Source organism: Perca flavescens, chromosome 13 (genome assembly GCF_004354835.1).
Source record: "Perca flavescens isolate YP-PL-M2 chromosome 13, PFLA_1.0, whole genome shotgun sequence".
Classification (NCBI taxonomy): Eukaryota; Metazoa; Chordata; class Actinopteri; order Perciformes; family Percidae; genus Perca; species Perca flavescens.
In genome coordinates, this window is record NC_041343.1 from 20,798,077 (window position 1) to 20,870,165 (window position 72,089).

Consider the following 72,089-nt stretch of genomic DNA (forward strand, 5'->3'; position numbering starts at 1 on the left):
ATCTTTCCTTGCCACTATTTAACATCTAATGTTTACATTTACATGTGGTTGAGGCAGAGCTAATCTTCAAGTGATGTCACTGAACTTTTAAATGGTAGCAGCAGAATTACAAACGCATTCAGAGAGAGGAAGAGTAGCGTTAATGTAACACTAAGAGAGGCTAATTGTATCAGTAATTAAATACAGAAATCTGCAAGCTGATGATGGGTACGCCCTGCTTGGATTTTGATATTAACAGCACAGAAAGGTCATTCAAATGAGCACTAACACGTTCGAGGAGGGTCGGGTGGAGGGGGGGGAATCAATAAATAGTGCCTTTCAAAATAACCGCCCTTGAGCATCCTTATCTGCTCTCTTTCTGCTTGAACATGATCACATCCCTGCAGCAGTTTAACCCTGATTAGCCCTTTAAAAGGAAATCTAAGTAGTTATAGCTGCCATGGCTAAAATTAGGCTGCTCTGTAAAAGGACAAGCTAGACAGCAATGTCTTAGTCTTTGTTTTCTGGGTTGTGGGTACAACCCAGTGGGACTAAAGCAGTCAAAAATGCACTTTTAAGTTTGTTGTCTTACAATTACAGCTGCTGTACATTCATTTTATGTTATTTTTTTTCAGCCAAAAGCCAGAGTACATCGAGTTAGCTATAACATTAAGGATAGATAATAATGTGAGAATAAAACGTTTATCCCTAGGAACTGATGGTTCCCTTGGTGACATAGCAAGTTGAGGGTGCTATTCATTTCAGCCGCCAAGGTCAGGAATATAACACATTTTTGAACAGAAACTTGTTTGTGGATAATTCCATAATCCATCATATTTTGTCTCTCTCCTCTCTCTGATGTACAGGACCATATCTTGGGAGTAGTATGGATGAAATATGCATCAGGATGTGATCAGAATGTAAAGGTCTTAACAACCAATTGAACCAGTTTTCTCCTGGTGCTCGAGACAAACAGAAAATACATTTAGTTTTATTTCACAGCAAAATAATGGTTCTTAAAAAAACTTTTACAGCACAGATAATTATTAGGAATTTAGCTAACACTCGCGTGTTATGTCACTAATTATGATTTCAAAGAAATTATGATCTTTTTATCTCTCTCTTTCTCTTTCTCTTTCACACTAAAACACACACACACACATACTACAGACTGTAGTTTATGCAGCTAGTTGGATTAATTTGGAGAAGTTGAAAATGGAATCATTAATGTGGTTTATAGAGAAAATTATTAGCATTAATTAAAGGTGCAATATGTAATATTGTATGTAATACTGGCAGCTAGCAGTTAAAATAGTTACTGCACTACCAATTCAAAATACTGGAGAGTCGTTTCCCCCGCCCCCTCCTGACCAGACTCGAAGTTCACGGAGGTTGCCAGGCTGAGACCGCAGCATTCACAACAATGTTGCTAGATGCTTTTCTCACATAGCCAGACATTACTCCACAGCACAGCGGAGTAGCTAACGGTAGATGCTAGTCTCACATAGCCAGACATTACTCCACAGCACAGCAGAGTAGCTAACGGTAGATGCTAGTCTCACATAGCCAGACATTACTCCACAGCACAGCAGAGTAGCTAACGGTAGATGCTAGTCTCACATAGCCAGACATTACTCCACAGCACAGCGGAGTAGCTAACGGTAGATGCTGGCTATATTGACAGTCATAAAAGCCCGTGCTCACGCGGAGCTCTGTAACCAACTGACAGACACACTTTTTCGGCTTAAAATGACAGTATGAACCGTTAAAAACACAACAACCTCACTGTCCTCTCCACACACCAGTCAGGCACACTTCCTCGGCTTAGAATTACAATACGAAACGCTAAAAATACCACTACCTTGCCGACGGAACACACTTCATTGGCTTAGAATTACGCCAACAATCACTAAACACACTGCAAACTCACAGTCCCCTCTTTCCGATTTACAGCCCCCCTCTCGTGGTTTAAAATAACTCACCGTTGTCGGCTCAAGCCGCTGAAGAGGCTACACGCTGTAAACAGCCATGGGCTGCTTGCCTGGTCCTCCCGGTAACGTTAGCAGTTAGCAGGGTTAGCATGGCGGCATTAGCCAGGACCAGTCGGGATCACTTTACTGGCCATGTCTCAATTGTTTTTGCGAGTAACCAACTCGGGTACTCTAGCTATATAATTCAATGTAAGTACACAAATGGTGAAATGACAAAAAATGTAATTCCCAAGAGGCTGCCTTGTGAGCGGCTCTGCGACGCGCACATACACAGGGACCAGGGCAGACAGCGGAGCAGCATTACACACAAAATGCCGAAGCGTTTCCTGCTAAAGATTTCCCACCGTGGTCAGAAAACACAGGGGCGACACTTTGTTTCTCTCACTATGACTCTAGAGTCGGTAGGACTCGCTCGCTGTCACTCTCACTTCCCCCCCGCTCTATATCACCCACTCCCCACACACACACACACACACACACACACACACACACACGCCGTCTCGACCCACACACTAGCGCACAAGTCGGGACCGTGTCTTTATTATTTATCTTATTACATTGAAAAGGTATTAAGAGATATTTTGTTGAAGCTGGATTTTCTAACACAGAAGAGGTCATATTTAGAACATTATTTCATATTATTTATTTATTTTAAAAGAGAGCTATTATTTTTGCACAATTGAGGCATAAGTTATTTTTGCACAATTGAGGCATAATAAAGCATGTTCATTAACCTCTGAGAATCACCACTGTCTGGATTTGTCTCGAGGCCAGGCCGAGTGTCCTCTTTTTTGGAAATCAAAATATGGTCACCCTATGCTGTTTTCTTTTTTTATGTCATGTAGAATCTATCTCCGTTGATCCTGTTCGTTTGTTTGCTGCTTTCATGGCTGTACTACCGTTACAGCTGTAGCGCGCTGGGTTTACGTTTTTACAAGTATATCTGGCAACCCGGCCTGCCTGTCAAACTGGGCCGTTGATAACAACACACAGATCAAAACATAAACATAAATTCCGTCACGGAATGTAAATTTCAAAAAGAAAAAATACTGACATTAGCATTGTTGTCAGAAAAGATAGTATTTCAGTTTAACATGTTTCCTTAATATCTGATGAGGCATTGGTGTCATTTTTGGATTTATTACAGTACAAATATTACATATTAGACCTTTAAATAAAAGAAATCTGGCATTCGATCTGCCAACTAATTTGACATACAATGCATATACCCGTGTTATCCCACCCCACGTGCTCCTTATTGTGCGGTTGCAAAGCTGCATGAACAAGTCTGCTAGGAGCAAAGTTTTATATCAAGCTATTTAAAATGTGTCTGTCTTTATTTTAAATAATACAAGGAAGGATTGGAAGCAGCCCACACTATAGCAACGCCCTGGAAAGCAGACACAGCCTAATAAATAGGATTGATGAGTACAAAATGTGGCTAATGGTATGCCACTAGTGGTACAGTGGTATAAGCCAATCCCTGGAGTGTTAAGCCACTGTTCCACTGGCACATTATAGTCCTAATGGCAGATGCTGCTTGAAAGTGGTAGGCTACTGTCAGTGGCAATGACAGTAAAATATTTCATATATCCTTGCCGATGTAACCAAAGTTAATATTAGAGCTAACATGGCTACTGTATGCCTCGCCACCGTAGCGAGTCTGACTAATCCATAACAGAAATTTAGAGCCAACATAACAAATAATATTTGCATTATTGCATTATTATAAATACAATAAGACAGCACAAATACAAGCAGTAAAACAACTGGAGACTAACTCACACAAGAAGTAAAATTGATGAAAAAGTAATAATAAAGAAAATAAATATAAATAACAACAAAATAGATAAAAGACAATAAAAAAAAACAATCATTAAAATAAATAGTCATAAAAATGTAATATAGGATGGAGAGGACCAAATAAGCATTGGCCAGCATATTGCAGCAATCAAGCGAGAGTGCCAAAACTTGAGGTCCAATGTGGATATAATTTGCCAAAATCTTCAGAAAAAAACAGAGCACACTACATTTGTCGACACACTACTGAAGTGGTCCTAGAAGAAATCCCTTGCCTTACTATCCCAGTCGTGGTGAGTGTTTTAACCAACACCCAGCATACATTATTATAGCACATTGAGTACTGCTCTTTTCTTGACTTTATTTTATATTGTTTTTAATATCAGGGAGTACATCACAATTTCCTTGTATTGTTGTCTAATGACAATATAACATCCAAGATTAGACAAGTTTCTTATCTTGTTTACATTGGGTATAGTTTGATTATTTTCTAAACCTAACCCATTCTCTGAATTGCTAAACCAATCCCACGAGCGTCAGCCATCTTGAATCTTCGCTAAACAAGCTTCTCAGCAGAAAACTTTTACAACAATTATGTGCATTCAAACTACTGCACATGTGTACCACCGGGATACATTGGTACAGATGGGAGAATATGCAGGAAACTTTAGTACAGACGGAATACTCGACACTAGGGATGTTAACCATGACCGTTTGACCGGTGGTTGACCGTTTCAACGTTAACCGGTCAAAATTATTGTTAGTCGGTTAAAAAAAAAAGTGATCTCTAAATTAGGCAATTATAGATATTGGAATAAACGCTACTTACAGTTAGCCATCTCATTCCAATATTTTTTTTTTGTGAAGTGAAATAATCCCTCACGCAAAATCTTTCATAAGGCATAAAAAAAAAATTGTTTGGTTCCGGTTTGTTGTCTGTTGAGGTCATGGGTCGATAGGGAATTTATTTTATTTTATTTTATTTTTTTTTCCCAGTGGCAGCAAAGGATAAGTAGGATTTTTTTTTGCCTTTACAGTAGCGATGGATACTCAATATTTTCATAACATAGCCTACCTGTTACTACATGTACAGTTAGCTTAATAAATTGAAAACATGTAATTCACGTGCATAAATATTGACTCTTTAATCATGGAGGGTTTATTGTAGGCTTCTTACAGTTAACGAGTGTTTCTTCCTAAAAGGGAGTTTTTTCTTGCCACTGTCGCAATAGCCACTGCTAATGCTTGCTCTTGAGGGAATTACTGTAATTGTTGGGCTTTTGGAATTTATAGAGTGTGGTCTAGACCTACTCTATCTGTAAAGTGTCTCGAGATAACTTTTGTTATGATTTGATACTATAAATAAAATTGAATTGAAAATTGAAATTGAATTGAGTGTACCGTTAGTTCATCTGCGCCAGCGGAAGTAAATAATGTATAAGCTGTAGCTATCGTTTCTGCTATCGTTGTGTGTGTGTGTGTGTGTGTGTGTGTGTGTGTGTGCGTGTGTGTGCGTGTGTGTGTGTGTGTGTGCGCGCGTGTGCATCGCTGTTCAGAATCCCATCTATCTTCCATAATGCAACGCTTGTATCCAAATGTATTGTGTTGTGAAGTTGTCATTAGCTTCACGGCTGTTAGCCACCTCCAATGAGCCCCAGGGACTTGCTGTAACGTTAGAGCACTCTAAAGGGGGTTTACCTTTCATTTGATCGGGTTTGCTTGCTACGTTGCCATCCTCTTGAACGACATTAAACACAACATATAGTTCATGAGTGGTTACATTTGCCCTGTTTAACGTGTTGAAGCTCCCCGGCGGCGCAGTAGCGCTGTAGCTGGCCGCCGTGGCCGGTGAGGGCTGGTTGAAGGCGCCGTCCTCACGCTGCTGCTGCCGTAAAACTGGACACGGCAAAGTTAAGTGCCGCTGCGGCGACATCGGGTCCTCTTCCAGCAGTGCTGGAGGAAAACGGGCATCTTGCATCGCAAGAGTGCTGTACGAAAATGTAATTATAGATCGCCTTAAACTTTTTATTTGTGTATTTGTTTAATTAGTATCATTTCTTCCCCAAGCTCATAAAATAAATTTGGGTCGCACATTAATTGACAGGGTCGGTCGGAAACCGGAACCAAACAATTAATTTTGTTAGGCCTAATCGCCTGTTTTACGCATTCTGAAGGTGCCTGTTTTATCCATTGGTTGTATCCTGTTGCAGTCTATTAGGCAATATTCCGCATAAGATGGGCTTATATTTGGAAACCCATTACATCTGTTTTTCAGTGGTAACAGATAAGGTGATGATGATCATCATATTTATTATTGTTAGCACTACACTCAAACTAAAGCGGCGTCTCTTTGGAGCTATCATTTTCTCAAATGAGCCGCGGCAATGTTTCTAATGAGCTTCTAACGCTAGACAAACGACTTTATTTTAAACGCGATCACCTAGCTTGTACCCAAACTATTTTGAAACTAAGGAGCCATTTGTCCTCCGATTACATATAAGCTCCTCTGCGCCGCATTTGCGGGACTTGTTTCGCGCTGTAGGGGATTTAAAAAACGTAACGTGAGTGGAAGGGCGGTGCCGTGTGTGTGTGTGTGTGTGTGTGTGTGAGTGTGTGAGAGAGATGCGACAGAGTTGAGAAATTGCAGGCGCGGCTCGAAATAGCTGTTATTTCAAATAGCGTAGCATATTTTAAACTAAACGGTTTCAACCGGTTAATGAGGCCCGGTGACCGGTCAAGAAAATTTTTAGTTTTCGCCATCCCTACACACTACGCGAGCTTCACTTGCTACCGGACCAACACCTATGAAAATAGCCGGGGAAAGGGACCTCGACAGTGGTGAAACGCGGAACGAGGGCTGGACGGGGCTGGACTATGAGCTAGCTAGGTGTAAAGCTAACGCTAGCCGGCCACCTGTTCCATCAAACAGATGCACAATCCTTGGCCCAGACGGGCCAGTTTCTTATTTGGTAATCTTAAAAACTTTGGTAATTTCCAAGATTTGTTTTTCAATAAATAACCAGCCCGAGCCCCAATTAAGCAGGGGGGTACATGACTTAGTGAAGAGATAACTCAGACATTGTTAAATAACATCAAGGAGGTGGGATTTGATAAGGTTGTGCTTATAATATCAACTGTTCATAATGTTCATGTGTATTCACGTTTGGTTCAGTTACTCTGCAGACTCAGGCCACTGTTCTTGAAGTAATAAGATCTTTATTATTCTGTCCTAGCAGTTGTGTCCTAACAATGCTTAGGCAGATAGCGAACAAGGAAAATGAATGAAGCTGGTTTGACGTCTTCTTAAGTTGGAGATTTATTGAAGAGTTCACTCCAAGCAGTTTTCTTTTTTGTAAAACTAAGGAATACAAACAAAAATATAATTACTAAGTAGCCAAATATTCCTTTCACATTTTCATTCACGTACATATTAGCCTGTGCATACACACGCAGCTAGCGCTAGCATAACTTACATACGGAAAAAGAATGGGCTACGTTAACGCTTAATAACTATAATATTATTACATAAGTGTTAATTATGATATCTGCATACAACAACCAAAAGAACACTTACGGACGTGCTACTCCAAGGATCCGACATGTATAGAACAGCCGTACAGCAATATTTCACCATGACACATGTGGGAACTAAACTCATCCACTAGTTAACAACAGTAACGTCACAAAATGCACTACCCATTTCCGCCACTAGGAAACGCTCTCGCACCAACAATGATGCACAACAGCCTAACAAAACAGGCTCAGAATACTTAAATTCACATTTACATTTCTCGACCAGAACACTCCCCGCCTGGCGTAATGACTATTATGCCACTATATTATTATTTCTCATTCCCCCCATTAATTATTAGCGTTGGGTAGAAGCACAACTAACTCGTTAATAGGTCTTAAGTACTCTTTTACAGTTCCTTGCTTGACAGTCTTCACCATGACCTTACGAACTCTGTTGTCACTGCTTGGTATGGTCTTTGTGATGAGCCCGACCGGCCATTCATTGCGTTTCACCTGACAGTCTTTAATCAGGACAACGTCACCTTCCTGAAGATTCGGTCTGACCTCCGTCCACTTCCTCCTAGGCTGCAGCGTGGCCAAGTACTCCTGCCTCCATCTTTTCCAGAAGCAGTCTGCTAGGCTCTGGACCTGACGCCACTGGCTTTTGTGTAGGTGGTCAATCTTAAAATCTCCTGGTGGAGCAGGTGCAACACTGGCTTTTTGAGTCAACAGCATTGCTGGTGAGAGAACTTGAGGCATTTCTGCATCTGATGAGACGGGGGTCAAAGGTCGAGAGTTCATGATGGCCATGACTTCAGCCATTAGTGTAGTCAAAACCTCATGTGTGAGTCTTGTAGCTCTCTCTTTCAACAGGAGACCATCAAGGATACGGCGTGCGACCCCAACCATCCTTTCCCATGCTCCTCCCATGTGCGATGAGTGCGGTGCATTAAATGACCAGGTGCAGCCTCGATCTAGCATGAAGTTTTTTATCTCTGTGTCCTCTGTGTTGATTTGCAGTTCTCCACAGGCACCGATGAAGTTTGTCCCTCTGTCTGAACGCAGATGTTGAACTGGCCCTCTGATAGCCAAGAAGCGGCGCAAGGCATTTATGAAACTTGACGCCGACATTGCCTCTATCACCTCCAGGTGAACTGCTCGGGTGCTTAAACAGCTGAATACGACAGCCCATCTTTTGTTTTCAACGCTGCTCCCTCTTGTTCGACGTGCCACAATACTCCATGGGCCAAACACATCTAGCCCGGTGTGTGTGAATGGAGGATCTACAGACAACCTGTCTGCAGGAAGATCTGACATTTTCTGATTTTCCAGTCTCCCTCTCAGCTTTCTGCACATGACACATCTGTGAATGACACTGCATATGAGCTTTTTGGCACCGACAACCCACAGTCCTGCTGTGCGTACTGCGCCCGCAGTGAAATGGCGGCCTTGGTGGGCTACTTGGCTGTGATAATGTTGAACAAGTAGAGTAGCTACGTGATGATTGGGTGGTATAATTAAAGGATGCTTTTCTTGGTCAAAGAGGTCTGCTTTGCGCACACGCCCACCAACCCTCAGCAGTCCTTCGTTGTCAATAAAGGGGTCAAGTTGTTTGAGTGAGCTGTGTGGTGACACTTTCCCATCTTCTGTTAGGCTCTTGAACTCGTCTTTGTACACATCTTGTTGCACAGCTTTAATAACTGTAGATTTCGCTTGTGTGTGCTCGGATATGCAAGGCCTTGTGCAGTAATGCCATTTTCCACAGGTTTCTGTGCGTGAGGATTGAGAGAATGACTTTGCGACATGGGTAAGTATAACAACAGCTTTCAAAGAGATTTCCAGCTTGAAAAACGCTGGAATCTGTCTGAGCCCAGACTGTGGTTAGCAATTGAGGTTGCCAATGTAGTTACCTGAGTTCGGATCTCAATGTCTAGGTCCGGGTTTACAAGCTGAAAACACCCTGCGTCAGTGTCTTCTGGAGCATCTGGCTGTGTGAGGAACTTAGGACCGGAGAACCAGTTGGTGAGGTGCAGTTGAGCCGGCGGCATAATCCTGGTAGCATGATCAGCTGGGTTCAGGTCCGTGCGGACATAATGCCACTGGCTCGGTGTGGTTGATTTCCTTATGCGTGTTACTCTGTTGGCCACATACATGTGAAATCTCCTTGTGGTGTTGTGAATGTAGCCGAGTACTACACGGCTGTCTGTGTAGAACTTGATGCGCAGCTCTGTGTCCAACTCTTCCTTTATTAGCTCCATGAGTTCAACAGCGAGCACTGAGGCACAAAGCTCCAGCCGTGGGACAGTGTGAGCAGGAAATGGAGCCAGCTTAGATTTGCTCATCACAAACCCCACATGACATTGTCCATCTGAATCTATGACTCTCAGATATGCAACAGCAGCTATGGCCAGAACAGATGCGTCTGAAAAAACACAGAGCTCCTTAGACTGAGCCTGTGAGAGAGAGACTGGAACATACTGTCTTGCGATATGCAGGTGTTCAAGGTCAGTAAGAGATGTAGTCCATGCTTCCCATTGTGCCCTTTTGTCTGCTGGGAGAGGTGTGTCCCATTCTTGCTGTACTGATGTGAATTCTCTCACTAGAGCCTTTCCATGCATAGTGATGGGGAAACAAACCCCAAGGGGTCGTACAGACTATTGACAGTGGCCAGTGCTCCTCTTCGTGTGAATGGTTTGACCTCTCTTGACACCTTGAATGTGAAACAGTCGTTTTTAAGGTTCCAGCTTACACCAAGACTGCGCTGGAGAGGCAGCGGATCAGCGTTCAAATCCAGGTCTTTGAGGTCCTTCGCTCTGTCCTCTGGTGGAAAGGCCTCCATGACTGTGGCGCTGTTTGAGGCCATCTTGTGGAGTTTCAGGTTTGCCTCTGCCAGCATTTCCTGTGTGCGTTTTAAGAGATCAACAGCTTCCTCTTCACTGGGAACAGATGTAATGCCGTCATCAACATAAAAGTTGTGGAGCACAAATTCTTTAGCGTCTGTTCCATGCTCTGCTTCACCACGCTCTGCTGTGCATCTCAATCCATATATGGCAACAGCTGGTGACGGACTGTTTCCAAAGACATGTACAGTCATTCGGTAATCAATTATCTCCTCGTCAGGGCAGTTTTCTTTGTGCCACATGAAGCGAAGGTAGTTGCGGTGATCTTCCTTTACCTTGAAACAGTAAAACATTTGCTCGATGTCCGCTGTAATGGCAATCCGTTCTTTTCGGAAACGCAGCAAGACGCCTATTAATGTGTTGTTGAGGTCGGGCCCGTCAGCAGAACGTCATTGAGTGAGATGTTACTATACTGGGCACTCGAGTCAAACACCACTCTTATTTTGTTGGGCTTTTGGGGGTGGTAGACGCCAAATATTGGCAAATACCAACATTCCTCACCTGGTTTCAGAGGTGGAGCGGGTTCTGCTTGGTGATTTTCGATGACCTTTTGCATGAAGTCAAAGAAATGTTCTTTCATTCCTGGTTTCTTTTGAAAGGTGCGCTGTAACGAGAATAGCCTTTGTTTCGCTTGCTCTTTGTTATCAGGAAGCCGGATTCGTGGTGAGCGGAAAGGCAATGGCGCCACCCAGTGGTTGTCTTCAGCGAGATACACTTCTTTTTTCATTAAATCCAAGAAGATTTTATCCTCAATTGACAGGGCTGTTTTTTTCGCCTGCCATCCTTAAGAAAACACTGTCTCCGATACAGCTTGTGTCAGCGCTGGAGCCCTTTGAGGGTCTTGAGTAATGCGGCACGTCTGGTAAGTACTGGAGAGATTGAGAACTTGCTTGCTCTTTGACATGGATGCTTTTGGGGCATGGTGTGAAATATGAGGCTCTGCCATTCGGGAGTATGTTTGTTTTGTAGACATTAACATCAGTAGGCTGGTGAGCTCCATCCAGGCAGATCTCTCCTACAATGACCCAGCCCAAATCTAAGCGTTGTGCGTATGGAGTGTTGTTGGGGCCATTATGTTGCTCACGTACCTTGTGCACACTTAAGACGTCTCTCCCAGGAGTAGAAGGATCTGAGCGCTGGGATCAGGAGGTGGGATCTTGCCAGCCACTGGAGCGAGGTGAGGAAAGAGCTGTGTTATCTCTGGTGTCGGGATTTCCTCTTTGTCATCAGGCATTGTGTTACATTCTATGAGGGTAGGGAGCATCACTGTGGTTTCTCCATCGAGTGACTCTACAGTGAAGTTACTTGCTTTTCTCCCCGCCGTCCTCGACTGTGCCAGAGCATGTCCTCAGAGTGTAAGGAGAGGAGTTACTTTCAATGCCGAAAAAAGATCAAAGAACTGTGACTTAGCCAATGATCTGTTACTCTGTTCGTCCAACACTGCATAGACACGCCTCATCTTTTCACGCTGGTTTGAGGGGTAAACTTTCACCAGACAGATTTTAGAGCATGATCTGGGCTGACGAGAGTTACTACATACCTCGGTGCATTTTGAGGTGACATTAAAGGGCTCGTCATTCTTCTCTGCTCTGTTTTGCTCTGGTTCACATTTGGTTTCTTCAGCTGACCAGGAGGCAGGCCCAGGATGGAGTGCGGATATATGTTTATCACTGTCACATTCTCTGCATTTTGCAGACAATTTGCAGTCCTTTGCAAGGTGTCTAGTAGAAGCACAGCATCGATAACAGATGAAGTTCTCTTTTAGAAATGCTTTCCTGTCGTCTAGATGCTTGTTCCTAAAGGTCCGACACTTAAAAAGGGGGGTGGGGCTTGTTATGGATGGGGCAATGTTTATCTGGCTCGTCAGTTCTCCTTTCAGGCTGGTTGTTCAGGAGCTTGAAGCTGCGGCTGACACCTCGGTTTTTTTTTTTTGAAAGACAGACGGCTTGTTGTTGAATTTAGCTGTTCTGTCTGGCCTCTGGCTGTTTGAATAGTTGGATGATGAGAATGCAAAACTTGGGTCGTTTCTGGTTTTGCTTGGTTGCAAATGAACTGTACAAAAAAGCTGAAGGGTGGAAAAGCTACCTTGTAATCCTCTTTGTACCTGGAGCCTTGTGTCACCCATCTTTCCTGCAGGTTGAAGGGGAGTTTTTCAACTATTGGGTTAACACCTCGTGCGGTGTCGAGATATGCAAGCCCAGGTGTAAGACCACTCCACTTAGCAGACTCCAATTCAAGTAGCAGATCGCCAAGCTCTCTTAACTGACGAGGATCTTTGTTTGTGAGGCGTGGAAAATCTTCCAGCCTTTTCAGCAGAGAATGTTCGATGACCTCAGGGCACCCGTAGCACTCCTCTAGTCGCTGCCATATTATTTTGACCGCGTTCGCAGGGCTGGTTACATGCACTGACCTGATTCGTTTAGCCTGGGTGGATGACTCTGGGCCGAGCCATTTGACGAGAAGGTCGAGTTCCTCTCTGTGCGTCAAGTTGAGGTCACATGTGATGTTCTGGAATGAGGTTTTCCATGCCCAATAATTTTCGGGATGGTCGTCAAATTGGGTCAGCCCGGAACTCACCATCTCTCTCCTTATCAAATAGGTGGCGAAATCAGGCATCTGAGGCGGCATGTTGGTGTAGCCTTCTGATGAGACATTAAGAGGAGGGAGTGCAGCAGGCTGCCTCTGTGTCGCACTGTTCTGCTGGCGCTCAAATCCCGTACCAGCATGCTGTGGGTAGCTGACGTGGTGATAGGGGGTTTGAGGTGACTGATGAGGAGGGGGATCTGGTTCTATAGGTGCTTGCTGTGGGTAGCTGATGTGATGATGGGGGGTTTGAGGTGACTGATGAGGAGGGGGATCTGGCTCTATAGGTGCTTGCTGTGGGTAGCTGATGTGATGATGGGGGTTTGAGGTGACTGATGAGGAGGGGGGATCTGGCTCTATAGGTGCATGCTGTGATTCAGGAAATGGTTGCTGAGCGTTTTGTACTGGAGTGTGGTTCTGCACATACTCCCTGGTGCGTTGAGCTCTCTCTTCATCTCCAAAATCATTGCGCCTTTCCTCATCCAAGTCTGCTGCAGCTTCATAGACCTCTGCCTTTCTGGATGCTGCTGCTGCCTCCCTCTCCGACTGCAATACCTTGAGCCCTGCTTCCACTTCTGCTTTATTGCGCTCTGCTTCTGCAAGTGTTCTCTGCCGCTGTTCCTCAATGCGCGCTTTCTCCCTCAACATGGCTGCTTCCCTCTCCGCATATGCACTCCTTACTTTTAGTGCTTCTGCTTTTGCCCTCGCTTTAGTTGCAGCGCTGCTAGCCGGTGATGCAACAGTCTTGCATGACGAAGAGCTAACAGATGACTTAGTTTCTAATGTTAGGTCTGTTTTACTTTCTTCTTTCTGAGAATGCATGTTGTCGCTGGGACTCCGATACTGGCGTGGTGCACGCTGTTCTGAGATCTTCACCCGCTGTGTTAAGTCCTTTTACTATTCTGTCCTAGCAGTTGTGTCCTAACAATGCTTAGGCAGATAGCGAACAAGGAAAATGAATGAAGCTGGTTTGACGTCTTCTTAAGTTGGAGATTTATTGAAGAGTTCACTCCAAGCAGTTTTCTTTTTTTGTAAAACTAAGGAATACAAACAAAAATATAATTACTAAGTAGCCAAATATTCCTTTCACATTTTCATTCACGTACATATTAGCCTGTGCATACACACGCAGCTAGCGCTAGCATAACTTACATACGGAAAAAGAATGGGCTACGTTAACGCTTAATAACTATAATATTATTACATAAGTGTTAATTATGATATCTGCATACAACAACCAAAAGAACACTTACGGACGTGCTACTCCAAGGATCCGACATGTATAGAACAGCCGTACAGCAATATTTCACCATGACACATGTGGGAACTAAACTCATCCACTAGTTAACAACAGTAACGTCACAAAATGCACTACCCATTTCCGCCACTAGGAAACGCTCTCGCACCAACAATGATGCACAACAGCCTAACAAAACAGGCTCAGAATACTTAAATTCACATTTACATTTCTCGACCAGAACATTTATATTGCACCATCTCTGCCTTTTTAAGTCATTTGCCAACTTTGCTATAACTAGCTTCAGTCCCCTTATTGGGTGAGAGAATTGTTGTCTTAAACTTGAATATGAACCATGTACAGTATGTGAAACTTTGACTTTTGAAATAGATTGTAATACTGTATAGTACTATTTAATCAAAAGCCAGCAACCACTAAGCAGTAACACATTGTATTGTATGGTATTGGTGTCAACAGAAATGGTCAAAGTCTGTGCTGGTCAGACTAATACTGTAATAGAAAATCTTCACTTTATTGTTTTGGAAGTTTGCCCAAACTATAAAAAACATATGGGCATATATTTAATCAGACCTTACCTGTCTGTGGCTCCATCTTTTGCAAACCAAACTGCTAGTGTGTTTGTTTTTACTTCAGTAACCACATTTTCATTGTTATTCATAAAATTGAATGTCAGTCCTTGCTGTGATTGATCCCCTCTCCACAGTGGTGCTTTGTCAGATATGTGATAATATTTAACTATTTCAAACAAAATCTCCCTAAAATATATTAAGTTAATACCACCCAAGTTGGATTTAAATGACAGGCCTACCAGCCATAAAGTCCGCCAGTTTTGGGTCATTTTTCCCTTCAGCCACATCCGTCTTCCCCAATGCTCATGCATTTCCTTGCCATCATTGCCATTCTTCTTCCATCCAGCAGGTGCCCTCGGACTTTTACACCTATCACGGTGACCTGGCTGACTACATCCAGCTACTTCCTACTCTCACACTTGTTTCCACTTTCCCTCATCAGCCCTGCAGTACATATACCAGACCTTTTTGCTTCATGTCTTGCTTTTGAGCTGTATGTACCAGGAGGTTTCTGTACTTGAACCTAACTGGGATCTTTATTTGTCTGCACCTGTTTTTATGCCCTTGTTCGTGTTTGTCTGTGGACTCTAACTTCTGTTTGGACTTTTCTCCCCATGCCAGTAAGCTCACTTACCTCTATTTTTGTCATTAAAGCTATATACATCCCAACAAACACAAATTTTGATGTGTAAAGTGTTCTACATACAGTAAAAATGAAAGTAGGCTGAATCTTCTGTTTTGGTCTGACCACAGCACCGCTTCTACATTGCATACAATGTTCTCCCTGGTCAAGCAAAAGGGGAAGCTTCACCTACAGTAGCATCATACAGCTATATCCGCACACATGCATCTTCCGTAACTTGCAGAAGAGGTGTACGTGTAATGGAGATTGCGGTCATAGACGTTATTGTGAATCTGCTCAAGTTTGGTTGTAGTGTCTGCCCAATTTAAGTTTAAATTGTGTGTAGTGTTTTGAAAAAAGCGTGGTTTAGAACCGCAATCTTAGTGTAAAGCAGGAAATGTGCTTGTATTTTAGCAGAATTGATTTAGAAGTATGGTACATGAGTTACAGGTTGTGGTCATTGTGTCAAAAAACTATGTTACCCTCGTATAATGATGACATATTGTTGTCTAATATCACACAGCTTGAAACCGTATTTCTGTGGAATGCTTATGTCGAATTCCAAATTTGTCAGAACAAGAACGTTGCATCTGGTTTTCTGCCAGATAAGTCAGAAGTTATGTTACAACCTTCTCCTGTACTTAAAATAGGTTATATACTTTGTCTACAGTAGTTTTCTGTCAAAAACTGTAGTGTATTAAGTGAAGTGCTTTCTGGTCATGGTACTGCTATAACTGCAGAGTGCCATTTATTGTGGAGCAAATGAAACAAGCATCCACTTTAAATTATATTGAAAATCAAGTAAGACTTCTGCTGCTTTTTTTGGACTATTTACAACATGAAGCAAATGTTGTCTGGCACGCACCACGTGCCCTGCCAGTCTTCTGTTTAGCTAAAAATTGTTGGCCTGTAATTGACAGGAACAATATACTCTGATTAAGACATTGATGCAAATAAAAAAATCTGGTAAAGGTGATATTTGACGGCTGCAATAATCAGAATATTGCCTCGGTCTAATTAGAGTGCATGTCCATGTAGTTTCAAAGACAGAAATCTCATCAATGAAAAGGTAACTGTCAAACCCTGTAGATTATTATAATTTGTTTTATGAAAACTGATCTGATTTAAACTTTTTAAGGTCCTCAGGACAAATATTTCTCTCTTGGTCCATCCTCCATCTCTTTCTGCCTCATTTTCTAACCATCCTTACCTTCATTTCTCTCCCACTCTGCCGCTTCTCCTCCCTCGCTACGTGTTCTGTCACTATGACTTTGTGTCATACTTGATCTGTGCTCGGTAATCATGCAGACAACCATGTGTAATTAAAGCTACTTTTGTGGGAGAGGGGTTGGTGCAATACTCAGTCTGGGCCCAGGAAGCCCCAGCTTTATAAGGGAATCAAACAGGAGGAGATCAGAAATGCAGGTCAAAGTGGGGGAGGAGGTGTGGAGAGGAAAATAAATGAGAGACAACATCATCCGGCATGGTGTTCAATGAGTGTGTTCATCTCTGCCCTGTGAAAATGTATCAGTGGACTGGAAAGATGATTACATTACATGTCATTTAGCTGACGCTTTTATCCAAAGTGACTTACAATTGCTATATATGTTAGAGGTCGCATGCCTCTGGAGCTACTAGGGGCTAAGTGTCTTGCTCAGGGACACATTGGTTGATGTATCGCAGTGGGAATTGAACCCAGATCTCCAACACCAAAGGCATTTGTCAAATCCACTGCGCCATCACCAACCATGATAAATAGTAGCTTTTGCTACAGTATGTACAATGTATTTAAACTAAAGCTATAGTGCGTAGTTTCTGCCGCCCCCATGAGGAATTCTAAGTAATGACAACAAAACTGTCGGCGCGTCCACATTACAAGTCTTCCATGACCCCTCCTTAGTTACGCACTAAAGCTTTAAGAGAGGAGCAGGTGTCCGTTCCAACTTACATCCTAAGTAGCCCAGGCCTAAAAAAAATGATAAATTCTTATAGGTAATATCAAGCTTATCATTATTGGTTGGTAGAAGCCCGTGTTTGTTTATGTTGTTTTCAAAATACTGTTTTTCACATTGTAAATTCAAGTCTGATGTTTTGTGCCAAACTTGCAAACTGTTTTGGCATTTCTCACTCCTCTGTCTTGTATTTTTCCATTTCCTGCCAATGCGCCTTGATGGAAAAGCATCAACATCTTAGCACTGCTGATACAAACGCAGGTCCATCACTCTCTTCCGCAGAGTTTATAGTTGTGTGGTGGCATCTCTTGACAGGCTAAGTGGATAGAATGTGCAAGCAGACAACAGAGCCAAGCAAGAGTTGGTAAACTGCTTTTTGTTTTGCACAAAAGAATTAGCTACACGAACAGGGAAAAGGAGACACACACACACACACACACACACACACACACACACACACACACACACACACACACACACACACACACACACACACACACAAAAAGACATAGTTGGACGGGGAGAATAAAAAATAGCAAACTGCTTGCCTCACTGCTTTGTTGCTCTTCTAACCAGTCAAGCATGGTGGTTCAGAGGCTTACCAGCTCCAGCAGTGTTTCTCTGTCTCTCTCTTTCTCTCTCTCTCTCTCTGTCTCTCTCTCTCTCTCTCTGTTCCTTCTTATTCAATGTGTCAAGGATTGAGAAATGTCAAATACATATGTAACTGTGGCGGGTTCAGGCTTTTCTTTTAAAATCAAGAAAAATAGAAAAAGGGCCGACAACGCCACCTAAATAGTCTGTTCACCTCGCAACAGGTGGCCCACATCAGTATTAATGTGTCCTCAGGGGAGGGGCAAGGTCCGGTTATCATCAATTCACAGATCAAAACCCTACAAAATAAGAGCCTGCAAAAAAAACAACGTCCACAGCAATACAACAGACAAATCACGCGTACAGTATAAGTAAATAATTACGAGCACTTCAAAACACAGTTAAAATATGCAAACACAAAATATATAAAATAACCTTTTCACTTTACCTGCTCACACATAGAGTTTTCATTAATTGACATAACATATATTATATCTATGGTGTTGCATCTTGCACTTTGTGTGTATGTGTATTTTTGTATTGTTCTGTATTTTGGGTTGAGGATGATAAAGGTGAAGTAAGATTTCCCAAAGAGGTTGAGACTAAAACAACCTGCAGCGATAAGATCCAGCTGCCTCTGCTATAATACATATGAGGTGATGCCTGTTATTTTGTCATTTCCCTGGCATAATCCCATTGTGCATGCTCGTGTTATTATAAATGCACAGTGGTAGCTCTCAGAAGGTCATCGGTGGATTTGTTTGGCTATAATAACAATGAGATGTAAACAGCTGATGGGAAGAAAAATATTCAGACAATATTTCCTTCTCATGCGTTGGAATTGCTTTAAATGTAGCAAAGAAAAATACATTATCAAATACAAGAAATGTGTCCCCCACACACGCGTTTTCTTTCAAATAAAAATAATGAAATGGAACTGAGTGAAAAGTGACCTGAAGCGGGGTCCTGCAGAGAGAGCACGATCAGTTCTCCCTACGATGAATAATACAGATCTATGACAGGTAGAAGCACTGCGTTAGACTGAATACACTGAGCGCTGAGCCCCAGCCACAGGCTGCCATCTACCCCATTATTAGACCAATTATAATGCTGGATAGGAAAGTGGACAAGAAAGATTGGGAAAGACGGCAAGAGTAAAAATCAAACATGAAACCTCCGGGAATTCATTTGCAAAACTTTGCAGACTTATTGTGGTAGGTAATCTATGGCAATAGAGTGCAGGATCTGCAAAATGTGTCAAGAGTTTATTATTTAAGTTAATGAATTTCTGGCATTCATTGTGTGACACTTCCCCTGACATGGATCTCTTCATCAGGAGCCAGTTGCGCAGCTGTTCATTGAAAATTAGCCTTTGTCTTTTGTGCAAAATGTCCTCCTTTTTGTTTCCCAAATGTTTGATTCTTGCTGAGTTCCGGTAGAGAGAGAGAGAGAGAGTACCAAAAGGAATGAGTATTAAATTACTAAAAACACTAGATACCCATTTGATTTGACTAACTCAGACTGCCGAAGTGTCATGTTGGCTTTGGTTGAACTTTGAAATGCATTTCCCCCTCCATCACTTCCATTATAATCACATTAGGAAGGGATCTCTACAGTACATGGTCAGTATAGAAAGGAATAATGATTGCGGTGCCTAAAAGGTATTTTACTGTGCATGTGAGTATTGTTTTAGGACAGACTTGAAAAACTTAAAAGGATTGTCCTTAAAAGCAACAGTGCGCAACTATTTTATATTAATGAACATCCGTTACATTCAAACCATTGCCGAATGAGTTGATACAAAGTTAATAAACCTATCGGCTCCACAAAACTCTCTCTGTAATTCTCAATATGTATACACCAGATTACAAATGGCGTAGTCCGGTGACATTCGCGCGCAGCAGCTTGAGTGATGTGCTTTACGACACCACTGAGAAAGGGAAACTGCAGCGTTCAGCTTTGGAGACGAAGAAGACAAAAATTACAAGATAATTAATTACCTCTTCTGAAGAGTCCATCTTGTTTTGAATGATAAACGCTACTAGCAAATGTGTGGAGGAGGGGTGGGGGTGGTGCACGATCACGAAGGCTTGCGTCATGTGGATGCGCTGTCAGTGTTATTGTCATTGCTTGGAATTCCTCATGGTGGCGACAGAAACTACACACTATAGCTTTAAGTTTCAGTAATTCAACCTGATTTTTGTTGGGAGTTACGAAAAATTTAGGAAGAACTTTACACACAAATGTAGTAATAGATTTACGAATCTCTGTGAAATCCCTTTTTAACAGAACTGACTTATGTCAAAGTTCAAATATTAAGGTCCTATCATGTTTATCAAACAACTTCAATCAAATATTGCTTGATGCTTGAATAGTTTAGTGAAAGCACAAATAATAAGGGCTATTTGAAAGCCACTTTAACACATGGCTGTGGGTTTTCTCACCAGCTCTCATAAAAAGTATCTATTATAGGTGACAGAAAAAAATATTGTTTTTATTTGACGCCATTATATCGAAATATGTACAAATGCAGATATCTCTTCTGCTATTTCAATCTATGCATTTGGAGGTGCTGGACATCCATTCTAATCCTGGGCTTTCTGTGGGCCGCCATTGTGTTTTTATTGGATTAAGGATTGGCTGTTTACTTGATTTTAGAGTAAACTCCCTCTTCCCGAGTGACATCTGCCTCTGCTGTTTCTCTCTTTGCAAAGCAGCCAGACCCTCTTGAAATAAGGGCCTCTTCAAAAAGCCAAGAAAAACCATTAGATGGAGAGCATTTGGATGCCTCAATTTCCTCTTCTCCTTTAGTTATTTTTGGAAACAAACAGCAAAACTCTGGTATCCAGTACAGCACAAAACAAACAAGAACACACTGACATTCAATTTAAAAAAGAGAAAAAAAAAAAAAAAAAAAGCTTCACCTCACCAAACTTGACCTTGCCCAGTCATTTCCTTCCATCCTGCAAACATGTTGAGACTTGTGTGCAGATCAATTAGCTCAGGTTGCTGTATGGATCGATATAGTTAGTTAGCGCATAGTTATCAGCCAAAAAATGATCAGCCCACTCAGATTTTTCACAAATCTGCTATTGTATTCCTCCTTTTATACAGCTGATCAGAGTTATTTTCACATTCAATGGCTAGCCTTTTCAGCCAAGTAATCTGATTTGGACAAAGAAACCTTTTGGGCATGCCTTTATTCCCAGCTTGTGTTTGTACCACCGGTACATGTTGTCAACCTGTACAATTGATATGAAATATTACAGTCTTAGATACAGGATAAACTGCCAAGATCAATTTTGAACATACCTGTTGTGCGTTGTGTTTTGTGCTCCCTGATACATTTGAAGTGCATCCTCAAGAAGAGCATCCTGAGTAAAGCTGTTGTTTCAACAAATGGTCCATTTCCCATGAATTTAAAAATGTTTTAAACTATAAAACCCAATATATTTAATAATACTCTAGTACACTGAGTCTTGCAAGGAATGTCCTCTGCACTGATCATTTTAATCAAACAATATTTCAAATATTTAAATGGATTTTTGGTTTTGACTAAATTCACTGCCTGATTAAATTTGAACTATCTAAGTAGTTTAAGGGTCACGTCAATTCAGAGAGATTTCACTGCACATTTGCATTGCTTCCAGGTTTAACAATGATGGATTATGAATGTGTCTCTGATATCCTTTTATTATGCTAATAAGACAGGTTTGCCTGTCTCAGGTTTGCCTGTCTCAGGTTTGCCTAACATATTTTGACATGACAACTGCCGAGAGGTTTGGAATAGAAAGATATAAAAAGATCTATCATTTGGATAGAACAACTCCCTTCTTTCTAACCCTAAGCCTGCAAATTGAGCGTTTCATTCCACAAACTGCACATGGAGTTTGCTTAGTTGTCATGGAGATGGTTCAGTCTTCGTCACGTGACCTGAATAATTCAAATTCATTCAGTGTCTTGTCCAGGGCAAACTGCTTCACTGATGTAATGGTCCCCACAGCTGTCGCATGGGATGTCATACCCATCTGCAGCTTTCCTCTCTGGGGAGTCCTGCATGTTGCCTGTAGGGTGTAGCAGCAGAGATGTTGTTGATTCCTGACTTTGGGACTCAGGCTGGACATTCTGACAGCCCAGCCGTGTAATGCTTACCCACTGGCATGCTTTTGCTGGGGTTGGAGTGGGTTTCTCGTTAACAGTTCTATGTACCCAGTGGTGCTGAGTGCACCTTTTTCTCTCTGTCCTCCTCTTCACAAGTAAGAGCTGCTCTGTGTGTGGGGGCTCCTCACCTCTGAGCTTTAACGTTGTAATTTGGTGGTGAGTTACAATTAGGATCAGGTCTAGTGGGTTTTCTCAATCTTCTTTATCCTCCTGACAGCCTTCATATGAACACTGGTGTCTAATTTCTTTCTTCCTTTCCACTTGATGTTATTGTTGGGTGAAGCTGTTCATACTGGAGCAGTGCAGTTTGGTGACCGTGTTGTCCACATATCAGTTCCTGGTGTTAGGTGGGGTAGGAGCCGTTGTGAGAGCAATCTGTTTAAAGTGACTCACACACAAATTAGCTACAATGACCCCACTGTTCCTTTAGTTTGCTTTTAAAAAATACCCAAATGAGCATTTTAGGTTTTTTAGCCATGCTAGTGGCATGAGTGCGCTTGGCACACCTCTGACGCACTGGGCAGGACTGCGATCTGCGTCGCACCGCACAGTTCACGAGAAATAGTACCCTTAGTCTTATTTCAATCTTTACCTTAACTTCTGTTCTTAAAGCTACAGTGCGTAGTTTCTGTCTACCCCATGAGGATTTCTAAGTAACGACAACAAAACTGTTGGCGTGTCCACATGATACAAGCCTTCTGTGATCACCCACACACCTCCTCCACGTAGCAGACATGACGGACTCTCCAGAAGAGGTAATTACAGTATCTTCGCTCGATTTTCTGCACGTGAAAGTTGCCGGATGACACAATCTATTTAACATAGCCATACTGAGAAATACAGAGAGAGTTTTGTGAAGCTGAAAGTCTTAATTAGCTTTGTGTCGACTCATTTGGCAATGGCTTGAATTTAACAGATTTTCATTAGTATAACAAAGTTACGCACTAAAGCTTTAACTTGTTTTTGGGGAAAAAAACTCAAAAGCAGAATCGTGTTTGTTAGCACCACCTCTTGGCCAACATGAATTAATGTTTTAGATAAAGTAACTACAGTCACTTCACAAGCCATTTAAAGATGGGCCAAATGGGCCTTGCAACAAAATCATACTTCTAAAGCATAGTATCCTGCCATTTCCCTGCCATGATTCCCGTGCTGCTGTTCTCATTTTGACTGGGATAGCAGTTGGTAGAAACAGTCATGCATCATTTTTTGAGAGGGATGTTTTTTCTGAAGGTGAAATTCGAGTAGGAGGGGAGAGGTCATAGGTGGAAGCCTGTGTAGCATCCCATCCGCAAGTGGCTGCATGTGCTTAAGGATTCATGAGAACTGAACACCCATCTCCACCACCATACAGCGAATTAAAATAAGAGTGAAAATCTGTCCCAGTGAAATATTAAATATTAACTTGACTGTGACTTACAACATCTATCATTTGATAGAAATTGTAATTAAGATAATGAAGTTTAAATGCATTAGTAGTTCTATTTAAAACATTGCTGCTGTGGAACAGATTTTTTTTTAATGACAGTCTAATCTAATGTGTTGAAGGTTTCTGCTTTATCATCATTTAAGTCCCTTTGTAAACTTGGGCAACTTATGCTGTGTCAGCGTTTAAAAAAACAACCTAATTACTACTTAATTAAGCTGGATGTTTTTTTTATGGTGTGGTGAGGTGGTATTTTACCTGATTTATTCCTGAACAGGTACTGTAACATTTCCAAATCAAACCACTTCAAATCTCAATAATCATTTTGTGGTGAAAAAAAGTTAGTGTATAGTGTCAAAAATGTTTAGGAAGTAGGAAGTTTTTAAGCTCGACATGTTGGATCCTTTTAGTAATCAAGGCTACTTGTGACTGCATTATTGCAGATTCTTTTGGAATAAACATCTGAGTGACAAAACCCTCTAGCGAAGGAAGAAATTATGAGTGCAAAAGAGGAAGTAGGTGACTCAGTCTGCGGGTGCATCTGACATCTCTTTTGTGTGAATAAACAGTAGTGTGTATCTTTTCGGACACACTAAGCGGTAATTTTCAACATCACATCCTGAGAGCCTCCTTGCCGTTGAAGACGTAACCATGGTAACCCCTGCCGTCCTCCACTATAGCAGCATTGCCAGATAATGCTTGAATTACGGAAAGAGGAAATAACTAGACCAACAGTCATTTAAATATGTAGAAATGTAAATTAGAGGGTTATTGATGTTACAGAGCTCCTCGGTTTCTGTCTGTTTGTCTGTTATGAACGTTGTCGTTACTACCGCATTGCATTGTGGGATATTTATGCCGGCGTAGTGTCTAGTATTGCATACACTATATTTTTTATATTTTAACGGAAACTGTATGCAGTTCGTGTACTATTGGTTTCATACTACTAAGGTTTTGGACCTAAAAAATCTCACATCCCGTTTTAGCTTACTAAATAGCATGTTAGTATGGAATTTTGGACGCACCCTGCATATGGAAGGATGGCTCAACAAAACATCAGACCTTAACATGGGAGACAGCTGTTTGTTTTTTGTGTCGATCTGACAGTCTACCTTAGTGTTTATTATTGTAACCAGGGCAACAGAGGTCTTTTAACAGTGATTTGTAATGATTTTGGAATGCACAGACAAATGATATTGTCTTGCTATATTCTATATGTTGTTCTAGAGGACATGGACAAACTCCTATTAATATATATATAGATATATATATATATATATATATATATATATATATATATATATATATATATATATATATATATATATATATATATATATATATTTTTTTTTTTTTTTTTTTTTTTTTTTTTTAAGATTTTAGTACAGCTATCTCATTGTTTAGCTCTTACAGTGTCTTATATTATAATCTATCAAAAGCTTTTAAACTTGGGCCCTGTCCATGAAGATCATATGGATAATTATATTTCATTCGCTGAATAGCTGTAACAGAGGTAATAAAACCATAGTGAGAAAGACATTTGTGAATTAGATGAACAGCAGCCCTAATATATTGTCTGAGCTGCTGATCGTTTTTCTTATTTTGTCTGTAACCTTTAGAGAAGATGTGACATTAGTGCCTTCAGATATGGTTTATGACAAATATGGTCTTTCCCATTCATCTGTAGCTTAAACACTTCCCTCTTATCTCTCCTTGGTTCCCTCTCATAGTCCCATCCCTCTCTCTCCCTCCACCTTAGTCTCCCCCTCTCTTTCTTTCATATTCCTCCTCCCTCCTGCCTGTCAGCTACCTGAGACTCAAAGTACAATCTGAGTTTGGTGCCGAAATGGGCAGAGAAAAAGAGATGGTGTAGAATAATAGTGGTTTCCATTTTAAATGGCAAAACACCAGGTGATCATTACCTCCTCACCAAAGTCTGCTGACCTGAGGGTGCAGTCCATCGTTAGAAACTCCTTGTATGACACTGCTGATATGGATGTCAGTTAATACAATTCCCCGTGGGAGGATAGTGTAGACTACAGTTAGCCGTTACTTTAGCAACAAGTAATGTTAGCCTGAAGCTAACGTTATCTGTCCAAAACTCATTAAATCACTTTGATACTGTATTTGCTGTCATCAAACTGGTCTTATAACTTTTATGACATCTTAATGACAAGTCCAAATTGTTGCCCTTTTACTTGAGGTCAAGGAAAACTATTCATGATACAATTATAATGGTCTCATGACAGCCAATGTGAAAACCAACCACTTGATAACAGTTTAATGTAATGTTAACAAATAAAGCTAAATAGTTTCTTAACATTTTGATAATTAGGCCTGCCATGACATATTTATGGTTATGTTGTCTAAGTTAATGTCAAGTAGTCATTACAAAGACATTGACAGGTTATATTGTCTTGCTTAATGTCAGGTTGTGATAACACAGAGATTGTTGTTTTTGTTAATGTCAAGTTATCATAACACAAACATCTCGAACAATGCTAACTTTGCATTAACCCTCCTGTTGTCCTCAAATTTGACCCGTCTTCAAAAAGTTTCTATATCAGAAATTTGGGTTTCTTTCAACCAAATTGTCAAAAGAAAAAACGTGTATGGTTCCATACAACGCTCTTCACAAGTAAATTAAATGATCAGCTCACTACTTTCATTGAATTTGGGTGTTTTAGTCCATTTTATAGCATTTTAAAAGAACGTCAGATAAAGCGCAGAAAAAATCAACAAAAACATCAGAAAAAGTGACCAAAAAATTTGAAAAGTGACTAAAACGTCAAAACATTTCCAAAACATCCGGAAAAGCGACAAAGGTGTCAAAAAAGACGACCAAAGAATTGAACAAAGTACGTAAATATTTTTACACAGAAAAGCAAAGTTGCACGGTCGACGGGACGACAACACAGGGGTTCAAAGTGTCATCATTTACCGAATGACACGTAATGAAAACAGCCATGAACATTCAAAAAGACACCTTCATATTAATGACAGGTGTCATGTCATAGTTATGACGGTGTCACCAGGCACGGCGTTATGGGTGGGCCTGACGGGCCTAGGCCCACCCACTTTTCAACAGGCCCACCCAAAACATTTCCTCAAAAAACATTAATTAATTAATATATTATAATTTGGTGAAGAATTATTAAAAATCGGCAAATAATCTCATAATTTGTGCTAAAATTGTCTAAATGTTTAGTTTTCAAAAACAATTTAAAAAAACTGGTCACGTCTATTTTTATGTTTCTGCGCAAGTTCAGCAGACAGTGAGGTTCGGATCGGATGTAGCTTGTCGGTATGCTAGGCTAGCTCCCAGTGATCTGAGAGTGTGAAAATAATTTCCAGTAAAGGACAAGGTTGCAACAGTCGTTGTTTAGGTACCTTAAACGTGCACGAACGGTCTCCGAGTCATCGCTGCAACCAGTAGATGAAGGAGAGCTGAGATCCACAACGCCGAGCACATCTTTGTCTCGGACACCGCAGGATGCTAACGCGGCTAGCGCGGTTAGCGCGACCAGCGCGACCAGCGCCGGTGCTAGCCTTTGCCTCTGCCTCGCGAGTGGATGATATAGCCCCTATGGATATAGTCCTGTGGATCGGTCTTCCGTGGATGAGCCCGCAACTCAACCAGTGCTAAAGTATCCGGTCACTTCTTCTGCTGAGTTTTATTGTGTAGGACCGCCAGAGGATAACAGTAAGGTATGGGGCTACTCTGCCTACTGTATTATGTCGTTATATGAGATGGATGGATTAAAATAATCAATTCATAACCCGCTACAGAAGCTGCAGACCCAGTTCTATTTCTATAACAGCTTGTTACTGTTGTCAAGTTGTTTTTCCCTCATGCTTGTTATGGCCAATAATGCTTTAGGGCTTGTTAATGCGATTTATTTATTTTTGTTAAACATGTTTTTAACATGAATCATCACACTAAAGTAAGGAAATAACTTGAGTCTTGTTTTACATGACAGATAACGTTGTCAATGAACACGTTCTATGGCCAAGTATTGATTGAAACTGTCGGGCAGTGTTGTTGATTTGTATATTGTTGAAAACTTAAAACAGTTGAAAAGAATTGTGAAATATTCGGCATCATGTTATACGAGCAGAACTAAACTATGTTTTGGGGAAATATTAGATTCCTGACCACTTTTACAGTCTATAGGCCTTAGGTTAGGAGAGATGCGCTATAGCGCAGCCAGGTATGGTGCGTAATGGAGATTCCAAAGCGCTCTTCTTTTGGGCAGAATCAAGGAGAGCGATCGCGGATAGGTCCGTCCTTTGCTCCGAAACTTTTTACAATGCAACAACATATAAATAGCATCAAGCTGTTACAATCTTTATTATGTAAGCACATATAATATATATAATATAACAGTATATTAGCCATTCATTTGTATTGGGTTAAACAGGGATTTGATAACGTTTTTAATTTAAGGCCCACCCACAATTGGTCTGGCCCATCCAAAACTGGAATCCTGGCGCCGTGCCTGGGTGTCACGTCAGTCTTATGCACACCCCTTCAAATAAAGTGTTACCAAACGATTTAGAGAGGAGAAGCCTGCACTCCTCATGCTCCTACCTGGTTTGTTGATACAGCATAAGAGAGTTTCGATTATAATTTACTAATCCACAACAGTTAGCATGTAGGGTTTGATTCAGGCCACCTGGGGAATATATTTCTATTTAGGTTTAAATGTGCAGCTCAATGAGGCTTGTCTTTGCACACTTGGGTCCAAATGCATTATCAACCATGTTTAAAACCAAAACTATTATTGCTCAGTTTCGATCTGTACCATCAGAACGCTGAAAATGGATTAGATGAAGATCTATAGCGAGCAGAGAGCATGTACTGTACCTGAGCAATGGAGATCATATTGCGTATTGTATTTAGGGAGGATAATGGGGATGATGAACTGTTAATGTGAAGAGACAGATTTACAGTGGCAATCATTTAAACCGAAAGCAGCCAGAATCCTGACACATTAAACGATTCCTTCACTGTGATGCACCCAAAACAATTTCTCGCTTGAGTGACCGTACTTGCTTGTTCTGCAATCTGATTAAGCTGACTCTCGGTCAGGGAAGCGACGAGAGGGGGTCTCTGTCTTATCACAGTTCTCTCTCTCTCTCTCTCTCTCTCTCTCTCTCTCTCTCTCTCTCTCTCTCTCTCTCTCTCTCTAAACCATCCATTCACTCTCAGCTTAATAACAGTCATCTGTAAGGATAATTGTAAGATTGATCTTGAGATGCATGGGGATAATGGCATCCATTTGTTCGATTCGTGTTTGTTCTATAAAATACCCCGTTGAAGATGCACAAAAAGTTGCCACTGCCATCAGCAGTTTCAAAATACAGTATAGATAATAACACTTTCCAAACCTCTTTATACTGAATAATGAAAATGCTGTATGTATGCATTTATGGATTGGTCATTGCACACACACACACACACACACAGACACACACACAAGGTCCAACATATGATGCCAGGATTTGACCTGACATTGACTCAGGAGAAAGGAGAAAGTGATGCAGACTTTAGTGCTCATAGATGTGATTGAAATCTTAAATTGGTCTCCGAACTGGTGATACAATTATGCCTAGAAGGATGCTGACGGCATGAATCATACCCTATTAGGTTTTATTAGAGTCAGATAGGAAAATTCTGGATATGACAAAAAGCAAAATCAGAGACGTAAGCAATACTTTTATATGATGGGAATATTAAATAAGAAAAATCAAAGGCCTGTGATTAGACTAATATTGCTTTATTTGGAATATAACCAATCTCAACGACTATTTGGCACTTGTGGGCCATTTAGTAAAATTCTGGTTTTCCTCCTTAATACACACTTTCAATTCAGGGAGTTTTTCAGTAAAACGGCATTTAAAGATCATAAAATTGGGAGAGTGATTTACTCCTGATTCCATAATGTGTTTAACATAAAGACTCCACAACATGGGTCATTGGACTGTAATGTACAAGTTGTGAGTCCAAATTAATAATTCTATGAATGTCGTGCTCACTGATAAAGTAAACTACTTTTAATTACAGAAAGTATAATAAACAGATGTCTGGTCATGCTGATAGTTCTTATGTTTAATCCACTGACCAGTTGATTTCAGTACTATATTTTATGTTACCAAAAAAAGAAGGGGATTCTGTATCGTGTTACTTATAGTCCAGTCATTTTAAGCCAAAATGGGGGTCAACCTAGGACAAATTGCAACAGAAGCAAACTCAACTGATTTTGTATCCTCAATATGTCCTGAGTATGGGGAAAAAAAGCCCCAAAAAATCCCATTAGGAGAAAGTTTCGAAAAAGACCCAAATATAGCCTATTCATATGCCTATTCATTCGTTTTCTCACGTGAATAGGGTAAAAATGTTTAACCTTTAGATATCACATGAAAATTACTGAGTTGATTACTTGCATTAAGACAAACTAAAAAAAGTTTTTTGAAATTTTTTGGTAACATGAGCAACTACTGTAAGTCAACACATCCCCCAGACTCTCTGGTCTTTACTGTGTCTAATGCATGGTAACCCTTTGTATTAGTCACACTAGTAGTGGGTAATTAAAGTTAAATACAAAATAAGGATACGTAATTTACCATATAATTGAAGCCATTATACTAGACAGGAAAACACTTAGCACATAGTGATTTAGTTAAAACCCTAATTGTATGACTCATCATTTCAAGTCCTTAAAGTGTAGCATAATGAGGGAGGAGGGGGGGGGAGGGGGATAATTGTATACTTTCAAGGATTTACTTCAATTGAAATAATTTTCTGTAAATAATTTTAAATTTGTAGTACATGAAATAGCTATGTGTGAAAACCTATTTTTTTATGTTTGACCTGAGATCTAATACTGTAACAGAGACTTATGTAGACTAGACTTGCAAAGAGACTGACTCAAACCTCACTGAGTCATGCAATAAAACTATAAGTCATGGAAGCACACTAAAAGCAAGGTGTTATGTCAGTAATCATAGGTATATTTTTGATAAAGGTTTTCAGTATGACAGCAACAGACATCAAATTTCATGGTTACTTTTAAACACGGATGGACTCGGCGCCAGTCCAATGACAGGCAGTCCTACAACTACTGTATCTAACAACTCCCACACACACTCAGCCTCACTCTCTTTCTTCCCCTTACACACACAAACACACAATACTCCACACAGGCTTCAACTACCTTCTATTCTGGTCATCATAATTATTTGATGACGCAGCTTCTGGTTTCGCAAGCACCCTTTTTGTACATAGGATCTAGCTTTGAATAATTTAGCACAGGGAGCTAAAAAGGTGGTCCTTTAAAACAGCAGGTACATTCAAACTTAGGAGGCAGGACACACGGAGAGAGCTTCATCTCATCTAGTCATCCACCCACTCCTTACACGCAGCTCTTCAGTCAGGCTCTTCAATCAAGCTGTATATCAATCCATTCTTTCATCCAAACATACATTCTTTTATCTCACCAGGCACCACAGTGTCTAGCTGATGTCAACTCACCTCAAGTAAGGAGCTTTCTTGGATGGGGTGACAGTCTCTCGGCGCCCCCTTCTCAATCAGCCACCATGGAGGAATTCCAGAGAAAACTGAATCAACACTATGAAGGCACCAAGCCCAGAAAGGTGAGTTATTTACAGAACCACTTTCTTACGAATTCATGGCTTTTTGAAGTAAGTAAAAAGTGTTGAGCAAAAGATGTATTGAGGTCATTGCCAAGCATTCTTTTTAAATGATTTTTATGCAGTTGCTTTAATACCAGTGGCATGCTTTAGCATAGCTGAAGCTGGTGTGCTTGAAGATAGTTCTCAGATTCTAATTGCATCTGATGTCAAACTGAATGAAGCACGATGTTAGATTGTATGTATGAGATGCTGCAAATGTTTGTATGCAGCCCTCTTGTCTTATCAAACATCATTTTGAATACCCAATAATCTTCTTTTTTCTGCTAACAAGCTATGCAAATAGAGTAAAAACCTGTCACCTTCAACTCCAAACCACAGGTGAGGTTCAAGCTGGCGTCATCCTACAGCGGTCGGGTGTTGAAGCATGTGTATGAGGACGGTCAGGAGCTGGACAGTCCAGAGGAGAAATACCCTCACAGCTTTGTTCACCGCAAGATCCCTCCCAGCCACCTGGAGGTGGAGCAGCTCTGTGGGTTTGAGGATGCTCATGGGGACCAACCGGGTGGGTTTTTATGATTGTGTAGCACACTACCACTGTGTATTACTTTATATGCACAGAGGTTTGTTTGTGTGGGCTGGAGGCCAACAAGATTTTCATATTACATTTGTATATGGTACTCCAGCCTATATTTTAGAGTGGTTTCCTTGAAATTGTTTTGGCATGTTTTTGCTTTCATAGTAATATAATGGCTGTGCATGATTGAGCCTGTGTTGTACAGTGTGTTTGTACTTGTGTGTGCACAGTAGAACTGCCAAACATTTCAAACCCTAAGAGTTGCAGCAATGTTTGTGGTGATGATGATGATGACGATGATGATGGGGAACATCTCAAGGCTACACAATTACAGGCCCAAAGCCCATATGTGCCCAGAAAATACTGTAATCGGTGTGGCATGTTCTCTACAGTATATATATTTTTCCAGTCATTTATTTTTTTCTGATGGCAAAGTAGAACATGCTGAGCTGAAACCACCACGTTTTTCTCACCCAGTTGTACATGTTGTCTCTGCTTTGATGATGCAGTTCACAATCTATTGCTAAAATAACATATGGCTGATTTCTAAGAGCAAATGGTATTACAGTCCACTACCATTTTACAGTCCACTACGCATATTAACTGCCACTTTGGCAGTTAATATGCAAGAAATTATATTTGGAATAGGATGAAACGCTGAAATACTTTGCAATTGTTAGTATGTTTATGATATTGTATACATTTCTACTGTAGTGAATGCATTATCAGAATTATTGTAAAGTGTGCAGTTAGTAGAATAGTCTGACATTTTGGGGAAATGCGCAAATGTGCTTTGTTGCAGGGAGTTAGATGAGAATTGATACCACACTCATATCTGTACGGTAAAAATTAAGCAACAGCAAGCAGCCACTTCATTTAGCTTAGCACACAGACTGGAAACGGGGGGACAGCTAGCCTGGCTTTGTCCAAAGGTAACAAAGTCAGCCTACTAGCACTTCTAAAGCTCACCAATTAACATATCTAATGTGTTTAATCTCTACAGAAACTGAAGTGTAAAAATTACATTTAGCCCTCTGACAAGGAGTTATGTGTCAAACAATTTCTTCTTCAGTAACTAAGTAAGGGGTGGATGATGCTATTCTGACATTAATGCACCTTTTGCACACTCATCTTGAGAAACCAAAGACTCATGCCAAGATTTTATTTGTGGACTTTTCATCTGCTTTTAACACTATGCAACCTAAGATTCTTGCAGACATTTTAGCTAGTGAATTTTCTATTGATACAGGTATTATTAATTGGATCATGGACTTTCTTACCAGTAGAGTCCAGCGGGTCAGAGTGGGCTCATCTCTGTCTGATTTGATGACAACATCCATAGGCTCCCCACAAGGATGTGTTCTATCTCCTTTACTATTTATTCTATACACAAATTCATGCACTAGCACTTTACAAAATAGGCACTTTATTAAATACGCTGATGATACAGTTTTAGTGAGTCTGCTACAGGACGGGGAGGTACTGTAGATCATGGGCCAGTTTTAGACTCCTTTTTAGAATGGTGCAATAATTCACATTTAATTTTAAATACCAATACGACCAAAGAAATGTCCATAGATTTTAGAAAGTCACAGCAATCCACCGACACTTTTATCAATGGTGGTGCCATTCAGGTTGTTACAAACTACAAATACCTTGGCATTGTACTGGACAACAAGCTTAAATGGGACTCTTGGACTGATCTCCTGCAGACTAAGACACAGCAAAGAATGTACTTTTTAAAGAAACTGCTTGTTTTTAATGTTAATAACAAAATGCTCCAAATGTTTTATACTGCTTTTATTGAAAGTGTTTTAACTTGCTGTATTATCTGCTGGTTCGGAAATGCCACTGAGTCTCAGAAAAAGACAATCAGAAAAACAGTCTTAACTGCCAGCAAGTTACTTGGGGTAACACTACCGAGCATTGAACACATTTACAAAGACAGACTGCTGAGAAAGGCTAATAACATTGTATGTGACCACACACACCCCCTGGCATCACATTTTAAACTACTGCCATCTATGCGTCGTTTCTGCTTACCCCTTCTGATCAAGAACAGATACAAATTTTCTTTCGTACCACAAGCCATAAAAGCCTTTAATCAGTCAGAATAAGCTAGTCGTCCAGCTGGTCTGACCATACCCAAGGGTGTATAGTGTATTGTAGTGTGTGATGTATATTCTTCATTTTTTGTTTGTCGGTGTCTGATATAATAATTATTTGTTTGTATTATGTCTGATGTCTTGTTATAAAGTGCCTTGCGATTGTGCCGCAAACCCCAACTGCCCCACGGCGACTGGACATGGAAATTTAAGTCTGCTCGTTTAAAAATGTTTTAATAAATTTGTATTCATGTTTCTAGTGAGAATGAACTACTTGCTCCAAAAAAACAGTAGTGTAAGTGTAGCCTCGTGAGACAGTCCTGATCTCGCGAGCTCCAGTTTTCCACTCGCAGATCAGTCTGGCATCTTGAGATAGAGAAAATTTGGAGCCGTTAGCCAAACGACCGGGCCAATCAGCGTTGGTTTTGAGGCGGGTTAGGTGGTGATAGACAGATGGTTTATCCAATCAGCTAACCAGGTCTGGGAACCTGAAATGGTGCCTTTTATTCCTAAATTCTCGTTACACAAACGGCAAATATCCTTTACCGACATGTTGCTTGCTTACTGAGCTAACGAGCTATGCTTTGCCTGCAGCAGCAGGGGCGGGCTTGTGGTTGTATTTTTATACGCTTCGTGGATCTGATTGGTTGATTTGGCCCGTCTATCACCAACATAGGTGATAGACAGATGGTTTATCCAATCACCTAACCAGTATTTTCACCCCTTTCCAAAAGTTCTCCAACGGAAAGTTCCCAGATGGATATGCCAAGCAAATGCGAAGCAATCCATCTGGCGGAGTCAGGTTAGTGTAAGTGGAATGTTAAGGAATTTTGAAAAAGCTAACCTGGTTGCTAGTCTTGCAATGCCAGACCCAGTGCTGCGGAGTAAGGTGTGGTTCCTCCACACATACATTGAAAGACAGGAGGAAAATAACGAGTTGTTTGCATTTCTTTAAAACAATCGCAATCGTCTTGGCCGTGCATCACACGTAGTAAACATTGTGGTTTTCTACAATTTTAAGCACTTTTGTCTTTGTTGTAACCAAATGAAGAAGTCGTACACATAGCACTGTATACTGCTACCTATAGGCATGTTGCTACAGTCTTATTATGAGTTAAATACCACCTAATTAGTTATTTTGTAGCTTGTGCAGCTGAAATTGGCTACAGACGCTCGGTTGCTATATGACAACAATGGCTTTAAGCCGAGTCTTGAGCAGGAAGCAGAGCAGTAGCCTAACGTTAACGTTAATCAAAATGTAATTTTCATGTATCAAACTGTGAAATATATTTGTGTAATATGTCAACTGGGTGAATAGAATCCTAAATGTTACTAAAAATCCATCTTTTCTCCGACTTGTAGTATTGTGTGACAAAAAGAACGCAACAACCCCGCGGTTATTCGTTTTCCGACATGGATGTGACGTCACACTCGAGCTACTAGTCGCAATTACAAGACAAAAAGAACGCACCACTAGTTGTTGTTCCCCGAAACTAACCAAGTTTTGCAAGGTGAGGCACATCCGGCTGAACATCTGGCGATTAGCCGGTAAATGAACTGTTGTTGATCCAGACAAGTCAGATACAGACTGGTACCTTATGATTGGTCATTGTAGGCTGTGGTCTCAGAGTTTCAAATGTGTAAGACATATGCACTTTTGTGGATGAAACATGAATATCGACTCTCTTGTACAAGTTCTCCCTCTATCCTGACAACATGTTTTGTTCTGTACCCAGGTGTCTATCCTCCAACAGGGCTCATTGCCCAGAGAATAAACGTGTACAGAGGAATGGGAAGTTACAAGCCTGCTGCAGGCCAGACTGAGAAAGCAGAGGGAGATTCCAAAGTAAGCCATACTGCTCACTGGTATTGATTTTATATATTTTGATCTTCAACAAGATCAGCTAAGATTAGATTTCACACTAGCAGTGTCAGTTTGGGCTGTCTAAATGTCAAGTACTGACAGTTTTTCTTGTCTTAATTCATTCTCCAGTGCAGTTTAAATTAACTGGAATTGAAAATGTTTAGATTTTGCTGAATGTTATTTTAAATGTCCATCATGGCAACAATTTGCTATCTTAAAAAAACCACAGTTTGGTAATAGAGAGTGTTAAGTAGCACCAGAAACATTGTCATCTCAACATATGTACTTATTTATGGATGTGATATGTAGAATTATTTTCTGCTATTTCAAACAACATCTACAGTACAGAAAAAGTTGGTTAACACCTTAAAATTATGATTAAGTGTTTATGACACCCTTTGAATTAATAAGTTACTAATTTTGGAGCATGATCACTATGCAGCATCTCTTTGGTTATACTTACATAAAGAGAATTATATTAAGAAAGTATCACAGCTCCTTGGACATTTTGTTATCTATTTTTTTTAAACCCCACAGAGCACAGAGAAGTCTACATATGCTGAAAAGCAAACTGACACACCAAAATAAACACATACACAATTACCAGCCAACACAGAGTCATTTAATGATGAATCCATACATCTTTAGAACAGAACAAGCAATCAAGACTTAAAATAGAAAATGAGAAGAATCCTTGGGTAATTAAAGCACCAACTGCATGCTGTTCTGTAAAAATTGTACAACAATTAAAGTGGAACAAATAATATACAAAACCACTACAACATTGCTCATCTGAAAGGAAAAACCACAGTTACCAAGCTGCTGTGGCGGTGGCTTCATTAGTGCAGCAGGCTGAGAGGGAGGTCAGCCACATCGCCTGCTGGCTTTAGTGTCTGTTTCATTCTTTTATCCTCCAAACAAAGGCACGCTTGGCCCTTGTGACCAAGGCCTGTATTTACCACATTTATCAGTTTAAAACAGCAATATGGATTTAGTTTATTCTTTCAAGGGCATTATTGAAAGGATGACACAGTGGTCCTGAAGGAGCTACTGTAACCACGATGAAAGTACAGGTTTTAGGAACAGTCGCACACTCGTCACCACAATACAAAAATGCAACCTACTGTCTCAGATCATTTGGAAAAGTTCCCAAACACTATGGCCAAAAAATGAGTTGGTAAAGTCATAAATCCCAGGGATTAGCAAATTAATCACTAAGTCATTGGCAATCAACAATGCAGTCCTGCCGATATGTAGTTAAAAGCTGATACATTTTTCCCATAAACATGAATTTTTCTGATTCACTTTCCTCATAGACAATATTAATTGACTTAATGTTGGAGCACTTCTACAGCATGGATCGGCATGAAACGCTTCCAGTTAAATCATTAGTGTAAGAGGTAAACAAACTGTGATTTAAAAAATATCTGGTTCATAGAAAGTTAAAGGTACAAGCCTGTGTACATAAAAACTGTGAGACTGTAGAAGTTAACTCCAACTCTAATGCAAGGTGCATTTTGGCAAGAAACCTCAAAAAAAAAATTATGTTATGTTTTGGCTCAATTTTGGAATTATTTAGCAACTATGTTGCCGGTTTTGCGTTCTGAAATGTGCTTTGTTTCGCACCTTTGACCGGCTTCTTCTCCATGGCAACGGCAGCTTAGGCTCATTGATGATCTATTGTAGTATTTTGAGCTGTCCATCATGCCAAAATGACTGATATCATTACATAAACCTATAGGGTCATTACATTATCCAAGAGACTCCTGTTTCTATGTCAAGTAACATTGAGGATGCTGTAGAAACATTTTAAATGATAATACAGAATAAGGAAACCAGTGGCTCCCCACACTTCACAACTTTAGTCATCAACTTCTGCATCCTTCAAGGAAAATGTACACCTTATACTCTTACCAGTGATATATACGTTTCATCTCTGGACCAACTTGGTTGTTTTGTTCCCATGGACAACTAAATGTAGATTACATAGATCCAGTTAAATGCAATAAATGTTTTGCTAGTATTCAAGATCAAGTCTTTCCCTCCAGGCTCTACTGTAGATAGTCATACAGTAGGAAATCTATGTTAAAAAAAGGAAGTATTGTATTTTCCAATTTCTCCACCACCAGAAGCCAGAACACAGCTACAAAGTATGTTGTGTTTTACACAAGGGGCGTGACTCTTCAGCTGCATTCAACTAGAGAACCTCTTCTCACCCACACATAAAGCCCACAGCTAAATGTGGACACGCTCTCTCAGTTGCAGGAATGGAATCTGGGCATTGTGGGAAATATCTAAAACAAATCTAGGCTAATTAAAATGCTTAATTTTAGGATGCACCAGCTGTTGTTAATATTAACTGACGGAGGATTATCTGACACGTGCTGTTTTCTTCAGTCTTCAGTGTTGGACTTTGGTAAGATAATCATCTACACCAGCAATCTGCGAATCATCAGAGCACCACCAAGGAAGCCTGAAGCATTGCGGCACCACACAGTGCCCCCTGTGGACTTGGATGGATACCCAAAAGCCAGGGAGAGGGGGAGCAGGAGGAGGGCTAAAGCTCTTTGTACACAGGATGGGGAAGAGAAGGCGGAGAAACATATTAGCGATACAGAGACCAAGGTAATGATCCTCTAGTATGGTGCGATTTTTAACACCTTGCTCCTATTTCTTGGTATTCTCTGTCTCAGTCTATGTCACCATATTCTCCCCTTCCTTCCCGCTCTCTCTATCTCTGCATATGTCTACAGCTATCCTTTCTTCACTTTATCTGTGCTTTCAAGACCGTAACTGCAGGATTGTCTGTGCAGCCATATTGTTGCAATTTGAAGAGACTGTTCTCCCCCCAAAAATGCCCACATAAATCGTTTATTCAAGCAGCAGTTTGGCTCATTTATGTTCATAGTGGGGCGCCCTCTATTGCCATAGTAATTATGACAGGAGCAAAGCAGGAAGTAAGGTGACAAAGTATAGTATGAGGTGGCTCATGAGTCAAACAAACAGGACTTTTTACTTTACAGACCAAACGAAAAAAAAACTGAACTATGTCACGTTAAGTAACGTAACTGATGTACTGATTTTAACCAAGCGGTGTGTGCCAAAAACGGCAGTTCATTGTGTGGCCACTGGAGGCTGGCTCCAAAAGGCCCAATTTTACCGTTTAGAGCCTGGTACAAAAAAATGGTTTTGGTCTCCTTTCATTTCCTCATTTAAATTATATCCAGACTTAAAGGTCCCATGGCATGAAAATGTCACTTTATGAGGTTTTTTAACATTAATATGCGTTCCCCCACCCTGCCTATGGTCCCCCAGTGGCTAAAAATGGCGATAGGTGTAAACCGAGCCCTGGGTATCCTGCTCTGCCTTTGAGAAAATGAAAGCTCAGATGGGCTGATCTGGAATCAAGGTTAGCAAGGTTCTCTGCTTTGCCCGCCCAGAGAATTTGGCCCGCCCATGAGAGAGAGACATCATGGCTTTCAAACGAGCAAAGTGGCAGTTTGTCAAGGCCACACCCCCACCCTCCACCTTGCCCCCTTCCTCTCTCCTCCTCAATAGCTACAGACACAGAAATGGCACATACTGGCTGCATTGTGGGACTGGGTCTAGTGGCTGTAATTCTGCACCAAGGCTGAATTGAACTCCAGTATTAGGGGACCACTTTTGCCCAAAGAGCACCATTTTTTAAAGGATTAGGGCATTCCACTTTGAGCCAACATCAGGGCACTGGTCCAAATTAGCCACAAATCTTTTTCTAAACTTAACTATGTAGTTTTGTTGCCTATGTTGCAAAAAAACATTGAAATGTTAATGACGTGTTTAAGACCACGACTGTTACATTCTCTGGTTTAGTTATGGGAATGCAAAACGCTCCTGTGGGTGGTATTTCCTGCCACCACTAAGAACGCTACTTTATAAAGAGCTTCTATGGGTCGTATTAGGGGGTAGGAATAAACAACCTATATCGTTTTATGGTTTGGGGGACTTCTTGAATTTGAAACTGTTCACAGATTGGGGTTTATTCTCGTCCTACAATCTCCTCTGTTTCCTTGTAACTGCCACCTTATTTCCATGCTTCTCTCTTCTTTTGCTGTTGCCCCCTCCCGCTGCAACAACTGCCACCCCATTGTCCTAGTATTATCTATCAACTGTGAACACATACTGATGAGTCCACAGTTTTACTCTGCCCTTGCAGCATTTGCTTGCCACTTGCCAGCCCGCAAGGATACCCAGCTTGCTATTATCCCCTCCCGCTCACCTCCTTGGCTGATTACTACTCTCTTCCCCTCACTCCCTCCATTCTTTTCTCACCTTTCTCGTTATTTTCTCATTTTCTCTGCATCTAAATGAAAAAAGTTCATTCTCAGCTTTTTCTTCCATTATTTGGCAATCTCACTCCTCTTTGTTACTTTCTTTACTTTATCATCTTTGCCTTTGTTGCCCAAACTCCAAAGTAGTTAATTTTTCACTTTTTTTTTTGTTTGTTTTTGTTTCTTTATTTCTACAGACTTTGATTCATACATAGTGTAGCAAATTTGCAACTGTTTACCCAGTCTGGACTTAGATTTCATAACTGCTAATCTTCACAATGAAATGCGTGACTATATCATTAAACCCTACTTGCAGCGTAGGTTTAGATGTACCGAAACTCTACACTAAGTCAAACCATTAATCATAAAAAGAAAAAGCTTGTGTGCAGTGAAATGTTGTGATGGTTGAACACTTTCACCTGCTGTTTGTGGTGCATTTCAGTCAATTGTGGTCCAATGGTTACGGATTATCTGATTAAAGGTGTAACCAGTAGTCTTAAAGGAGCTGTACTTGATATTCAGAGCATTTTGTTTGTGGCCCTTAAATTCTTAAATACACTTTTCTAGTGGTTTACGACATCCATTACTGTGTAAAGATTTACATCTTCTGTTTGTATCCACCACTTGTGTCATCAATAATCTACAGGCAGCTGCTTGTTGTTATAAATTGAGTTGTAATGACCAGCTGTATAAATGGCCGGCTGGCTGTACATTATCCCGCAACTCGGCTATTTACCAAAGGCGTTTTAATTATAAATATTAAAGTGCTCATATTATGCTTTTTGGCTTTTTCCCTTTCCTTTATTGTGTTATATCTTTTTTTGTGCATGTTATAGGTTTACAAAGTGAAAAAGCCCAAAGTCCAGCCCAAAGGGACTTACCATCTCCAACAGAAAACATTGTTCACAAACTGCTCCAAACAGCTCTGTTGTAGTCCAGCCTTTACTTCCGTGACGAACGGGAGTCACTTTGTAACACACGTTATAATGCTCACCTAGCTGCTAGCATGGCACGCCCTCATACTCTGCTTCTGACTGGCTAGTAGTCCTTACCTAGCTACTGCGCATGTGCGACTCCCAACAAAGATGGAACAGAAGTGTGATGCCTCACTCTGTAGATTAAACGGAGAGCTCAACACATAGGGTGAAAAGAGGAGCTGCAGCAATGTACAGTACAACAAAAATATGGTGTTTTTTGAAAATGAAACCATGTAAACCTATTCTGATACATATATAAATACAATTATGAATTATGAACCTGAAAATGAGCATAATATGAGCACTTTAATGGAAAACTCCTTTGTCGTTAAGGTTGTTCAGTGTTTTCGCTATTTATGAACTGGCTAAAGGTGTTGCAAGTTAATCAGCTTTGCAGTGTAATCATTTGTAATTTATATTAATGTAAAATGGTGGTTTATTATAGATTATTGGTGCATTTGATTCTACATTTAAATATACATACAGCAAAAGACTTTTCAGTTCCATCTCTATCCATATGTTGTTGTCTTTCTCACCCATTCCAACCTCTTCCTCCCTTTCTTACCCTGTGCCTAACCTTATAGTTGCTCTTTTTCACCTCCTCTTCTCCCTTCTAATGTGTTTATTCTGTCTCCAGGAGGCCGACAGCTGCCAGCATTGTGGCGGTTCGGGCTGCGCTCCCTGCTCTCTGTGTCACGGTAGCAAGCTGTCCATGCTGGCGAACCGCTTCAATGAGTCCATCAGTGATCTGCGTTGCCAAGCCTGCTACCCCCATGGTCTGGAGAAGTGCCAGTCCTGTTCCAGCAAATAGAGAGAGAGAGAGAGAGATAGAGAGAGAGAGAGAGAGAGAGAGATAGAGAGAGAGAGAGAGAGAGAGACTATGTGCTATGGGTTTTAGCACAATTGTCTCAGCGGCAATATTGCTCTAATCCAAAGTGTTCTTGGTGGGGTGTTTCGAAGCACTACTAGGAAACATAAGCCATCATTGGAAAGGGGAATTATGAATTGTGCAGCTGGCACAAAATCATAAAATACAATTACTGTGTGCAGTGAACATAGCTTGCGATAACACAAACACATAATCACCTCATTGTTGTCACATTATTTTGCATCTGCACCCTTCTTCCTGATAAAACCGGGTTCCACAACAGTTATCAGTTTAATTAAAATGATGCAAACATGTTTGCTTTGTATTTCATATACTGGAAAGGCTGCCCTGTTCCTATCTCTCTCTCTCTATTCACCAGGGAGAATAAAACCTTTTATATCCCACATGATTTACTGTATGAGGGTAACTGATGCCTTCTTTTTCTTCAAAAATGGGGAAAAAGCGACTGAGAGATAAGAGTTTGAGATGGAAGGAGAGAATATGAACTGAGGTGAGAGTGAGTAAGTCATAGGAGACAGTTGCATGGTAACAACATTAATTTTATCAATGATTAAAGTGCACAACCAAACAATGCTGAAATGCACTCCTGCTTTAAGGATGGTAAAAGGATGACACAGAATGTGTTCATCGCATTTTGCATTTAAGCTACTGTAATTAGTGAGTAAAGAAGATGCAAAAACACAAAAAGCCACATTTTAAGTAAAACATATTGACTTTGGGTGGAGTATTACTTTAAGATGAGATAGAGATGAGAAAAGGAAAACAGTTAAAGGAACACGCCAACTTATTGGGACTTTAGCTTATTCACTGTATCCCCCAGAGTTAGAGAAGTCCATACATACCTTCTCATCTCTGTGCGTGTCGTAACTCTGTCTGGCGCACCCACCGCTAGCCTAGTTTAGCACAGATCCGGAAGGTAACCGGCTCCATCTAGCCTACTGCTCCCAATATATAAATATTAACACCTATTTTCCTATTTACATGTTGTGATTTGTATAGTTACAGCGTGTACAATTAACAAGGTCACACGCAGCCATTTTCTAACCGTATACATACTGGGAACTATATTCTCAGAAGGTGACACGCACAGAGATGAGAAGGGTATGTATGGACTTATCTAACTCTGGGGGATATGGTGAACAAGCTAAAGTCGCAAATAAGTCGCTGTGTTCCTTTTTAAATAAATTACAATAATAGGCCCACTCAGGAGGTTAAATGGTGGCAATTACAATGTTGTTGTTTTTAAAATTAGTCTCATTCTCAGGTTATTGCCATACAAATTAGTTTCAAAGCTTTACCCACACAGTATATGAATGAAATAAAACTCATAATTTGTATTGTGTCCAACTGCTATTTATTTATTTATTTTGTATTAGATTAATAAAACAGCAGGATTATCATATCAACAACACCCCTGACTGACTGTAGTCTATAAAGATAGCGAAGGTCATAGATGGTCACCATATGTTTTTTTGCAGTGTGCATGAGTCAAGGATTCATTCTCTTGCTATCACATCAAAAGTGTTTGATATGTACGGCTGTAATCCGGCAAAAATCGAGTCGAAGCACCATCGTAATTCAAACGGCAACGTCTATGACTGTAATGTGTGAAAGTCATTCCTTAAATGTTTGATGTTTTCACGCTGGGTTAGGAATGTTTGTTTGTGTGTTCCCAGCTTAAAAAACTAAATGAAACATAACAATAAAAACAAATGCAACACACTGCATAATTCCTAGTCATTACATTTTAGTCATAACTGCAATCAACCACAATGTTTTGTGCCATTTCGGGATGATTTAACTGGAAAGGAAACACAAAAGAGTAATATTGCCTCAATAGCAAATGGTTTCAGCTCTGAGTGATCACCTTCATGCAATTATGCATTTTGTCTGTGGCGACATCAGCATCTTCCAGGATTACATTAACCCATTACAAGCTAACATAAATTCTCCCTGTAAGGTTTAAACATTAGTCATGTTGAACACATAAGTTTTGCATTTGACTTCTGTTTGCAGATGGGTGAGTTACCAGTTTTCCTTTTTTCAAAACAATACAGATAACAAAGCCCTTTTTAATATGAATACCTGCTCCATAATCAGATATGAACTGCACTAAGCCACAGGATGTTTTTCAGTGGCTTTTGAAATTGCATTTCTTTCAACACTATCCTTATGCTGCAAGGCAGAGATGATCAATCAAAATCAGTACTAGCAGTTGAAAGCACTGACCAAATCCTCTAAGGTGCCGGGGACCCAAAGTCACGCCAGAAAAAGCACCCCCGGACCATTACAGCCCACTATCCCTGCCCCTATACCTATCTTTCTGCTGGCATTGCCATTATTTTGTCTTATTATGTTAGATAGCCTCACACTCTGTTAAAGAGCAGACTGTATGTATTATCAGCAGCCTAGCCAAAAGCCCCATCAGTAATCAAATGCTTGCTATTTCTGGGATGAGAGGAGAAACCTTTCTCTCTGTGACTAGTCTGCTAAAAAGTCTGCCACCCGTACTGTCAAAACTGAGCTTTGTCATTTCAGCTCCCATTCTCGCTTAGTATTCCACAAGGGAACCAGAGCAAGGCGAAACTGGGTCACAGAACTGTTCTTGGCCTCCTCTGTCCCATGGGATCTACAGTGATAAGAGAGCAGGTAAAAGCACACAAGTGTTTACTCTGGCTTCATAGTGCTTCAGAAAGGGGAATTCAGACAGAATTGCTGGAGCATGAAGACCACACACTTTGTAGTTCCTATTCCGAAGCTTTATTTAGGCCAGGAGCAGAGATTTAGTCTGATATCAGCTTTATTAGAAACAACCGGGCAATGTTTCAACACATCAGGCAAATGACAACATGACAGAGTGTATGTGGGCACATAATTGGTTACATCATGCTAATGTCATGGTCAACTAACTAAACTATTTCAATAAGAAAACAAATGTTGCAGAAACAGAAATCCCCCTCCCCCCCAAAAAAAACGGATACAAAGAAAATACTTAAAAATATATTACAAAAATATTTTTCAAATGTGCAAAATTGACAACAGTGTACAATATTAAATGGTAAAGGTAATGATAATTTTTTGGGGGATATAAAATTAAACTCCCTAATTTAGAAAATGACCAGCCATATCATGAATTTGCACAAAATCTCAACAGATAAACGCATCTAAGTAAGAGTATGATTTATGACAAAATCCTCATTGCAGACCGTTATAAATCTGGAAGGTTTCACATTGAAGAGGCCGTTTATTTTTATAATCCATACCTCTTTTTAAGGGCTTGACCTCAGTGCAGTGTCCTGTGTTTTCTATAAAACACCTGGTAAATGTGCTTGGTAAAACAAAGCAATACATTTGACTTGACTGAATAGATTGTAATGTTTTGTTGTATGTCTATTAGTAACACAGAGCTCTTAACCTATCTATCAGTTCTTCAAAGCAATACAGCAAATATCTTGTAGGCTTTTCCAGACATTCACTGAACGTACTACAGTGGGTGGACACACGCCCATGCCACAATATCTACTATTCCTGTGATATATTGTGGAACATTACATAAAATTGTTGTTTATTTGAGATCTCCATTATCAAATAATGGCCTGTTTAATCACAGCAGCTAGCAAACAAAAGGTTTATGAATATAGAAGGAAAGATTTTCCCTCAGTGGCAGCATCATCATTTATGATGCTTTATAGATATATATGTGATCTCTTATAGCCCATTTGTAATGTAAGACACGGGAAGCAGACTGGGAGCAGACTGGGTACATTAATCATAAACTCTCATATATACAGGAATATTCTGCACAGTGTGGGAAAGTGAGCCACATTTAATCTGCAACCGCGTCTGTATAACTCTCTCCCTCTAGATTACTTTCCTTTTGTTTCTGAACACATATCGTTATAATGAATGACTCTTTCTTCACCAGAAACCCACATTATTAAGCTTTTGTTTGCCATTAATACACAGTTTGGTGTTAATTCTGATCTACAGACCTTTCACACTGCCAAGAGAGTGAACAGCAACAAAGGCTAAATATAATCATTTTACCACGTTGCCAACAGTCCTCTCACACATTAGCACGTGTCTGTTCCCTCAAGTTGGAGCAGCGGGGTGGTGTAGTGATTAGAGAGACTGCCCTTAAGTAGATGGATCAGGCTTCAACCCTTCATTACAGCAAGCTTTGACCCTGCTGAAGCACTGTTCGGCAAAATGCTCCTATTAGCTGATCGTGACCTCTTTGTGGGACGAGGAGGGGCAACACTGAGGGCCCAATGTAATTAAGAATCTATGCAACAGAGGAGTTAAAGTTTATGAAATAAATAGATATAGATATGGTAATTTTGCTAGTGCTATGTGTGATCTTAAATTGTGCTTCAATTGTATTCATTATTAGTTTGTCTCACATTTCTTACAATATCATCAAAGAAAGTGTATAAAGAAGCTTTATTCTGACCTCAAGGAGGATCAAGTTACATTTATTTTGATATAAAAAAAATAAACATCCCATGTAATAAATTCATGAATGTTTCACACATGACCAAGTTCTCCATATAGGAAATGTGGCAATTGTCCGCAGGAAGGTGCCACATTGCAAGTTTTATCCTGTATCCTGTGTGTGTTTCAGTTAAACTTGTGTGTCGATATGAGACGCCAGGGACAAAGTGGCAGTTGGAAACGAGAATAGGCTACACAACACACCCACGTGGGGCTCAAAGACTCTTTGCTGACGCTCATAAACGTCACAAAAATTTGAAGAAAAGATCAAATGCAGGCAGAGGACAGGGTCTTTGCAGATACAGACACCACAAACGCTTCTAGTGTAATGATTAACAGGGATAATTTTTGTATTAGTCTATACATACATACAGTCCTACATGTTATAGGCTGCCTTTAATCTCAAGTAGGCCTAGTAGGCTATACTTATGTTACTGAGTAAAAACAAAAGTAAAACAAATCCTGTGGTCTAGCAGTTTGTAAACAAGTACAACAATGCAATATGATGAAGAATTTGGTTATGTCATTATGGGTCACAGTTCGCATTATGTAGACTACTTCGGCATAGTAAAAACAAGAAAAAAAAGTTTGCATATCAGATATTAATCAGTGATATAATGCCCCACCCGCCAGCACGTTAAGTGACCCAAATCAAACACACCCAACAGGTGCATGCTGGGGGTTACCTAGCATGCTTAATGCTAAAATGCCCATAATAGGTTCTCCCATGGGTTCTCCGCGCTGTAACTTCTCTCATTCACTGAGGAGCTTTTACCTGGGCACCAATACGCCATTGCAGCGTCTGGTCTGCCAAACCCAAAGAAGAAGAAGAACTTTTGCCTTCTCTGAGGTGTATGAGGCCTTTGTGAGGGACATAGAGGCTGAGTGGACTGGTAATAATGGGACAGAGAGGATGGACTTCGAGAATGCTTTCAAGTTGAACCTGGAGGAGGACTTTGCGGTGCTCGAGGCTCACACAATGACGTCCAGGTCCAGACAGGTAAGTAACGTTAAAACAAGCTAACTGTGATGGTTCTTTCGGTTAAGGACGTCAGCGTACGGTTTTGTGTGTGCTGCACGTTATGTAAATACTACTTGGCTCACTTTTTTGCGTTAATATTGTGGCTGCAGCCGCGGTGTAGTTTTTGTTACCTTAATGCATAGTGTTTCTTTCACCCGCTGCGTGTCAACGTGTTATTTATTGACAGTCGTGTTTGTTTAATTGTATGAATTGTAAGGCTGAGCAATTTTATCGATTCTGCGATATAAATCGATATTTTATTCCCCAAGAAAGTATCGATTTTTATGCCGCGAGTATCGATACATAAGTCCCATTCAAATCCCCCGTGTTTACCCCCGTTCACGTTGCAGGAAGAGCGATTTGGTCAGCCAGCCGCTAGTGTCGCTGTAGAGCAGCCAACGTCAACTGGCGGCCCTCCGCCAAAGCTTTTAGTCTGGCCCGCAGTATAATCATGAATTCACAAAATGTAAAGAGGAAAAAATGTGTTCTGTTATTTATCATTTCAAGCATTTAGAGCAAAAACCCAGCCACCTGTATTTACATCTCTATTCACATACCGGGATTCTCTACAGCGATGACCGAGCTCCACACACACAGCTGGGCCGAGATGTGTGTGCGTTAAAACACACACACCGCTGAGCCGAGATGTGTGTGTGTTAAAGGTTAAAACACGCAGCACCTGACTGGGAACGATACAGAGTTACCAACGGCCGCTGGGGCAGATGAACTCACGCTGTCTCTTTTCTGTAAATAGGCTACAATTAAACCTTCGTGATTAGAAAGTCAATACTTATCAATGCACTCATCTGTGTAGACCGGCATAAACATGTAGAAAGCGATATTTCAATCTACTCAGTCCACCGCGCTGTTTTACGCAAACACAGCTCTACTCTGCAAATAGCGAATTTTTACAATCAAGCTAAAACAAAAGCTGTCGGTTTGTAGTCTAACTGTTTATCTTAGGTTGCCGGGAATCTGGGAATTTTGACAAATTCTTGTAAACCTCACTGCTGGCTGAACAAACCAAACTCTCCGCTGGAGCGGACAATCTGGAGCTACTTAATATGCACGTGAATGACGCGATCGTTATGTTCAGTGATGATGATGATGCTGGTTGTATTATTTTGCAACAACATCGTTTCATTGCAAATGAGGCATACATGACGAGTGCATAGCCTGCTTATGAGTCCATTCATCATTAAAGCTGGGCTTTTGGCTTTTCCACTTCAACTTTTTGCTTCAGCCTCTTTGAAAGTGACATGTTTGCCTGACAACAGCCTTTCTTTCTGCAAGCATTTTCCACCAATCAGGATGCTGCATACTACAATAATGTTTCCATAATCACAGACTTTAACCATCACTCCTCAGTGAACTGCCTCCTAGTCTGAGATCTTTTTCTAGTTAAAGAGCCAGTTGGGAGTTACCATGTTTTTTAGGAGTTTGCTCACACTAATACATGTAAAAAAAAAAGAAGTAAGAAAGTGAAAAAGAATAGGCGTATTAGGTATAAATTCATTTTATTTTATTTTATTTTATTTGAAAGTCCGGCCGCCAGAGTGCTTTGAAAAATTCTGAAAAAAATGTAGTTGATGATCCCTGCTGTAGACTCTCTGTCCAGTCAGAGACATATATTGTGTAATTGATGTTTTCAGTTCAATTAATTCAATCCAAGTAAATGGAACACTCACAAGATGTCACCAAAATCACTCGGCCCCCTTTAAATCTTTCAGAAAATGATGTAAGTTTATCAAATTATATCGAATCGTATCGTTGGCTGAATATTGTGATATATATCATATCGTGAGCTGAATATCGCGTATCGTATCGTGAGATTAGTGTATCGCTACAGCCCTAATGAATTGTGTCCTTTTTTTTTAAATTAATTCTAGTGAAGATACAGTACAATGAAGGAGTACAATAATTGGTAATCTGTTGTATACAGGCTGCAAATTGCAGTGTATAGAAAATTATTTTTTCTTTTGTTTTGACATACATGCTCTGTGGTCTCAGGCTATGCTAACATGCTAATGCATTTTATTTTGTAGTAGGCTGTAAATATGTCTCATATACCATTATTATCATACATACGTCTTTATATATTATTATTATATAATATTCTAGTTCTCTTTCAATCCATTTTATCACAGTGTGCTGGGGCTATGGAAACACCCAAAATACTAAGAGCATTATTTGTCTGTGGTGTCAAAGAGCCACTGAAACTGTGACAAATCTTTCAAAGTCCTGGATTCCACCTCCAAGTTTGTAGAAACTTCTAATGAATATATCCATTCCCAGTCGAGAGAGAGAGAGAGAGAGAGAGAGAGAGAGAGAGAGAGAGAGAGAGAGAGAGAGAGAGAGAGAGAGAGAGAGAGAGAGAGAGAGAGAGAGAGAGAGAGAGAGAGAGAGAGAGAGAGAGAGAGAGAGAGAGAGAGAGAGAATTAAAGTATTTCCATTGCTTTTCAAGCACACTCAAAGATACCTCCAATTCCCATTCTGGAGGATTGAATGGCAAATTCTGTGTTCATGTGCATTACAGGAGAATAAAAATCCTAAACTACCAAAAGACACAGAATGTATTAATGTTAAAATTAATTAACTTTTACCACGGTGATGCCTGAAATTTTAAAAGATTGGTCTTGAGTTGTGCATGCTGTAACGCTATGCAGTAGTGTACATTTGACTGGCATAACAAGATGCAGACATGTTTTAGACATAATACTGTAGGTTCATTCAAACAGAAATGGCTAAAATAAGGTTAAAATAAACTGTTAATCTGTGAATTAAGGACTCATTTACCTAACACTTTTTAATAAGCACATACTAGTTTCAATAGTGTGGTTTGTCAGAGAGTTGGTGTTGTGAATAACATACAGTATGTCCGAATGATGGCCAGTGATGGCAGCATGCGTGGTGTTGTTGTAGGGATGAGGTTGAAGTGGATGGTTGGGCATAATAAGCAATGCTATTTTGACACGGGAGACTGCTGTCCACATCTTCTTTCCTACCAACAGTCAATGTTTGTTTCTTTTAAGCATGACTGCGATCTTATCTCTTGCCTTAACCATTTGAGTCATTTAGCAAGGCAGTAACAAACAACCTATTTTGTTGTTTTGTTTGTAGGACTTGTCCAACTTTGGTGTCCTCAAGTTGAAGTATATTGTAGTATGACGATGATCATCTAAACCACACTTGTCAAACTCAAGGCCCACGGGCCTAATCCGGCCCGTTGCAGTTTTAGATCCGGCCCGTATATCAATTTGGGTTCACAATACATTTTGGCCCGCCTAGTTGTGCGCCAAACCAAAAACACAGGAAAGTGTTTTTTTAAACTGCAAGAACTACCTGACATTCAAAGCAGAATATGTGACAAAAAATGTACAAAAATGTCGGAAAAAGTAACAAATTTACAGATAAGTGACAAATATTTGAGAAAGCCAAAAAAAGGTGGAACAAAAACAACAAAAATGAGAAAAGCTACCAAAAAGTAAAAAACATACATGCAGTAAAAGCATATCAATAAACTCTACATGTCTGGCCCTTGGTGTGATTCTCTTTTTCCAGTGTGGCCCTTAGTGAAAATTAGTTTGACACCCCTGATCTAAATGGATGAGACACAAAACAAAGACTACACCATTTCTCTCCAGGATTGTTTCATTTTTACTGAAAACAAAAATGTATGCAATCGCAATATTTTGAGTGATGCAATAATCACAAAAACTCTATATAGTCTGGTTTTAAGATTGAACATGCTGCCATGTCTGTTTGGAAAAATCTAGTAAAAGAGTGTTACCTAACATCCTATGTGAGGGTAATTTAGGTAATGTGCATATTTTTCTCTACTGAATCTTTCTCAACTGAATCTTCATCACCATGACATTTTACATTATGCTGTTGTTGTGCACCTCTGGCTGTAATGGTTACACATTTAAAATATATAAAAACGACATACAAAACAGGTGTTTACAGTCAACCAAGCGCTAATGCTAGTATGCATTAGCTGAACTTTACGTGTGTGTGCAATAGCTAAATGTAGCAGATTATAAACACAGTTGTAAATTTGCGTGAAATGTAGAACGGTCGGCATTTACTAGTCACAAACTTCCCCAGCAGTTAGCATTTAGTTGGATACAAGCAGCTAATTTCTGCACAAGTCCGTGTTAACAAAATCTCCACTCTTACCTGGCAACATGTTTCCACAACAAGAAAAACACAGTAGTCTCTGAACTCGCGATGGGAGTTTCGTTTAAGTTGGATGTACTCCAGGTACTCCATGAACAGGTGGCTGGCTAGCGTTAGCTTTCCACCTAGCTAGGTTAGCTATACTCCAGCCCCCGTTTGCGTTTCACCGCTGAGAATGTCCCCCCATGATCGCGGCTGCTGCCCACTCCGGCCACCGCTGCTGCCCACTTCGGCCACCGCTGCTGCCCACTTTGGCCGCCGCTGCTGCCCACTTTGGCCGCCGCTGGTCAAACTAACCTGTACGGCGGTCCGCAGCAACCTCCTTATTTCCAAACATTCATCTCTCCCCCGCCCACCGAGAGCCCGTGGTCTACTAAAGTTTCCAGTGTCCCACTTCACCGCAGATTCCATCTGCAAAAACCAACATCCCTGCCCACACTTTTTCCTCTTCTTCTTCTTCTGATTTCAGCAGTATAGACGCTGTTAAGCGTATTACTGCCCTCCACAGGTCAGATTTAAATCTAAATTCTCACACACTCAGATCTAAGCCTACACAGGTCAAATACACAGGAATGATTCACATCGGCCCTATTCATCGGCCCTATTTTGACAACGGAACGATACCGATGTGTAAAACAATGACCATATCGGCCGATATTATATCGGCGGCCGATATATCGTGCACCACTACTAAAAGGAAATAAAATAAATGGAAAAATCAAACCGTCAATCATCAACTGAATGTATGAAGCCGATCCTCAAGGCTGCTGCTCAGAACACTTGCATATTCTTATATTGGCATTTGCAAATGTTACCAAGTAATTTCACAGCCATTATTTGATTTGACAATTCTAGACACTGCATGTTTTATGGTGCAGGCGCAAAGGGAGGACAAGAGCAGCTAAAACATGCCTGTTCTGAATCCAAAGGGCAAGTTTATTTGTTTAATTTTAAAAAGACATTACATGTCCCCCCAAAGCGAACACAAGTCCGTATAATCACAATCTCAGACAGAATTTCCTTTATGCTGCACCAAATGCAAAAATGTCTTCACACACTTACTATTTATCAGTCAATTTAGGTGTCTAAGCAAAATAGATCCCCAAACAAAAAACAAAATTAATTTCTCTCTCGGTATATTAACAGTGTTATGGGTGAAAATAGTGTAACTGCATTGAAATGCTTATTGCTCCATTTTGTTTCTCTTTATTCCCTTCAGTTTATAAATTACCCAGTGTGGAACAAACATATATAAATACCATAATGGAAAATACCAATTATAATTCAGTTCTCCAGACACATGAATTCCTCTGGACACCTATGCTGATAAGGACTTGTAGATTAACATCTGCGTTATCTCTGCCTTAAAGAAAGAAAGTATGGCATTTTCTTGCATATTTGTTATTCTTTCAGACAATCATATCCGAGGAAGAAAACTATTCATCCCATAAATGGTTGCACACTTTTACTTGGCTAAATAGGCACTGCTCCTGAAGGTGCCCCCCCAGTGAATCTAAGCAGAAGTGTATGATTAAGTGGGGAGCGCAACAACCCAGACCAACTATACAGACCAGAACCCAAAAGACACATAAAGCTGAGATATGGGATATACAATAGGGGTGCACGATTCAGAAAATGTCACGATTCAATATCGATTTTCAGGCTCAAGTTTCAATTCAAAAACGATTCTTGATTTAAAAAAAATAAATAAAATAAATTGCGGGCCCGGGTTCGACTCTGACCTGCGACCCCAAAAAAATGGATCGATTCAGTGTTTCCTCTATGTTGATTTGACCATGGCAGCCCCCCACGGCAACATTTCTGCCCCCCACGGTATCAGAAATAGAGCTGCATTGTTAGAGTGCATGTCGGAGAATACACTGAGCGGACATGCGCGTCACTCGGCAGAAAAAGGGAGAAAGGAAAAAGAGACACTGTCCGGATGATAAGCCAGTTGAGATGGTGTAATAATATACAAAATGCTAAAAGTAAGAGATATGAAAGCTAAGTGTGGTAATAAGGACTGGAAGAGATGCAGTGTTTGAGGGACAAATCAGTCAGTCCAGTCAGTGTGCAGCAGGCAGCAGCAAAGCATTACCAGCAGAGCTAAGGGCTGGTCAGATTATAAAACACGGCTCATTGTCTTTAATGAGTGTTATTGGTGTTTGTATATCAGCTGATGCTGATCAGCTGGAGGTGTGCGTGACTACAGTGCAGAGTTGCTGCGATGCTTCATTGGTAATCATCTCAGTGACTCTCTCACTGAGCAGATTTTATATTTGTTTTATTAACTCTCTGCTGATTATATAAGCTTCCAACACCACCTGTCTCGCACAATGTATGAAGGCTGTTATTCCTTAGCTGATCTGACTCAAACAGATTTTTGGCTTTGTCATTCATCTCTACTGTGTTTCTGCCTGTTTGATATTTTTGCTGCTGCTTATCATATTTAAATTGTCTTTATCTGCTTCGTCTATTACACCATTTTGTCGCTTTCTGTGACTGTAATTTGTCTTTCATTTACAGCATATTTGTGCACACACGATAGATTTTATAATTTATAAATAACAATTGGTCATAAATTGACCTGTTTTGATTACATATAACTAAATGAAAACAATGCAACTGTTTATTTTCACAAATTAATCACAGTTTGCCATTTTGAGGATGAAAACTACAAATCATCTGTGTGACATATCATCATCATTCAGAGGAATTTGATTAGCTATCTTTTGTCTTCTTCTCTACCCATGACTCTGTCCTGCTTCTCTCCAAACCCAATACCACTGCTGTAGGGGGAGAGCACTGCTGTTTCTTGCAAGGCTTCACTCTGCATGTGTTGCATTTTGTGCTCCTTACAATATATTTGTAATTATTACGGTTTCATACACCAGAAACGGAATCCATTGGCTTACTACTGTGAAGAAAGATGCAATCCATGGCTCCTTCCTGGGCGGAAAAGCCACTACTCAAAAAGTTAATACGCATAACATAGTGGTGGCTGTAGTTCAAAATAGAACATTTTATCTTTGCAGACATGGTAATGCAACCATCATAACCATGAATAGCCCTCCTAACATTACAAATTTAAACTATTTTGAATCAAATCAATAATAAAGAATATGGATACAAAAAAGTGGCTCTCTTAAATCTTTCAAACTACAGACCTGTTTCACTGCTCTCCCAGTTCTCAAAAATACTCAAATAATCTTGTATCTTTAGAAAGCATTTGATACAGTAGACCACATTTTATTGATCATGAAATTACACAAATATGGAATTATGGGGACTGCACTTTCTTGGTTAAATAGCTACTTGCATAATCAACATCAACATCAATATGTTAAATTGCAAAACCTTAAATCAAAGTTAAAGAAAATCACCTGTGATGTGAGGTGTCAAAAACACTGAAAACCATGTAATTTGTTGATGACACTAATTTATTCTGTTCTGGGGAAAATTTGGAACAACTCTTGGATATACTGTAGTCGAAAATGAATTAAAAAGATGAAGAACTGGTTTGATGCAAATAAACTAACACTGAACTTAAGTAAAACAAAATTTATAATTTTTGGCAATCGTGCAACAAATTTACACAAAAAGACTTATGATAAATGACATTAAAATAGAAAAAGTAAAATAACTTAAATTTCTGGGAGTAATAATCGATGAAAAATTATGTTGGAAGCCACATATACATTATATTAAGGCTAAAATATCCAAATCAATTGCAATACTGTATAAAACCAAATACCTATTAAATCAATGCTCATTGAACACAGTTAGAAATTTCCATTCCACTCCATTACAGACAAAATACCAGCTGAGATCAGTTTTTTTTTTTTTTTAACCAGGGCAGCAGTTTTCAGATTACATTATGTGCTTACATAATTGCGAATGAGTTCTCCAATGTTTTCTCAGTTAGCCTTTTAAAATGATATCAGATTAGTAAACAGACTGTGCCTTGGATGAATGGTTGCTGATAATGGACAATGTAGATATTACATTAACGATCAGCCACTTCTTTCTACAACAGCTGAGAACCCTTTTGCGATTATGTAAACTCATAATGTAATCTGAAAACTGTTGCCCTGATTAAAAAACAATGCAACTGATCTCAGTTGGTATTCTGTCTGTAATAGAGTGGAATGGAAATTTCTAAGTGTGTGTGTGTGTGTGTGTGTGTGTGTGTGTGTGTGTGTGTGTGTGTGTGTGTGTGTGTGTGTGTGTGTGTGTGTGTGTGTGTGTGTGTGTGTGTGTGTGTGTGTGTGTGTGTGTGTGTGTGTGTGTGTGTTGATTCTGATCGCCACTTTATAATTCTATGAGCCAGTTTGTTTGCAAAAACAGTAGTTTGTATTGTTTTATTTCCTCTGCCTAGCAAATGGTAAATAGGCTTATTTTAATACAGATTGACACTTTAACATGTTGTTTGGCCTCTGTCTGTAGCAAGTAGCCTACATTTCAATAAAAATAGTATAAATCTATATGCCTTGATGATATTATTATTATTATTATTATTATTATTATTATTTATATAGCCTGCCTATCAGTTATTTTTAAGCACAATGAACACAATTTGACACCCAACACACCCATTTGACCGGTAAAATGAAACCTTACAGGCCACATGACCGGCAACAATTTTTTCTAGCGAAAACATTTATCTTCATTGTAACTTACGTTAGACTGGCTGCTGCTTGGTTTTATAAGGTAATTCGCAATATTTTCCTGTTTCGCCATGGCTTGAGCTTTGACTTTCCCGCTTGCTTTTCGCCGCTTGTAGTTTGTAAACCTACAGTAGTCTACTGCATTCAATCAAAGTGGACTGGCAGGTTTAATTGTTCGTCCTACACAAAGAGTATGCCAGGCAGACACAGCTGACAGGCTATGACTGACAACCAGAATTACATTGGCCAAAATTGTGTCCTGAAGGATACATTGCGAGTCCAGCTTCCTGGACTCCTTGTGAAATAGTGTTTCTTCGTCCAACCTGAAATCATACAACCCTAGACAATGTGAGAAAAAATGTTGTCTGCTCACCCGCAGTATTTTCGAGGATATTTTGAGACATAATGTGAGGTTCTAAATTACTTTAGCTTTTGTCACTTTTCAATGAAAAATGTGTACAATTTTATCTGTAAAACAATTCCTTAATTGTAGCCCCATGTCTAACTGTGAGACAGTGTGAGTCAACCAGGCTAACTGTTGCCACCGGCTGTCAGTGCCACAGAATAATCACCATAATCCCACCACACCAGACATGGCAGCCCCTGCCACGCTGCTCGGAGGGTGTTCATCTTTGAAGAGCTGGAGTCCAATCAGCAAAGGAGATGGGGGTTAGACATCAATTTACACCCTATTGGGCTGCTCTCCAACCTATCTTGGATTGAGACTGGAAATGGAGAGAGAGATGCTGTGATGGTGGAGGCAGCTGCAGCAGTAGATTACATTATGAGAGAGAGGCTGATTGATACAGAAGGATGGTTAATTTGGATGACAATGGCAGTTATAAGAACAGTTTTCGAGAGCTGTGGGCACAAGTGTGTGTGGTGTGAATGAGTGTGTGGGTATGTGTTATTCAGGATGTGATAATTTCACAGCATTGGGACTACTAAAATTTTGTGGTTTTTACAATAGCTATTTTATTGCTCATTAACGTCACCTACTAGATCCTTTTAAGTTAGGACTTCAGGAAGAGCAGGGCAAAAGCCCCCCCCCTGGCATTTCCTGTGTTATCATTTATTAACACATAGCAATATATTGACAAATGTGCACTGCATTTTATTAGGTGCCTATAATGTTGGTAGCAAGCAGGTAGCCATTTTGACAAGCTGGTGATGTTATCCAACCGTTCCAGCAGCTGTTGGCAGGAAAATATTAAACCCCACCTGGAGTTTGTTTGTTGACAGTCTGGTGTGTTGTGTCTAAAACACAGTCTAAATCATCTTTGACTGTTAACAATTAGCCTGAGATGGAAAGTCCTCACAGAGGGTTGCTCTGCTAGAGCAGAGACGAACAGATGAAGCAAACAAGGGCTCAATTTAACTTAAATTCCTTCCAGTCTTTAACTTTAGAAAACTAATCTCTGTGTGCCTGCCAGTTCGTTTGATCCATTGGCCTGCTTCTTTCTCTGCTGGCTCCTTAAGTGCCACCTCTAAGTGATTTATTTGCTACTAATTTGTTGGCAAGTGGAGGCGGTGACTCCTCTGTTGCCTTCTGGTTCACCCTAATATCCAGTAAAAGTGAAGGAGGGAGATAACTGACAGGAAGTGCTGCATTAAAGGCGATCAGGTGGCGACCAACTGTGGAAGTTCATTTTCCAATTGCACCTCCTGTGATCGTCGTTGGTATAGTCACCATGGACTGGCCTGGTCCTACCAGACTCTTGTACATTTATTTTGTACAGAGAGTCTGGCCACTCTCTATTGACAAGTGTTAACTTCCTTGAAGACGGGTACTCTGTCGAAGTTTAAAACTATTGGATCTGCCCAGAGCCACTCTGGATCTGCCATAACCAATCGCTAACGTTTGGTCGTGACGGAGGCTTAGCATCGCTAGCGTTCGCCTTAGCTAACTCTTTCACCACTAACGGAGTGGCTGGAAAATCAAACTTTTCCCGAACCCCGTGGGGAGGAGGGCCACAACATCATGGCCACCAACAAAACTCAGCCAAGATTGTTCTTGCTCGGGCTTTACCTTCTGGATATTCGGCAGCGTTGCCACAATGGACCGAATGGCTTTGCTCGCATCTTTCTCCGCTGCCATTACGGAACTACAACTCAAATAAGCGCACAACCTCAACGTCATCGTTCTCAGCCACTCCCTCTGTTCGCTGACTGGACCGCCAAATATTTGGCCAGAGAAATCCCGCGAATATACCGCAAACCCAGATGGTGTACTGAAGGAAAATGAACATTGAGCGGATGTACGTAGGAGGGCGGAGCCAGGCTAACGATGAACAGTAGTCTCTGAGAACAGTTATGTTGTCTCTTGTTTGCCTTGGATGATTGTGGGAGGCACTCATATTGACCTTTCATTTCTCAAAATACACTCTGAACGGATGCCAGATGACTCTTTCTCTCTCTCGGCAAATACTCTGGTGTGGCTAGTCCCCTTCATTTTTTTTCTCCTGTCAATTGGCCCAATTGAATTGAAAGTGAAGCGAATTTTCAAGCTGTTCTAAGTTTCCAACTTTATAGCCTGCTGACTGCTTTAGAGGACATCCTGGATAGAATAAAGTGAATTCTAAAGCAGAAGTGACAGTGACTTGTTTACACTGAAGAACCACTAGTTATCCTTGCGACTGCTGACTTCATTATCTGTCTAACAACTCCTTTGGGAGGTAATGAAATAGGGGTACATGCATGCGTGCGTGTCTGCGTGTGTGTGTGTATGGCCTTCAGGTATTGCTAAAGGCAAAGTTGATGACTATTTCCAATATACACTTTTTTTATATACCGTATCGTTTCAAATGGTCTTCACACCCAGACAGCAATAAATAACTTATGGGATGACCATGAGGTTGCAGCCTTTTAAGCGGTTGTTGCAGTAATTTTAAGCCGACAGAGAATGGCCCTCAGTTGGATACAGAGGATTGCGAGGTTGCGGGTTGTTACGTTTAGCCGATAAAAGGTGACTGTCAGCCGGGTACAATGGTCCGGGCTTTTATGACGGTCAACATAGCCAGCATCTAGCCTGTGTACAGCTCTGTAACAGCTGTGTCTCAAAGACCAGGCAACAGCAGCCTGGATTTTGAGAATCCACCTGCAAGAGGTGATGGATAGTTCATATTTTGGCACAATGTTTAGTAATGACAGTAATAGTGGTCATAGTGAGGGAAAATGTGATGCACGTCATATCATGTATCTGGAATTGTTCATTAGCTGTGTAACAGTTATGTGTGATATCTGTAAAGCTGAACTGACTCACAGTAGTAAAACTGATTTTATTCTGATTCAGAGACTCTTTCTGTGAGAGAAAGGACACTAACATTATATCCTGAAATGTAATTGTAAGATATACTGTATGATTTCCCCCACCCCCCCATGATTATTATTTTTTTCCATAATCGAGCAGCCCTAGCATACTGTAAAATTGCCTTATATTGACCATCTCTAGGGCTTTCTTTTGCCAACTGAAGGGGCAGATCTGAGGACAACCAGAGGGGAAACATCCCAGGTATACATTCACAATCATGCAAGCTATGGGGTAGGAGAGCAATCCATATTCCTGGAGAGGAGTGTAGTGAGCAGAGAGTATGGTCCAACTCACTGGTTGCATGTGTTTCTCAAAGTGAAGATTTTCTGTTAACAGTTCAGTTGACAACTTTGTGGTTGGCAGAACTGACATTGCTAGTCTTTTGTGGGTGCTTCTGACAGGGATGTGGTCTATATGCCAAAGTTATTGCCAATGGACCTGGATAACTATATGAATTAATTTGTAGCAAGGCTTGCTATCAAGGAATTGGGCTCAGGTGTGTCTCATTCCATGTGCTGATAGAACCCTCACCTCAATCACACCAATTGGCCTAGGAGCAGCTTGCGGCACTGGACTCGGTGCAGCTCTATCTGGGCCAGCTTGGGGCAATTTCCACAGTTCAGACTGATGTTGTTCCCTTTGGGGCACATAATACCATTTAACAATGTCGAGCAAACCGGTGTGGCTTAAGTCCTGTATTAGATGAACAAGCTGTGCTTTGTAGTGCACATGAATCTTTGCAGTCAACAGCGAAATCAAGCTGTGGTTCTGTACCTTTTTCTCTAAAAATAGAACTTTTTGTCAGCGGTGATAAAAAGAGTATTGTCCATTAGGGGGCTTGAAGACGACGCTTCTTCGCCCTGATTAGCATTTTACAACCAATTCATGTTCTTCAGATACCTACAAATGCAGGAATAGGTTCAACACGTGACAGGCTTATGTGTTGTATTTAAAAGGGCTGGCTGGAAGGTCATCGGAGTGCAGTTTCCGACAATGGTGAAAAGAAGAGGAATTACTGGAGATTTGAAGGGATTTATTTTCTGTGTGGGTGTTGTGCATGTTTGTTGGAGGTGTATATACATGTGCATATTTGGCAAATTTCCAGAGTTCAAGTGATGTAATCAGTATATTCCATCAGTGGTGAGGGCCCTTATGTCTCTGGTTATCACTGTTATGGGCCCTGAGCAACAGTGCGAGACCAATATATAATGCCACCCCTGTGCCCTGTTTCTCAGAGGGAAGACCGAAATCTCTGAAGAAACGTCTGTCTTCACTTTATAGCTGGATGTTGAATTTATGTCTCAGTGGGTTGTATCTTTTCCAGTTTAATGATGTAAGACTGGAGGATTCACGTCGGAATCTTTTGTCCTGTATGGAGCCTGTTTATCTTTCCTCAAATCAGACGCAGATTGATTTGCCTTTAACCTCCATATGATGAATAAAGATTGGTAATGTTCACAGTGGCACAATGATCAATTGTGCTGTTGGTTACAAGCACTACAGCACAAATGACTGACAGGTCTGGATGGTGAGAGAAAGCTAGAAAATGCCATTTACAGCATTAATAAATGTGCTGTGAATAAAATGTATTTTTCAGAGCTATGATACTAGTAATGTTCAATTCATTCCATTCTTAAACACTTTCCTTAGTTGGGACCAAATCAAATTGTACATGTAGCTTAATAAACGAAACAGTCCTTGTTGATTTCAATGCATTTACCAGTTTCTCTGCATTCTGTGCTCTATATCCTTTCATTTACAACCTTATTTTCAAAAATGAACATGTTAGCCAGTTTCCGCAGAGATACAGGGAACTCTAATTTGTCAGTACGCCTTGGTTGAACAGATTCATATTTCCTGTATTTCCTTTTTATGCATGCCTCTCCATGAAGCGAGTGACAGCGTGGAGGATCGGGACATCACTGTAGCCAGGAACACAGGTGATTAACGAGTGTTTGTGGAATCGTGCTGAGAATATCGTTAGTTCATGTGTGTGACTATTTGCTGTGAAAGTATGTCTATACCCGTGATATGTGCACATGCCTAAGTGCCTATGCATTTATATTACAGTCAATAGCTTTGTTTTCAACACATCCATAATTCTGTATAAATGACAGCTGTTTGTAGTGTGAGTAGATGGTCTAGTACTTAGATAGAAGAGATATAGGCAAGGGCAACTACTTGCTCTTGAAAGGTACTCAATCAGTATGCTGTATCTTAATTAAACCCTGCATGAAATCATTATTAATTATGGGTAGACTATATTTTTATGAGATAATGAAGAATGGCACCTAATTAAAAAAGAAAATGTGATCAAAGCTTTCGCAGTTTTTTTATTGCGACAGAATTTCTATGTTCACATTTAAAGAGACTGAGAAGCAAAAATGAGTGATCTCTCATACAAACGATTATTGCCATTTTCAATATTCAGAAACAGTATCTCTATATTTTAACAAACATTATTTGAACTTTACCCACACTGACGTTTACGCTAACTCATTTAGACCCCTTCCCGCAATTACTTGGAGTTACCAGTGTAATAACAAGGACATCATCCCTCACTGGCTTCCCACTCGCACCCACTGCCAGTTTTGATGGTTACAATGTCTGGCCAGTAGTCTCGCTTTGCAAGACCCTCCTCCACACGCCGCTGAGCCGCGGAGGAGGGTCTGGCTAGTCCACATAGCATTCCAGGATGGGAGAAAAACGTGCTCTGGTTTATTGGCATTTCTTTAAACCAATCACAATCGTCATGGGCGCCGCTAAGCTCCGCATGGTGCCGATGCAAAATTGCCTCGGAAAGGAACGTTCAAAAGTTGTTTTAGTGGTGCGACAGAAAAGTCTGATTGGCTGTCTCAATTTACCCTGCAGAGATCTGAGGAGCAGTTAACCATAGTCCTCATAAATCCACCGGAGTTTAAAATTCCAACACAGAAAAAGCGGAAGGGAACGGACATTGGCGAAAAGACATTCATCCGGCGGAATTTCCTGCGGCACCGGAGCAATCCCGGAAGTGGAACGTCGAGGATATAGACTACCTGACCAATGCTGATCAAAATGGTCAAGAATTCAAGGTCACGTCTGGTCTTTAACCAGCCTAAGACAGCTCATGTCACTCCACTTTTCATTATTCTCCACTGGCTCCCTGTCGCTGCTCGCATTAAAGGCCCTACACACCCATGGTCCAACTACACAGGTGTTTTCACTTTTTTGCCTGATTAGACCGCACCTGAGGACCATAGGCGTGTACAGGCTGTGCTTTCTTAATATCTGCCTGAACATTTGACCCGTTTTGTTGCAACTATGAGGGTGGAAGAGGTCAAACCTTTGTCATTGTTATTGGTTTATGAATTTTGGTGACCGTAATTCCAAACCTCCACCCAACCTGAACCTGAGCACATGTCTAATTAGCCAGAATACGTGAAAACTCCTGTTAGGGTGTGCTGGGCCATTGAGTTTAGATCCTCCTAGAGAGGGGCCACTAGCACGGCACCCTCCTACTGTACCTGAACTCCCTTATTCAGGTTCATGAGCGTTCTCGTTCACTACAATATGCAAATGATTGACTATTAGTCCTATTGTCACTGACACTGGAAATCTGAATCCAAACTCCTCTTCCATGTGGTCCCTTGAGTTACCTAACTGAAGTCGGTCAAAAGAATCCATCTATGTCTTCAAGAATAGCTTGAAGACGTAACTCTTCTAGAAGTGCCTACTCGCTTAATAGGCTCTTTGCTTTCTGTTTTAGAGAGGGATGGATGGAGAAGGATGGGAAAAAGAGAGAAACACTTCAAAGTAACTTCATGCTTCTGTAGTTACTGTTATCTGCAGCTTTAACATTATCAGTTTGTGTATGCCTACTTATTCTGAGAGCACAGGAATGAAACAAGTAGTCTATTGGAGACCCAGAGTCAAGTGTGCCTGAATTTACTACAATTTAACAAGGCAAAACTGTACCTAAAAGGCAGTTGATTGTGCACATTCTTTAATGATATTGGGAGTGTACCTAACAATAAAGAATGACCTTTTCTCCCAAACTTTTCAATGTATACTCTATAGTCCTCTGAGAGCATTTATAGTTTCACACTGACCATGGAGTCTTGCCATGGTGAAACTGCTAGAAAAGAAAAATGTGTAATATAAATCCAATACTGCTTCAAGACTAGTCCACTGCGTGCTGCTTACGTTGGTAAAAATAAGTACTCTTATAAGTTTAGGTAGAAACTTCAAGGCACCTTGGTTTTTCAAATCAATTCCTCAACTTTCTATATAAAAGAATGTGTATTACAGTATAAAGCAGCTCTGCACTCTGGAGTCTAATAGCTGGATCTGTGGTCAGCGGACTCCTCTCTTATTTTGTGAAGTTTCCCGAAGATAAAGCCACAATTGATCCACTATCCATCCTGCCACTCTCCCCCATCCCTCCCCGTCTTTTGACCTACACTTCTCAAGTACGCTGGAGACTACACTCAACTGCTGCCCTTCTTTGTCTCACTGTCACTCCCAGCTTTCCTCCATCTCTCTCTCTCTCTTTTCTCCCCCTCACTCCCAGCTTCCCTCCATCTCTCTCTTTTCTCCCCACAAACTCTTTAATGCATCATTTATTTGTTCCATTACCCTCCAGACAGCAAAGCAAAGCTGTTGGTTATTGTAAGAACAGGCTCCAGAAATCAGCTTAGAGCCGAACACCATGTTCTGTAATGCTTGCAAATTCACATCAAGCACAGCAGATTACACGATTAGCTGTAAGATTGACTCAATAACGGGTAATGTTCTGATTGCAGAAGTTGCTGGATTAATAACGTTACCTTCTGAAGTTGTGCTCTGAGCTGGGTAGAATGCAAAGCATTAAGCAATGTCAACTAAATAGATTGCTGCACATGCTCCGACTGATTGTCGCTTGCAGGACCCTTTCTGAGTGACTGATGCATGTTTTGACAGCTGAGCTCAAATTCGTCTTGGACTTTGCATTGACAGGTGTTCCTGTAAACATGAATGTATGTACATTTAGACATCTACATTCGTAAGCGTGTGTTAGTGTCGTGTTGCTTATCTGGGAGTTTGCAAGGCTGCCTTCACCTGTTAGTGTGGGCCCTGAGATTGAGGGAGGACACAAAAGGAAACTAAACATGAGTCCTTGCCAAGACTATAGGAAGACTTATAGGAAAATATATTAATTCAGGTAGTTACCGCAACTGGCAGCATTTTCTCTAATGGCGGTCTCCGGTCAATACAGTGTATCTCTTGGTTTCCAGTGTACAAGAAGAAACCCTGCTCAGCATTATCTGAGGAGATCTTTTTTACAAGATTAGGTTATTTTTCCCTTTTTTGTTTTTACCTCTAACTAATTACATACAGCTTCACAAAACAAAAGCAAAACTAAACCATAAACTTCTTTTTAGCCCTGGACTGTACTGTAAATCAGTCTTGGGAGACCATCTATCTAGAATATTTCTTCTAAACTGGTCATATTTCATTCTTTTACGATACAAAGGAGTTTTTTCATCTCAATCCCTCATTGTTTTATAATGTGACAGGGATGGTTCTAGGAGAGTTCATTGTTAAAATTACTTGTTCAGTATTTGCACTGATATTAATTGTGACATATTCTAGTAGCTGAGCTCATTCTGCTTTTTAGTTGTTTAGCATGTGCATTATGTGCATTGCTGTTGAATATCAAGGTGTAAAATATGGATTCTCATGTTTGAGTATTGTGAGTGTTATGGGCTGAATTGATTAACTTTCAGGGGATGCTGGTCATTTGTGTATACCTAATTTTCCACCACTTCAGCTGATAGAGTGCACAATCAGTTTTTTTTTTTTTTTTTTTTTTTTTTATGAAGACTTGAAAGAGACTTGAACCCTAATCAGTTTTAATTTCATAGCACTCCTCTGCAGCTGACAGTTTCTATACAAAAATGATAATGCTCTGGTAATTTTTAGTTGTCACACAGCATTTCAATTGATTAAATGAAAGCCTGGAAAAAGCAGAATGCTGATATTCCAGAAGAAGATTTCTCTGTAGCTGCTCTTCATAATAGCACTAAATGCATGAAGGCACTTTTCTGTACAAAAAGCTGCTTAACATTTAAGAATAATCATAACGTATAATAGAAGGGGGGAATTCTTTAAGGTGGGATATAGAATTCCAAATATCCTTCTTGCTCACCCTGATAATTCTAAGTCAGCAGTGCTTTTACTGAGCAGAAGAGCTGGATAGGATTTGTGCAAATCCTACTTGTGTGTGGACGGACACACACACACACGTGCATATGTATACATACAGGTACATGGTCAAAAGAAAGAAGAAATTAAATATAAATAATTAAATACACAAAGGAGAGCAAAATAAATAAAAAGCAAAGAAAATTAAACGAGAAATCCCTCTCTTGTCTTGAAAGCACAGCGGCAATGGTACACCAATAGATAATGCAAAGTGGTGGCACAATAGTTAACATATCATTTAAAATTATTTAAAGTATACTGCGGAGGAATCAATGCTGGACACGTCCTTGAAGAAGGTTTACATTATTTATGGGGCAACATTCATTTTTTGAGAAGTTCACTTTGTAACCTGTAAAAGTTTTAATATTTCTGTTATTTGTGCTATGCCTGATATTGGGTCAGATACAACGAATAAATAGTAATCAACAAAGAGTAATAAATCATCCGCACATAACGAAAGGTGATGTTGTGTATCATATCTAAGAATTCCTCGATTTAAACTGGCTGAAGTTGTTTTGTCAGTGTTTATGTGCAGTTGGCATTATGTCCTTGTATTTTGTGCTTTTCTAAAATAAAGTTCCATCCAGGATTATATTCTATGATATCAATGAGTCTGTTCAGGCTTTGGAAGCACAGGGAGAAAAAAACAAACAGTGTAGGTCTCAGCTCATCTCTTTGACCCTCTAATAGGTTGATCTTTCTTGTAACGAGCCCAACCATTGTTTACTCAATTAGGGAGAACACTCAGTGATTGAAAGTGTCTCCCTGTAATATTGAAGGTTCCATTACGTAAGGGGGGGGGATGAGTCTGCATTTAATTGATAAATAATTAATAATAAGGCCAGTGTTAAATTATTTAGCTTCCTCTACTAAGTGAGGGAAGATTGCATGCTAGTACTACTTTTAATTGTATTGTTTATCATTCAGACTTGGCTTTGTTGGAATGCTTACAACTGCACCTACTTTTTTGAAAACAAAAGGAAATATTTATGCTGTATATGTAAAAATAAAATAAACAAATAACATTATTTCACCTCTTTGAAATTGAAGATAGTATTTGGGGCCATTGATTAAGATAAGGTAAAGGACATTTTAAACACAGCCAATTTAATTCTGTTTTGGTCATAAGTTAAGTTTCCAAACTTAAATATGGGGGGTATACATCCAGATCAAGGCTGTTGATTCAAGATTGCAACAAACTCCTAAAGAACTTAATATCTAATCCAACTGAAAACCATAATACTCATTTACAAGCAAATTAAAAACAACCTGTCACTCCACAAATGTTGAATATTGAAGGTCAAACTTTGGTGTATGATGAGTTGCTTCATTGTTATGCCACTTGGTACCTAAGATGAAGCCTACAAAGTTCTCATCAACTTTCAGTGATGCAAAATGGACAATTGGAAAAGAAGCTCTGAGCTGATCTGAAATTAGAAATATATTAGATGAGAAGTGATGGTCAGAGCTGACAGTGGTGAAGGAAAGTGAGGGAAGAGATCAAATATGCAGTAGATGGATATGGTACTGTGAGAGTGAGCAAGAAGCACATTAGCTTATGAAACACAGGATGAATAGAATTTCATGCTCTTGTGCTCCAAATGCCATGGTGTTAGAGCTATGTATTTCCCTAAATGTGTTGAAGAGTGCCAGAAAAAGGATCACATTCCCTCGCAAAATTAGAACATCCTTGTGAGAAAAACTCTCAATCAGAACTTTTAAATGACAGCAGACATTGCAAAATGTCCGTATAATATTTAATTTACAGATATTGAAAATTATCGTCATTTTTATTTTTGCCAAAAAAAAATGCTATGTTTTGTGGTAAACGTACTACTGACACATGAAGAAGAGGGTACAAAGCTTTAGAAACACTTTATTCCTAAATCACCAAAACATGAATTTGAGTAGTAGAGAAAGAAGACTTAGTGAGACACATTTTGATCTAAAAAGGATAGACAAGTGGAACACATTTTAATTTAGTTTAAAATGTGCATATAATTGCATAGATTTTTTGTGTGTGTGTGTGTGTGTGTGTGTGTGTGTGTGTGTGTGTGTGTGTGTGTGTGTGTGTGTGTGTGTGTGTGTGTGTGTGTGTGTGTGTGTGTGTGTGTGTGTGTGTGTGTGTGTGTGTGTGTGTGTTTTCAGTTTGGACTTGGCTGGTACGTGCCTGTAAATAATTAGCTCAGATGTATATGGTTCATTAAAGAACACCTAAAGTGGAAGTCTCAGTTGCCCATTCCTTAGCGAGAGGTAATTTGCAGGAGAGCAGTCTACCATTCTCCATGTCAACAGGAAGCTAATTGTTGTTTGTTTGCTCTCTTTTTTTCAGGGGGATGTGAATGCTTCCCTCCAGCAGGGTATTGGCGGCGGTTGTGAGATTGGGGACGGAAAAAGATACACAAGCAGCGAGACAGAGTTGCAGACAGAGAGAGAGAGAGAAAGAAAGGGCAAGATTGTGAGATAGTCATTATTGCCTACACTAATGAGAAATTAATTACACCACAGCTGGCTGCGCAGACTGTATTAGTGGAGGCTGAACGTAGGGGGCAGCATGCGGCATCAGTAAGGCTTGGAGGCGTGGAGGAGATTTGGGGCAGACAAGATGGACTAAATTCAGTAACCGTGGAAAAGAATCAACAGCTAAGGGCAAAAAAAAGATTGACGTTTGTGATACTATGAAGCCTTTTAGTAGGCAGTGTTAAATCAAAGACAAACGTCAGGTAACCGCAACATGTAAAGTAGACAAACCTGAGTTGAGAGAACTTTATTGTTAAACAGGCTTTTATCATGCTGGCAATCTCCCCCAGACTAACATCAGCCTCTTGTCATTACAGCTGGGCTAACGTGCAGTAATGCATGTAGATGTGCATGTCTGACATTTAATATGAATGCACATTCTAGGTTTGCAAATATGTCTGCAAAGCTAATACAAACAATACTGAGGCCTCATTACCCAGGCAGGTTCAGCTGTGAGCTTGACATTTCAGGTATTCTATCCCTTCCTTATCCATTCAAATCTGACGTGAAATGAATGGAGGGGCACTTAGTGCCTTGTGGGGGCTGTGTGATGACAGCGTGGTCCCACACAACAAAGGACACAGGTGGAACTGTAGACATACAGTTAGATACAAATGCATTCACAGTTAAAGAGACAGGCCCAAAGACACACTGGAGAGAGGTTCAGCACACACAAACGCACACATACTTCCTGTAACTAAAACCAGTGCCTGATAAGGCTGTCTGATCATGACTTTGTCTGTAGAATACCATTTTTGGGTTACCTCCAAAAATTCAAGTGAACGCTCCAGAGCAAATAACAAGCTTATAAAGATTAACTGTAACTCAGCATTGTGGAAAAAAGGAATGCAAATGAAATACATAAATTATATCTGAGTGCGCTGACAATTTCAATGTAAATGAAAAATAAATTCTAAAATTAAACTTCAGTGGCTCCTTGTACAGTAAAACCATAATATACTGTATGCCAGTTATGAAGTGTCTGTATGGACTGCACCGCCCAAAAACTCTAAACACTTCAAATGTAATTTACTAGTTTAACAACAGAACTAGATTTTTGGCAAGAAAGGTCATTTATTTTTAAAGATTTTTCTTTGACTTAACTATAGAGGACAGTGTAGAAATGTAGGGGAGAGAGAGAAGGGTATGACATGCAACAAAGGTCCCAAGTGATAATAATGTTAAATTAAATAAACTCAACTGAAATACCTTTTTATGTCTTTTATGCCGGTGTGCTTGCCTTGCCTTGTCTACATGCAGTGTGTGCTGACAGCAGTGTGGCCTTGCAGCTAGAAACTCCAACCTCAGTGTCCGACCTGAGCAAGGCGCTGAGCACTCACTGTAAGCTACCGTAGATAAGAGCATCAGCTAGCTGACTGAAATGCATCTACATATGTCTGTTTGCACAGATGCATCTGTGTGTGCAATTATGTGCCTGCAGAGGGTCAGTCAGTTATGAAGGGCCCCGGTAGAGTTGATATTCAATTATATGATGGAGTATTTGTGAGGCGAGACCGATGGTGCTGTAAAACCGCTGCATGCTCTGAAGGTACGCGCCATGGTTAATTTAGCTTTCATAATGAGACGGCCGAGAGGAGGAGAAGACTGTGGGGGCAGTGCAATATAAAGGGATGAAGCAGAGTAATGTTGCAGGCAGACTGTGACCGACAGAAGAAACTCTTTGCAAGCTATACAGTGTACTAGGAAAACCAGTCTGTAGGACCTGAAATGTTTGAGGGGAAATTAGAGAATTGGAAAATCTGACGAAAAATATGCAGAGAAGAGAGGGGAAAATTAGGCGAGTCAGAGCCGGTTTAGATAGATAAGAAGAAAAGACTGCAAGTGCTGTGACAAGTGCTCTTACGCTGTTTTATTAGAGGAGGGAGGAACAGATCAGTCCCTAGGGATTTAGGCCATTTGTAAAATAGACACACACACACAAGCATACACACGCAACCTCTAAAGTAGCAATATTGATCGCAAAAAGGCATTTCTACTCACTCCAGTAATGTATTTGTTTGCTGTCATTGGTTTCTGAAGCAGAGAGCAGAAGGGAAGTTAGTTACATTGCATATTTACATCTTAATTCGCTCTGCTCATTCTTTGTTAAAAAAGATTTTGCTAATGTAATATTAACACAAATGGACAAAGTTTTAATTAGAAGAATGTTTTCTGAGGTACTGTCTTTCAAAAGTCCTTCAATACAAACCTAAAGGTAAGCTGAGTATTTTCTGAAACACATTTGAAGCAATATATTAATGTAATATTCCTGGTTAAATTTACATATATTACTGAAAGTCTCTACTTCACCTTGCAGCTATGGGTAGACTAAATACCCATAGTACTAGAACTGGCCAGAAACTAGGAGGATGGGCCAGTAGACTTCCTGCAGTCACTGCCATCCTTCTCTGAATGTCAGAAATTTGGAGAGCAGCCAGTTTTTTTTCTGCCAAAATGAGGTCTGTAGTCTCTGTGAGAGACAGAGAAACAAAGTCTTGTTGTTCCCGATGGCACTCATCAATCTGAATATAACAGTGACTTGTTTCATATGGGTAATTCTTCCCTGCTGTGACACTCTCTACACCACTGCTGGCTTCAGGGCAGTAGGCTAGCTACCGCTACATAACAACAATGGCCCAATTACCTGAGTATCTCACGCACACCCGCACACAGTAATGCACAATATGCACACCACGGATGTATTGTGAACTTGCATGGATAAATTCACTCACAATTCCCTACACACAGATGCACGTATTTCTCAACATATTCAATTATTGTTGCTTATATAGTTTTACAGTCCTTTTCTTTTTCTGAGTGTATGCGACTTTGTAGTTTTGGAAGGCAATGACAAATGATGTCATCCTGCCAAAACACCCCGCTTCTATGTGTTGTTTTGGAAGGCAATAAGTATTCTGTTGTTTAATTTGGAGGACTTTGTAACCCTACCGTGTCTAGCATAAGTCATGATGTGTGTCAGTGGGGTACTTGGTTTTTATTCATTGAATAATCACATTTTTCAATGCAGCGGTTTGTCGTTTGCATTGATGGTTCAACGGAGAGAGTTTCATGCTAATAAAAGAGTTGGAAGAGAGCTATTAGGTATAACCTAACAGTCTCTATGCAACAAATGACTTTTACTGGCCTGGCCATCTGATATAACCTTATCCACTTCATGCTCTTTGTTACTCATGTGTGTTGCATGACTTCTCTCTCTCTCTCTCTCTCTCTCTCTCTCTCTCTCTCTCTCTCTCTCTCTCTCTCTCTCTCTCTCTCAGACATATCATCATACCAGATGCTACGGTATGAGACTTTTGGATTGATTAAATGTTGGCTGGCCTCTCAGACACAGTTAGGTCACGGTTGACTGAGCCAGGTGTGTGTAATCAATGAGTCTAATTAGGAGGTTGTTTACCAAACTGCTGATATGCACTGGCCTTTTCACATTGTTTTTCTGGGGCAGGGCAGGCCCATATGCATAATCTCACCTAAAAAAAAAAGCATGCAGCCACAACCAGCAGTACACACGTTAACATGCACGCCTACTAACACAAACCCCTCTTCTCATGTCTTAGTTTGAACATCCTTGATTCCTTTCCCTTCTTTGCCTTCTCTCCTTGTGTCTTAGTCACTCCCATCTGAGATGCGAGCAGAGGAGGCAAGGAAGAGACAAGAGAGAGGAGTTGAGGCAACAGCAATTTAAAAAGAAAAAGATATCTGTGCTTTGGAGCTGCTATTTAAAGCAAAGCAATTAAAAAATGACGCATGTCACAGCTGCCATGGTTTGTATTTTCCAGCTGTGTGTCTCACCTCTTTTATACTATGTCACGGGCGCTGAAAAGACTTCCGCAAGCGATAAACCTGTGCTTCCTCGCTCATAGCTCCTCCGGCAAGCCTCCTCTCTCCACAGGATGCATTTTAGGAATTGCGTCCTTTCCATTCAAGATGGCGCT

The 72,089-nt window shown here is 40.4% G+C and overlaps 1 protein-coding gene across 4 annotated transcripts; it reads left to right on the forward strand.

The window, feature by feature from the left end:
* Positions 1 to 4,018: 4,018 nt before the first annotated feature.
* grxcr2 (glutaredoxin and cysteine rich domain containing 2) lies at positions 4,019 to 42,530 on the forward strand. Of its 4 annotated transcripts, none has more exons than XM_028596490.1 (6): positions 4,019 to 4,063; positions 30,849 to 31,001; positions 31,380 to 31,563; positions 35,417 to 35,526; positions 37,942 to 38,169; positions 41,469 to 42,530. In XM_028596490.1, exons 2-6 carry the CDS (start codon positions 30,945 to 30,947, stop codon positions 41,640 to 41,642), a joined length of 753 nt encoding a protein of 250 aa, XP_028452291.1. In that variant the 5' UTR covers positions 4,019 to 4,063; positions 30,849 to 30,944; the 3' UTR covers positions 41,643 to 42,530. The 4 variants fall into 4 exon arrangements, with proteins under 4 accessions (XP_028452291.1, XP_028452289.1, XP_028452288.1 ...); XM_028596488.1 differs by lacking the exon at positions 4,019 to 4,063 and adding an exon at positions 15,093 to 15,213; XM_028596487.1 differs by lacking the exon at positions 4,019 to 4,063 and adding an exon at positions 22,615 to 22,674.
* The last annotated feature ends 29,559 nt before the right edge of the window (positions 42,531 to 72,089 follow it).

What these genes read in the sequence shown, in the direction of transcription:
- grxcr2 (XM_028596487.1), top strand. Translation starts at nt 22,654, where the DNA reads ATGACGGACTCTCCAGAAGAG. An exon ending in TGACGGACTCTCCAGAAGAG is followed by an intron (nt 22,675 to 30,848) that starts GTAATTACAGTA and finishes TTATCTCACCAG; the next exon opens with GCACCACAGTGTCTAGCTGA. An exon ending in TGCTCATGGGGACCAACCGG is followed by an intron (nt 31,564 to 35,416) that starts GTGGGTTTTTAT and finishes TTCTGTACCCAG; the next exon opens with GTGTCTATCCTCCAACAGGG.